The following is a 72,089-nucleotide window of genomic DNA, read 5'->3' as shown; positions in this document are numbered from 1 at the left end:
ATATTATCTCCTCTTGTGGGAATGGTGACTAGTTGTTCCATCGCATTTGAGTTTATGAATTCTAGGAACCTTTGGGCTAGGGTGTTGGGGCTTGAGTAATGTTCCCAGTCTATGTTTGGGTAGTTGAAGTCTCCCAATATGATGGTATTTGGAGAGACATTAATACTCTCCAGTGTCTTCAGGAAGGCTGAGTGGGGTTCCTGAGTTTGAGAGGGTGGTCTGTAGCATGCTACAAACTGTAGGCCAGTTTTGCCTATGTTTAGTTGCACCTGGATGGTCTCCGATGCTTCGTGTATTGCCACTAACCTGCAGGTGTGGGTATCTTTGATGAATATGGATACTTCCCCTCCTTTTGTGATTCGGTCCATGTTTTGGGGCCGGAAAGCATGATATGAGGTAAAACCTGGTAGTGCTGGGGTGCTCTCAGGAGCCTTGAACCAGGTTTCAGTCACTGCACAGACATCAATGTTCTCCATACTGAGGAGGGCTTCGAGAGCATGCATCTTGAGGTTTAGACTTCTGGCATTGAGCAGCATTACCCTTAGTTTTTTTTCACTTGTGTTTTCTAGGGAGGTGGGTTTGTCTTTTGAGCCATTTATTTAGGTCTTTTTGGATCTCTGTAGCCTTCCTTAAGTCAATCCCTGGTGGAAGCTGTGGACACTTGGGGTGATTGTAAACACAAAGGGAATAGGTAGGGGAGTTTAGCTGAGTCATTAGAGATGCTGGGTAATATACCACAGTGCCACTATTTCACATCTGCCTCTGGATGTTCAGTAAGAATGTATGGATGGAAGGGGAAAGAGTTGGGGCATAATAAACAATCAAAATACACCCAGCAGTGGTTTGGCAGTGTGCCACAGTTGTCCTTTCCTCACTGATCCTGCACATGAGTTAGACAGAACACAAGGAAGGCTACAGTAGGTTAAGTAGACCTGGTGACTAGAGAGAGAAACTGGTGGCAACAGACTGTCAACTCCAGAGATCCAAAAAGACCTAAATAATAAAAATAAAACCTTTTATAGTTTAATGTTGTATTTTCTTTAACCTTTAAATGACTATATTCACCAACTATAGGATGGTGGTCATTAATGCATCTACCCATAGTATCAGTGACTGCAATATTTTCAAGGTTTAAGGCTAGAATCTATTAAGTCTATTTTCATTGTGAGACTGTATATCTTTGTTTAGCAGATGTCTATTAGTGTTTGTACAATAAAATGTAAAATAAAACTTTTAAATGAAATCCAAATAATCCATTGTAGAAGTAAAGTAGTATGCACATTACAGTGTTTATGGTAAATGGGGCAAAATAGCTAAGTAATGGGGCATTGGAATGACTGCAGGGGTACTCTGTGGCCATATTTTGGTTGTCTTTTCTTCAGTTTACATTTGAAAGTTTGTTTTTGGATTTATACATTTGAAAGTTGGTATCCCACAATTCCACTGGAGTAGGTGGGGCTACATAAATATATATGCAAATATCATGCTAATTAGTGTGCAGATTTGTACCTTTTTTCATGGGCCTTTGTCCAGATTTTTGATGTTTCCAGGTTGAAAGGTATGGCCATCTATACATGGAGCTTTATTATTTTTACTCTCTTTTATTGTAGCTGTAATTTCTTTGTAGGATATAGGTGCTTGCAGATCTAGTTTTAATTTTTCTGGTATGTTTTTATATTAGAACATTTTTCATCTGGATTTAATAGATCGATATGTAGATTTTCTTTGTGGAAATGTTCCATATAGTGATCTCACTTGGATTACAATCACTCTACCTTGGTAGATGGCGACATTCACCCAACCCAGGTCCATCAAATATTTCAGCTGAAGCTACACCTGCTTCTCTAAACTCATCTCTTCGATTATCAACCTCCAATACAAATACTCTACTCATAGGGCACCTTAATATCCGAAGTGTCAATAACAAAATCACCCAACTCCACTCTTTTCTTGATCACCACTCCTTTGATATTCTTTGTTTAACTGAAACCTGGTTAAAACCCTTTACTAAAGACCCTGAAATCATACCTCCAGGTTACAATATCTTGAGACTCGACCGCAATGGTAAAAAAGGCGGAAGAGTAGCACTACTATTCAAAACCGAACTAAAATTAACATTAGTACCTTATGATAACCTTGGATTTACTAAAACTGAACTTCTTATCTCAAAGCTGCAACTAAACCCCAAAACATCTATCTATATCATCTGTATATATCTACCTCCTGGAAATAACTCTACTACCTTAGAAAATATCCTCAGTTGGGCCGCATCCACCCACCCACAAGAAACCATAATACTAGGAGACCTCAACCTTGACTGGTCCTCAATAACCACTAACAACCCAGCATCTCATATTAATCTCCATGGCTTTACTCAGACAATTAACACCTCTACTAGGATTAACAAAACTAATAACAAAGAAAGTATTCTTGATTGGATTTTGGTAAACAAACCTCTAGTTAAATATCAGTCTGGAACGCTACCTGATGACATTAGTGACCACAACCTAACCTATATTATAAGACAAAAAAATGCCTCTACCTACTCTCCTTTATATAGGACCCTACGTGACCTCAAATGCTTTAATCCTACCCAATTTAAAACTGAACTAAAGGCCTGTAACTGGAACCCATTAAAAACACTTCCTCTTCAAGAAGCTGTTAATTACTTTAACACCACATTCCTAACAATTCTAGATAATCATGCACCAAAACGTTCTATCAGAATTAAATCTAAGCCAGCCCCCTGGCTAACAAAAGAGACTAGACAAAAAATGTCACTTGAAACAAATCTTGGTTAAAATGGCGAATTAGCAAATCTCCCATAGACCAACAGACTTTCAGGCATCTGAGAAACAGTACCAAAAAAGCGATCCTCTCTGACAAAAGGAGCTATTATAGCAATCTTCAGCAAGTGAATCACAATAACCCTCAAAAATTCTGGTCAACCCTAAACAGACTTCTTCACCCTGGACAGACTACCACTCCCTCCCCTTCTGGGTCTGACAAAATTTCTTCCCTTGATACTGCCAATACTTTCAACTCATTCTTCACTGATACTATTAATTCCTTGGCCTCCCATCTCTCCAGTGACAATACTAACATCCTTGACCATGCATCCTCCAAACTACCAACCTTTAGGCTACAACCCATCTCCACTACCTTTATACAGAGATGTATTCTCAAACTTAAACCATGTACCCCCTCAGCTGACCAGCTTCCTTCTGAATTCCTTCAAAAAGCAGCCTCTGAAATCTCTTATCCCATATCTATTCTTATTAATAGGACCATAAATGAAGAAACCATACCTGATATCTGGAAAATCTCTCACATCATACCCTTACATAAAGGAGGAAACTCCTTTGAACATTCTAACTACAGGCCCATAGCCCTTTTGTCACCACTCGCAAAAATAATGGAAAAATGTGTTCACCATCAGTTAATGAATCACCTAATACAAAATAACATTCTTACAAACTGTCAACATGGCTTTAGGCCCTATCATAGCACAACTACTGCTCTGCTCTCCTTTACAGACTTTATTAACAAAAATCGCAACAATAATATCCTGTCTTCCGCTCTCTTCATTGACCTGTCCAAAGCCTTCGACATGGTTAACCACTCTCTCCTATTAAAAATTCTCGAATCTCTTTCCTTAGAAACTAAGGCTATCCACTGGTTCAGTTCCTATTTCACTAACAGGAAACAGGCCGTCCTCTGGGATAACAAACTCTCATCTCTTCTACCAATTTCACTTGGGGTCCCCCAAGGCTCTATTCTTGGACCTCTTCTATTCTCCCTCTTTATAAATGACTTACAAATAGCTATTCCCCAGGCTACATGCATTCAATATGCCGATGACCCCACACTTATTTGCTCTGCTAAATCCATTTCCGAACTTCAAACTAACACTCAAGCTGTATTTTCTAAAGTCGAAACTTGGTTCCTAAAACGTTGCCTACTCCTAAACGCAAAAAAGACCAAACTCCTACTCTTTAAGCCTACTACCAGATCCCCTACATTTGACTTCACTATCTTGTCGAATAATGGAACCATTATATCACCTGACTCTACTACTAAATTGCTAGGTGTCACGATTGACAACAATCTTTCCTTCGACTTTCATATCAACAATACCATTAAATCTGTAAACAGGAAACTTGGCTCTCTATATAGAATCAAAACCTTTTTAACCTTCCCAGCAAAAGTTAATCTGGCCCATTCACATCTTATTTCCACGCTTCTCTATGCCTCACCTATTTACACTAATCTCAAGAAAAACAATCTCTCTAAACTGTCTACCACTTACAATAACATAGCTAGATTTGTTACTGGGAAGCAATTCAGAACCCACCACTGCCTGAATCTGCAACAACTTAACTGGCTTGAACTGACAAACATGTTGCTTCTATCCCAACTTATGTTTGTCCAAAGAGCTTTTTACCAACCTCTTAATACACCTGTACTTTCTAACCTCTTCAGCCCCTACTCTAACCTGAACTCACTCTGCTCTTCCAGCAAACTGTTAGTTACCTTAACCAAATCTAATAACCTTGCTGGTGACTCCCTTTTCTCGAATGCCATTGGGAAACTCTGGAATAAACTTCCACCCGAACTTACTTCAATTGCATCTACTGTTCTGTTTAAACAAAAACTCAGAGTATACCTTAAAAACCACTGGATATGTTCCTGCTCTAAGCCTGATTAAAATTTTCTTTGTTTTTCTCCTCCTCATGGCTATTGTCTCTTTCTTTCTGACAGTACATATCTCTTTAAATCTGCACTTTCTTTCAATTAATGTTCTCTCTTTTCCTTGGTTTTATGCTTTCTCTAAATGGTTCTAAAGATGAAATTATGTTTAATATGTTGTTTATACCTTTACTCTGTGATTAATTATTCTTGTCTTGGAGTTAAAGTCCTACCACTTTTTAATCTGTTATGAATTTTTTTGTTATGTTGTATCTGTCTTGTCTTGTTTAAACAAAAACTCAGAGTATACCTTAAAAACCACTGGATATGTTCCTGCTCTAAGCCTGATTAAAATTTTCTTTGTTTTTCTCCTCCTCATGGCTATTGTCTCTTTCTTTCTGACAGTACATATCTCTTTAAATCTGCACTTTCTTTCAATTAATGTTCTCTCTTTTCCTTGGTTTTATGCTTTCTCTAAATGGTTCTAAAGATGAAATTATGTTTAATATGTTGTTTATACCTTTACTCTGTGATTAATTATTCTTGTCTTGGAGTTAAAGTCCTACCACCTTTTAATCTGTTATTATGAATTTTTTTGTTATGCTGTATCTGTCTTGTCTTGATGTGGAGCTTTTCTCCCCGGGCCTCTGCTGAAAATGGAAATATATCCAGTTAGACTAGCCCGGTTAAAAAATGTAAAATAAAATAAATAAATAAAATAAATAAATTTCTATAGACATCAAGAATGTCACCTATATCCGAGACATTTTTCCTTTTCTTTTCATGGAAGATGCTTTTAATGTTATTAGCTTTTGATTGTATTTTGATTCTTGTGGATAAATTATGTAGATATTTGGGAGAAGTGGCCAAGGTATTAGTTTTCAGTTTTTCTAAAGCTAAACTAGTTTTATGTGTTAGAATGTCATTGTATTTATGGTTTAATACTTCTACTTTCTTTTTCATCTCCAAATAATTTTGATTTTTCAGCTTTTACTGACAAAAGTTTGGATTGTAGATCTAATAATTCAGAATCTCATTCTCTGATTTTTTTTATACCAAGTTAGGGTTTTACCATATATGTAAGCTTTTAATGAGTCTCATATCATTATTTTATTTATGTCTGTGATGTAATTAATATCTAAGAGGAACTGTAATTCAGATAATAACCAGGGTTTGAACTCTTTAATTTTAGTTATGTATGCTGGAATTCTGGAGTTAAAGACTAATGGTTTGTGCCCATTTTGAAGTTTTAGTACCAATGAATTGTGGTCTGAAAAGGGGGAGGGAGTGATTGAGAAATTAATGATTTTAGAGTGTAAGTCATGGGCAGCAAATATTTTATCCATTCTAGTTTGGGTTACCAAATCTGTGATCTCGATGGGAAAACAACAAAGATTTATCTTCTTTAAATTTGAAAGTATCTACAAGATGAAATGATTCTACCCACTTGTTTAAAGCTTTTGATACAGGAGATCTTTTATTTGTAGTTTCAGAAATATCACATATACAGTTAAAATCTCCTCCTAATATTAAGTTGCCTTTATAATGACTGGAAATGAAATCCAAATGTTTTTAACAGTTTCTGTTCCAATGCCTGGAAACCATTATAGATTGGCTAGGGTCCATATTCTGTTATTATATTTAACTATTACTAATGCCATAAGGCCTTCTTTATCTTCATACTTATAAATAATTTCTGGGTTGATCACATTTGTTTTCCATAAAATTGTTACCCCTTTTGTCTTTTTCTTATAAGTGGATTGCACCAGTGTCATATATTCCTTAGGATTCTGTTTGTAATTGTCATTTGTTTTGAAATGAGTTTCTTGAAGAAAGGCAATTTGTGTTTTGTTCAGTTTTAAATATTTTAGTGGATTTGATCTCTTGCTCGAATTGTTTAAGCCATTGGTATTTAAAGATAATAAAGTTAAATCCATCTTAGGTTATTTAAACTATGTATTTTTTGTTTTATCGTGACTATTAAACATTTTCCTCTGATAACTATAAAGTATATGTTTGAGCTTTTAAAGGAAATTATCAGTTTTATACTTTGAGTGTTTACCAATAAAGTACTGTTTTGGTCAGGCATACTAGAAATGTTTTTTGTGAAATAAATTTAAATTAATAAATGTTAACAAAACTAAGATCCGCACTAGCCATGGAATAAAAATCATGCCTAATCTGATGAATAAACCTAAGTCCATCAGATTATCACTCATACATTGACAATCCAGAACATCTGAGCTCCATAAATTGAATTTTCATATGGAGAATATTTGTAATAGGAATAAGCAATATTTATATTATTTTGAACAGATATAGTACTATTGAAGATTAGACAGAATTCTAATACAATATAAATGTCTACTTATTGTATAAGCAATTAATATTAACATGAAAGCTAGAAGACAAGCAATTCAATCATAGTAAAGTAGGATGTATCATATATAAAACCTCTGTAAAAGATTATAACACACAGTTATTTAACATATTCACCCTTACTGATGAAGTCTTTCAAAACTTATTACTTAATATAAGTAGATGGTAATAATATGTATACCTAATGTTTATAATACAATGTATTTTACTGGATATATCAGAAGTTATATTTCATTGTTTGCCAGCATTTAAGTAATCAATTTGTTTTTTGCTAACTTACTTAAAATATCAAGTTTGTTTTATGTGAACATTGATGAAAGTTACTGCATTTTAATTATCAGTGCATCCCTCTTCCCTCATTTCCTACACATGAACATTTTCATATCTGTTATTTCTTATTAAAAAATGAGTGAAATTATAGGTTAAAAAAAAAAAAATCACTTATTGTGATTAATGATTACAAATTCCCTTTCCATATTTATAAATTGCCATTTTATGGCATATACGGAAAGTTTTTAGATTTAAATGGCAACATTTTTTTGTATAATCAGCAAAGGTTAAACTGACTGATTATTGTCAATTTAATACTATTTGTTTAGAATGTGATTGTTGCATTCTGTGACATTTCTAGTTCAGGCTCCTATTGCTTCCCTTGAACAACTTTGTCAGTTTGATATCATGTATAAGACATTAGCTAACTTGGTAACAGCTTAATTGTTATGTATGGTCAAGATGGGTTACAAAACCACAATTCTAGTTAAAGCAATTATATGACGTGTTATGCACATTTAGTTATATGAGAAAATCATCATGCTTTCCCTTAATGTTCAATAAAGTGTATGTCATTTATGACAAGTTAAAACAGTAGTGTTATTATACACAAGCCCATGTTATTAAAACCTGTCTTTGATATCTAAATTCAGCAGACTGCTTCATCTTATATGACAATAATATATTTTATGTCTAGATTTACTAAAATCATACATTACAGAACTATTCTGTGTGTGTGTGTATTTTTCTTTTGGCTGTTGCTTAATTATTTGACAGACCACAAGCTGTAATGCTTATTCTTATTATTAGCTCCTTCCAAGCATGTTTATACAGTCAATAGACTTTAAATTAAGAGACCCTTCTAGTTTCTTATTTGTTATACGTATATTTCCATCCTTACATACACACATATCAATACTTCAGACATGGGCAACAATGCCAATCCAGTTTTGCCAGAATACCATTCACTACTTTATGTGGTGTGTTTCCAGGCTGTTCTTAAAATATCCAAACCAATATTTCTCCTGTTCCATTTTACCAGCCTGTTCCATGCAGTGACCTCTCTGCCAGTGAACCACTCAACACACCTTCCATTCCCACAGATATTTCCATGAAGGAAGTCTGATGACTCTCTAGCACTTCCTGGCAACTCCAAACACCCCTAGAATCAGCTCTCCCCATAAGCCCAACACGTCCGAGCAAGCTCACCTCCTAGACCACTGCAAAGGGTACTGCACAAGACAAAGTGCTTCCAGTCTTTCACAATAACTCAGATGTCCACTCTTATGTAAGTCCTTAATGTGTTTGGACCAAAATACATTTTAAATATAAAATTACGTGTATTATTTATTTATTTATTTATTTTTTATCAAGAATCAACTTAATGAGCTAAATGAAGTGTTGGGGGACCATCAATTTGTGTACATGTGGTTTAAAACAGCCCTTTTATTTTATATATATATATATATATATATATATATATATATATATATTTTTTTAAGACCAAAAACTTCATTGCCGAGAATTATCTCAGAGGCTCCTCAGAGCCTTTAAGCATTATTGTCATTCTGTCTCTGTTACCATAGCAACCTGGCAGCGTCTGTTAGTGTGTCTGTGTACTATATATCAGAGGCTTGTGATGCACCTGAAGCAAAGCTTTACTTCACTGCAACTTCTAGCCTAATTTCTCTCCCTTTCAGTGAGGCAGCAGCCAGGAAAAGAACTGGGAGCAAACAGATAAAAAAAAAAAAAAAAAAAACTCCCAACAAGTCACCACAACAAGAGATAACACATTCTTCCAGCCTTCCCACCTCTCACTCAGCAGATGTATAAACTATTCTCTTCCAAAATATCCCAAATCACAGTTTTATCCACCCTCTTCCTCTGGATCCAGGCTAAAACACTGAATGTCTCTTCCTAATACACAAGCATCAGTAAACCTTGATCATAAGCCATAAACCACAGCTTCCCAGAGATGAAAATGACAACATACAACAGCTGCCAGACACAGCCTCATCCACACACACACCATGTCAGGCTTAATCAAATAGCACTCAAAGCTATGATACCTACCATAACTGATATTAACTATGTTTAGACAGAATAATAATGACATTTGTACTAGCTGCCAGACACGGCTGTATCTATGCACACCATATCAGGATTGATCAAACGGCACTCAAGGTTATGATACCTGCCATAACTGATATTAACTGTGTTTAGACAGAATAATAATGACATTTGTACTAGTTGCCAGACACAGCTGCATCCATGCACACCATATCAGGATTGATCAAACAGCACTCGTAGCTGTGATACCTGCCATAATTGATATTAACTATATTTAGACAGAATGAGAATGACATTTGTACAAAGAGCTTGCTACTATTATTTAACCAGGATATACATAACATTTCTAAATCATACTTTGAAGAAAGCATTAGTCTCCATGACAGCATTTTTTTTCAAAACACTCTACTGTTACTGCTATTATATATGATAATTTGTTACATTTGAGTCTGAACTCTGATGAATGGCACCTTGTTGAATTAGTTAATTACTTAAACTATTATAAGTAAAATCAATGAAAAATGAACAAGATAAGTATTCATTGTGTTCAAGCAGTGGAATAGAAACTTCTATGTTTGTATTATATGTTGCTTTGTTTGGCTTATATATAAAGTAAATAGTAACCCATCTTGACCTACCTTTGTTTGTGAAGAATTATTGGACTCTTTGAACATTCCAAATAAATCATTACTATTTCTCAGTTGTTTAAGAAGCTCACCTTTTTAAAAAATAAAAACAGATGACATGTGATGTACCATATCAGTTGATACTTTGAGAGATGCAGTTGTAAGAGTTATTTTTTGGGACAGCTATCTTGGAATCAGGTTTTGTTTCTTCTTTCTAGCATTAGTTCAAGGATTTGTTTCTTTTATACTTTTAAGAGTAGGGGACCCGCGGTAGTGGTGCTGCAGTAGTGTTGTTGCCTCACAGCAAGACGTTGTTGCATTCAGTTCTCAGCTAGAGCTTCTTCTGTGTGGAGGTATGCGTGAATGGGCATGCCTTCGTTGAAGGTTGTGCATCAGGGCTGGTAACTCGGCACGTAAAAATCCCCTACCAAACATTAGCGGACCGGAGTTCCACTGTGATGACCCCTAAGCCAATAGGGATAAGCCGAAAGACACAACAATTCTTTTAAGAGTAGGGGCCATCCATTCCATTTCTTCTGGGATAGACACTATGCTGTAGAGATGAATATGGTAGCTTCCTCTAAGTCATTAAAGGTTCTCATCTCATTGGGAAAAAGTATTTTTATCTTGGCTGGAAAGGCCAGCTGTGCTTTAATGTTGTTTTGTTTCAACAGTTTTATTATTGGCCAGATTTTTTTCCTTTGTTCTAGTATTCTGGAAGAATAATCATTGTCAAGCCTTATCAGACTTTGATTGCATTTTAAGGGTGATTTTCTCCAAGCAGATTTTAATATTAGTCCTTGTCCACAAACGAAAATTTTATAACTATGGATATAGGCGGAGTATTTGTTGAATTAGAAGCAGGTTTCCTCAGTGCTCTATGTGCCCTTTCAATTCCAAATGAAAGTCCCTCTTTCAAGTCTAAAAGTCAGGAATCCAGGTTGTTAAAATGAAATAATGTCTTCACCTTCAGTGTTTTCTGGCAGACCAAAGAGCCTTATGTTGTTTCTCCTTTTCCTCTTTTTTAAGTCATCTATTTTGTTAAGCAGCCATGTATTCTGTTTAAGCAAAAATTCTTTTTGGAATTCTTCCTCTTTGAGTCTCCCTTCAATGTCATTAAGAAAAGACTCTATATTTGTTATTTTTGAATGGTGTTGCTGTAATAGTTCCTTAAGAGTAACAGTCTGTTTTTGAGAATTTAATTTGAGGTTTTCTAAGTCATCTTTAAAGCCATCCATCTTCAAAGATAGTTCCTGTAAGGTAGATATCATCAATTGCAGTTCTTTTTTCAAAGCAGCATCTGGATGAGAATTTCTTGTGTGGTATATATTCAGTGACTCAATATATCTCCAAGTTACTTGACAGGAAAATGTTTGTATATCTCCAGCAAAATTTATATTTAGGTAGTTTAGAAGTTTATCTATAGATCTCTAACATTTTAAACTTGAAAATATTAACATTTTCCTATATCATTATACTAGTTTATGGATCTCTCAAAATTCTCAGCTCTGAGTTGGCCATCTAGGCTTTGCACCCCTTAAGTAGTTTTCTGATTGTCACTGTAGGTATGGGCTGCAGGGAGAAATTGGCTTTAGTACTAGAGGAGATGGAGGTAGTTGAGGTAAGGTTGGGGCTTTGATTGTTGGATAAAGCTAGTATTGTTTCAGTGATGTATTTATTGAATAGGGAAGCAGTATTGTCAGATTTATTAGTGATATTGAGGGGGTATCCTGACTTTGTCTGGTTGAAGTATATTATTTATAGCTAACCAGAATCTTTGTGGATTATTGCGATGCTTAGTTTGTATTTTGGTGTAGTAATTAATTTTGTCTTTTTTTAATTTGTTGCTTTGCTTTGTTCCTAAGTTTGCAGTAGTGTAGTAGGGTGGGTTGGGACTTTGTTTTGTTCCATCCTAACCATGCCTTGTCTCTGGATTTAAGTATTGACAGTGTTTCTTTTGTTAACCATGGAGTGTAATTCAATACGTATATTTCTACTGGGGGCTTGGGAGTTTAGTATAGTTAGGAAGGTTGAGTTGATATTGCATCTAAAAGGGTATATTTATGCATGGCAGGGACTTTAATATGGTATTCTGTGCTATCTTACCCAAATAATTCACTTTCTACTGTGGGTAAAATATGTATTACTTACCTTGTGCTATGGTGCACTACATTAGCATTATTCCACTTCTTGATGGAACTGCACATCTTACTAAATTGTATTACATTGAATCCAAATGTATGCACAGGTTAACTGTATTAAAGGAAAACATACAGGTTCAGAGTGGACACTGAGATCGGAAGGGTCTTACTGAGCATGTACAGGGGTACTGAGGAGATGTGTGACCTTCCTATCCCTTCCTTTCCCTGTGGATACCAAGGTACTTATAGCCCTCACTAAACTTGCAACAGGGACATTCCAGAGACAGACTGAGGACCAATTGGGTATTTCCCAGGCTTCTGCTTTGATCGTACTTCATCAGTTCCTGGACTTACTCTTGGCATGTGTGGGTGGATCTATACATCTATTTCCCTGTGTCACCTTAAAACTGTACCCAAACTATGAATGCCTTTATGGGGTTGCACTTTGCCCTGAGGTACTTGATGTGATAGATTGCACCTATGTTGCCAGTAGGACCCCATCACATTGATGGGTCAACAATACCACAATATGGTCATCCCTCAACACCTGATTGAGAAGCTTGTCCAGCTGGGTATCAACACCTGCTTATGCAACTGGACACTGGACTTTCTCATTGATAGACCCCAAAAAGTATGTGTGGGCAACAACACCTCAAGGAGCTTAACACTAAGCATGGGAATTCCTCAGAGATGTGTCCTGAGCCCTCTGCTGTTTACTTTAAGAACTCATGAATGTATCGCCAGACATAATTCAAACAAGATCATCAAGTTTGCAGATGACACAACTATAGTGGGTCTTATCAGGAGTGGAGATGAGACTGCCTACAGAGATGAGTTGAACCACCTCATTAATCGGTACAATATTAATAACTGGGGCCTAAATGTGAATAAAACCAAGGAGTTAGCAATGGACTTCAAAAAGAATCAGGACTCACATCACTCACTCATAATTAAATGGGGAACAGAGGAGAGAGTGAGTCACACCAAAATTCTGGGTGTGTATATTTCTGAGGACTTAGCATTGTCAGCAAATACTAACCACATTGTGAATAAAGCACGTCAACACCTGCACTTCTTGTGGAAGCTGAAGAAAGCTAGTCTCCCTTCCTCTGTCCTCAAAACCTTCTATAGGGGTATCATTGAAAGCACCTTGTCTAGTAATCTCACAGTCTGGTTCAGGAACTGCAAAGCCTCAGACCAAAAGACCCTACAAAAGGCGGTGAAGGTAGTGGAGAAGATCATTGGATTCCCACTTCCAGCTGTGCAGTCAATATATGAAGCATGATGTATTGGCCAGAAAAATATTCAGAGACCACACATACCCTGCACATGGACTGTTCTCCTGCTTACCTTCAGGAAGATGATACTGTAGTATGCATTGTATGTCCTCCAGGTTTAGTAGGAGCTTCTTCACATATGTTATCAGACTGTTAAACTCTACAACATATCAATAGCTGGTTACCAGTACAATCGAATGTACAGCTATCTTGTGCAATGCCTACTACTAAAAAAGTTAAGCTACTTTAAAAGTGCAATCAGTAGTAAATGATTATTCCGTACAATATACTTGTGCTAGTCAGTATATTCTGGATACTATGTGCAATAATTGCTTTTCCACATGTGCAATATTTGATGAAGGCTGCTACCAGTGTTATAGAGGTATCTCAGATCTTGTCAGTCTTATTTAGAATATGTATATGTTACTGTACTGTAAAATGTCCTTGTTCTCTGCAGTTGTATGTGATATATGCACTTGGAACTGAAGCAACGTAATTTCATTTAACTCATACTGTGTGTGGGTCTGAATGACAAGAAGGTTTACTTTGACACAATAGGAGAGTCTAATATTGTATCATCTACAAGGTGCTGTGTGATGTATGGGAGTGCATCCTGGCAATGCACATGATTCCCATATCTTGCACACTAGCTCACCCTACTGCCTCCTCCTGAGTGGTAGAATGCCCAATGGTCATCTTGTTAGTAAATAGAAATGGTTATTTTTCCCTATTTACTTAGTTTTTTTATAGTAAAATAGATTGCTTAATACTAAACACATTTTTCTTTGTTTTGTTTTCCCCTTTTCTCTTTTTTTTTGTTCTGCTTTTCAGGTGATGCAGGGTATCCACTGGGGCCATGACTCATGAAACCTGTGAGAAATCCAACAGGAGCAGTCGGCAATAATTTTAATACTGCCCTGTTCCAAGCTCATGTTGTAATTGAGAGGGTGTCTGGCAAGTTAAAAGCCCATTTAAGATGTTTGGATGAGTCTGGAGGTTTCCTTCTGTATGGCCCAACTAGTGCATGCAAGATGATTACTGTGTATTGCATTCTGTACAACATGATCTGCCATGGCAAATCCCAGTGCATGTCCTACTATGAGTAATAATGGCAGCCTGCAGCAGTAATAAGTGACCCCATGCAGCAGGCTTATGCACTGTATAAGGCTGCTGCAGGTAAAGAAGCAGTGTCTAGTCCAGAACTATGCACTATGACATTCAGATCATTATTTCCTTTCTTGTAAAACTGATGCATGTGTGGGCTCTATTGTGTCATACATGGTCTACTGTCACTGTTCATCAGACATTCGCTCTTATCTTTAAATATTTTATTTAGAATAGATACTGATATTGCCCTTTATAAACGTTATACATGATTGTTCACTGACATCTGTTTGGTGATATAAGGAATCATATAAGGAATATTTATATTTGTTATTGTTTTACAGAAGAAATTTTTCTTAGAGACTATACTTTAGTATGTATGTACTGAATCTGTTGAAATGGTAATTTATCAAAAAGAGTAATTTTAGTAGTTGACTACTTGGATTTCACAAAATTGTCTTTATTACAATCTCTAAACTTGTATTGCAGGAATGGAAAATGTATCACATGCTTTTTTCTGTTATGCAATGTTTCCTCAATTTTAACTATGACATATTAGAAATGATTTACTCTTATCTTATAAGGTACTACACATCAAATTGTTTTATTATATCATACACACCTACTTGTGTTCTTGGAAACAGCAATCCTCACTTTTGCAATGCTTAAACAGCAACAGTGCTAGTACTGATTACAAGATACTCATGTAAACTTTTTTTTCAAGTGTGTGCTATCCTGTTAATAATGTGCATTATTTGTTTTATGTTCTGTGTAATTGTCAGCTTTCCAATTGCTCAGCTGAAATGCTTTATAATGGATGGGCCTTTAATGGTGTTAAACACTGCACTTTGCATGTTATGCCCTCCAGCTTTGTTTACAAATCATTATCTTTTATTGCAAGCATTACCATTATTGCAATTCAAATACATGAAAATTCAAAGCATCTTAATACAAGGTTACATTATATACTTCAATTGAAATATTTGCAAACATTGAAGAAAGTACTCAACCCCAAAGAGACAAGATGAATGTCATCAAATGTAACACTTTGAAGGAAGTCAGGATATCCTTCTAGCTCAATGTGCTGTAAACAAGAAATACATGTTATCACAGACAGATTCAGTGCAAATACTTTATGAAAATATGCACTTTGCTACTTAATAATGTAATCATATAAGGGATATAAATTTAGTACAAATGTATCCAGAAATAAGCACATAGATTCAGTACAAATAGAAGAATAAATTATGTGCTTTGTTGATTAATAAATGCAAGCATATAAGAAAGATATGAATGCACACATATGTGATAGGTAAGCAACCATTCTCTATGGCTTCTATTTGTAGCTGAAGAGGATACTTCCTGCAATCAGTCACAAGGACAAAAATACCCAAAGAGACTAATCGAAGATGTCCATGATTATACAAACATGATTCTGAAATAAAAAAGTATCATTCCCCAAAGAAATGTATTGAATGATAGCAGAATATTTTTGTATTTATTTTGTAAATATAAATCCAGAAGTAATTCCTACACAAATATAATATAAGAAGTAGCGTGCTTTCAGTACACAGCTGTGGCACAAAGTATATCAGCAGGCTATTTCAAATGTGTTACCATGTCTTATGTTACACCAGCTTATCTCGTTATTATCAGTAGACTGCAGATGTAAAACTCCACCAGTAGATATTATACTGATTGTTCACAGGTTCCCAGTACCATTTAACAGAATATTTCTTTTTCTGAATAAAGATTTAATAACTATTAGAAATTATTAATAAAGAAAGTAATAATGTATTACATTATGAGTCAATTTATTGTCTCCATTCCTTGTCTGTCTTTCTACCCTCCTTCTCTCTTTTTCTTATTTTAATTATGCATCACTTTATCTTTATGTTCATTTTTCCACAGGTCCGGAATCCCTAGGAGAAGTCCGACCATGTTCCTCCCAGGTTAGGGAGCATTCACCTTCTGCTTAGCCAAGGACATCCTAAGAGGGTCAGGGCAGTAGAACTAGTCCTTTAGGCAACCTGGCATGGTGCAACCTGACAAGCCATGAAGACAGGGAGCTTTGAGACTTGGTTGAGGATGTGCTGGAACAGGTAATGAAGAGACATCTTCAGCCAGTTCAGGATGCTCTTAACAGGCACAAGACCTGATGACCCAGTTGGCACTGAACACTGCATCATCATAAACCTCTACCCCAACTTTGGAGTACTCCACTGCAACACCCTCAGGCAGTGGAGCTGTTCTTGTGAACCAGGTGCATTCTTGTGATAAACTCATTTTCACATCTCTCTTCCCCTAATCCCCTACCCTACACCCTCTAAGCTACTTCCAACCCAAACTACCCTCTTACATAAAACATTGAAAAATATGGGAGTGTATCCCCTGCCAAAAATATAGTACCCTCCTCTCCCACCTCCTGCAGCAAAATCCTTTTGATGTGTTCTTTCTGTATGTATCCCTCTTTGTTATGTTTCTCCTTTTCAGTCTTTTTTAAAATCTTCTTTTTTATATTCTTTTAGAGAAATAATCAGGGTGTCCATATAAGGATACCCCTATAGAAAACATATACAATCCCTTTATTTTTTAAATGTTAATATAAATAGCTGGGCTGTTCACCACTAGCCTTAAATATCCTTAATTACTTGAAATGTGCTTGCACATAGCCATGTTCTTCCATAATGCTGCAAAATTTCAGTAATTATGTGAGTGTTTACATTTTCAAATAGCACTTCTCACATACTTATGGATTAACTTCACTAACTTTACACATTTCATGAAAGTAAGCATTTTTATCAAAAGCTTTTGCATTCACTTAGTGCAAATAACCTAAGATAAGTGTATTTATTTACAGGCACAGTAGTGTTCTTCTCAAATAACTGCTACAAAACTATAGACTTTGAGACTATGAATACTACCCTTAATGTCTCATTATTAGCTTTTCATGCCAGGGACAGTTTCTGGAATGTTATTTGTGGCAATATATTTCTGACACTGAATCAGATTATTTACACTACAATTCTAATGTATTTTTTCATCTCATAGCCTTTATTGAATTGACCAAGTGACTCAAACCAATAATAACTTGTCAAACCAACATAACCACCAATACACACTTACAAAAATATACTAAAATGATTTACATTCAGTTACATTGAGTGAGCTTAATTAAAACATTTTATCTCACCAAATCTTAACAATATAGAAAATAAACGTGTCTTTTATAATTCCCATTTTCTCATATTACTTTTCTTGGTTACATATTTCATCCTATGCTCCTCCCTCTTCCATAGTGTTTGAACCAGCCAGCACATTTCTCTCTTCAAAACTCAAATATGTTATTCAAATAAAACACTTTTGTGATACCTAGTGCAAACTATAGGCAAAATACTATTTATAAGAGAATAACCAAGTGTATCAGTGAATCCATTTTGTATGAATGGCCCTCTCCCTAGGATGATAATGTGAGGACCAATGTCACTCGAAGGACAGACCACCTATTTCCTTCTATCAGTTTGTAGTATACTTCCATCATAAATCAATCAAGGGTTATCATTACTGCCTTGGGAGTTCATTTCCACATGGTTCCTGTACTAGTCCCTAGCCATTGAGTCAATCTCCACACCCCAGCAATGACTGTGTCAAAGACTACAGGCAAGACTGGCCAGAATCTGCCTCTCTCAGGGCATCTCCATCCTCCCAGCATGCACTGTGAAATGCCTGAGCTGCTAAATGAACTCATGTAACCTTGGTCATAGTCAGGGATTTATCCTGATATACGTCTGGTAAGCCTTTGTTATTGCTTTCTTTTCATATGTTTGTGCTTTACATAAGTCAAAAGTTCTATAACCAGTTTAATTGTTAGAAATTTGCTAACGTATTTACAACTACTTGCTATATGTACGTAAAAAAGGCAACATTCTTGTATTTCCAAATAGACAGAAGTAAAACATATCATCCCAACCTACTTGTTGGAGCTAAACTGAAATCTAAACTTCAGATGTGCTGTTTGATATGTAAAAAAACAAATATTGTTACTATTTTTCTTATATGTACAGTCCTACATTTCCCTTACAAACTTAACATATTTAAATATGACACTGAGGGTGAGAAATGCCTTAATGTCTCTTGTCAGAAAGTAATGATAGATACATGTGTGCAGTCTGTCAGATTCTCTTTAATAAAGATAAGTTAATGTGTACTCTTTGGTGAAAATTATCAGGAAACCACAGTAACTGAAGTTTGTAAGAAAGTAATAAAAATGAACAGGAAACCACAGGAACTGAATTTTGCAACAGAGTTCCTTTCTACTCGTATGGAATTTTTAAAATCAAGTTAATAACAGTTTCTGTTGTGGTAGATTTTAAGAGATGCCTACATTATAAATTTCAGTTTGTATTTATGCTATTGTCTCATAAATACTTCAGGATATTTAAGCAGAGATACTGTTTGGATTAACTAATTCTTAAGATCAGGGCTTTTCACAATAATAATAATAATAATAATAATAATAATAATAATAATAATAATAATATTTTGTATTATTATTATTATGTTCATATTTATTCATATCAAGAGTTCCTGAATGTTTTGGCTGCCACTGAACTTTATGCAGCCTTTTTCAGAAGAATAAAAAGTATGTATCATAAAATATTTCCTTACCAGATGAGTCACCCCAACCACATTTACTACTGCAGACCTGCTACCCTAAACCTTCCTAAATGGCACATTTGCTATAAAATACTCAAGTGTAATTGTCTTCATCTCTGTATCACACATCTGTTCTCTTGAACAACAAACCAGAAAGTGCGGCAGGCACTACATTTAAGTAGTATTCTTGCTTTGCATCTAAGTCCCCTGTTGTTTCTGTGAATGTCTATAACTTGTTTTGACAGCCATTTTTTTTACTGACATATATGATAAGGACTTTATATTTTACACAACAATACAAGTGATACAAAAGACAAGCGCAGAACGTTATTTTAGAATGTTTCTTTATTGCTATTATTTAACAACTAATATATTAATAATATGCATGCATCTGTGAGGATAGACCATGCCAGGAGAAGTAGGGCAGTGGATGTGTACCATATGCCAGCACAGCTAGCTAGAATTTTGTAAATAATTATATGTCATTTGTGTATCAAACTATTTTGTACAGATGCTTATGTTTAAAAATGTATTTGTAAAGTTGCTTGTGTTAAAATGTATCAACAGTATTTCCTGCTTGACAGAAAAGAAATGGACATGCATTCATGTAACTATTTAAATGTATACATTGTAACAGCATATGGTGGAAGAGAAGAGGTTAATTCACCTGACTTTGAAAAATATTCTTGAAATTAAATTACTTTATGGTTAAACCATAAAGATGTTATCCCATAGTTTCAAAGGGAGCCGGAGACACAATATATGTGCTAGAGAATAATTTGTAGCTCCTGTAGGAAGAGTTGAATAGTTTTATTGTTTTATGTCTCCCAGATGCTGCAGCAGATCTTAGAAAAGCTCCAGATATGTATGGTAGCACATAGGTACTAAACCCTAGCAGCTTATAGTGTTGGTAGTATTGTAGCAACCAGAAATCAGATGACCAGGTGTATGTGATATCATTCTGTTCAGAAATAATGTTTTAATATTAGAGGAGACGGAAGTCTCAGGGGTAGTCTGTTCTTGAAAATCTGACTAGAAAGACCCTCACCCACATCATCTTGCCTTGCGGTAGTAAGTAACTTAACTAGGGTACAGTAATTATTTTAGTCAATCAGGAAGAGATGGTGAGAGTGGCTAAATACTGTTTTTATGTATCTGTGTGAAACTTTCCATTGGTGCTATTTTTAATATTTCCTGTGTCTGTTTATTGTAAATAGATAGTCAGTATTTTTATGTTATTTTATTATTTATTAAATATGTTTAACATTTTCATTACGGCTGTTCCTTTTTAGAAAATATTTAAGTTTTGAGAGTATTTGCATATATTTATTTGGTGATATCTCTGGCCACTCATGAAAGCCTTGCTGTTTGGTCAACATTACCATTTGTATTAATATTAACTTCACTCAGTATAATTGGATGCACTATTAAGGGCCTTATAGTAACTGACTGGTGGCAGTGAAACTACCTTATAGTTTGGACAGAAGGTAGCATATCTAGTAAATTTGTACTAGTCTTTCCCAGGTGTGTGTGTGTTTGTTAAAATTAAATCTCAAAGAGTGTGTGTGTTAGCTACTTGGAGCAGGGACACAAAGCACTGGTTTCACAGAGAGGGTGCTGGAGGACTTGGCTTGGACACTCAGCTGAGGACATAAACCTGCAGTTGTGCCAGTGGGGAGACTTATTGGGGACCTGGAGGGAGACAGATAGAGACACACAGAACTCGGGCTGAGTGTGTGCCCTGTTGGCTCTTAAGGGAAATTGTGCTTGATGCAGAGAGGTCTGCTTCTGGAAATACCAAGTGTATCCATTTGTATTCAAAGTGAAAATCCCTTTCCAGTATCAGTGGTGAGGATTCAGGCTCCATGATTACTGGCCCAAAGTGGGGACATCACAGCATCATAAAGAGAAATAGTTTAATTTTAATTTTATACACAAATTGTTATAACTTCATGATCTAACAGTTTCTATATTGATAGCTCAGTGCTATTACAGTATGCTGTTTAATTAAAATCTCTATACTTCCAGAGCACTTATATAAATTCCTCTTTATACACAGGACAGCATATTGTTAAAACACCATGTATCTTTTCTTTTATTAAACACTCAACTTTTCTTGAATGAAAGCTGGATAGTATCATATTTCTATTTAATTCTTCTTAACCATTCCAATACTCAAAGTATCTGTAACACTCACTTATACACTCACCTTAATGTTTAAAATATAGCATCATATGCAGCACTAACTTCTATTTTCATATTTTTTTTAATTATTGTGCTCCTTTAATCTTGAACGTAATACACCATACCCTCGGTCTCAAAACCCTCGATCAGCAAACAGGCAACCAAGTCAATTAAATTAACCTATGGAAACATAGTGCTGAAAACTATACCATACCTCCCAAGAGCTCTTCTACATTCCCCTATTGTCTTATTTATGCCATAGTACCAGTGTCCAAGTCACATCCATTTTCTATTATCTAATTATCTGTTTAGCAAAAACTGGATTATTACTCATTCCTGAGGATTTGGTTATATTAAAACATCATATTATACCCATGGAATTCATAACAATCGGCATATTTTCATCAAATATTATATTTATTCCCTCACTAGGTAGATTGATTGCTGACACTGCACTCTTGAGTTTGTTGTCTTTCAAATGAGATGTTAAATGGAGACCCTATCTGCATGAGCTGGTGGTATATCAGGTGCAACCCAAACATAAAACTACTGTTCAATCTCAGCCTTACTACAGGATATGTGCCCAAAGAGTGGCGTACAGCAACAGTGGTCCCTCTCCATAAAGGTGGTGCCTCAACGGATCCTGGAAACTATCGCCCCATAAGCCTGACTAGCTTGGTCTGCAAAGCTATGGAAAGGATCATCATGGACCTCATAAATAAAGATATTGGGGACCTACAAACACTGGATCCTACCCAGTTCGGCTTTGTTAAGGGCAGATCCTGCCTCTTAAACCTGGTTGATTTCTTTGAAACAGTCACCAAGGCCATTGACGAGGGAAGGTGGTCCACACAGCCTACCTGGACCTCGCAAAAGCCTTCGATACAATACCCCACTCGGGCATTATAGATAAGCTCACCAGCTTAAATATAAACCCCTATGTCACTAGATGGATTGCAAATTGGCTCAAGGACAGAACCCACATGGTTAGAATTGCTGGAGCCATGTCAGACTCCAAACCAGTTACAAGTGGTGTCCCACAAGGCTCAGTCCTGGGACCTCTCTTGTTCGGTATATATTTCTCGGAGGTACAGGCCAACATGTAAGGACTGTGGCTGACCAAATGCGCAGATGACTGCAAACTGGGCACCATAATCGACTCTCCAGCCACACAAGCATCCTCCAAAAGGGCCTCATAGAAACAGACAACTGGTGCCAGAGCCATGGCCTCAAGCTAAATGCCAAAATGTGTATAGTCATCCCCTTTGGCAAAAACAAAGTTCCCAGAAATTACCACATAGGTGGTAATCCATTAAGTACAGAAGAAGTAATTAGGGACCTGGGGACCCAAGTTGATAGCAATCTCTCATCTGACAACCACGTGGCCAAAGTGGTTAGAAAAACATTTTATATAGCCCACCTAATCATGAAAGGATTCACATCTAGATCAGGGGACATCATCGTGCCTCTTTTCTCATCCCTCATCAGGCCCATAATTGAGTACAATGCCCCTTTTGGGATGTACCTTACCAGACACCTGCAGCAACTGGAAAGACCCCAAAAGTACTTCACCAAGAGGATCAAAGGGCTCAAACAGATGCCATATGCTGCCCGGTTAAAGAAACTCCAACTCTACTCAGTGGCATTCCGCCTGTTCAGAGGCAATCTGTGCCTGACGTATAAAGCCATGTCCAACCCGGAATTAATAGACATGCTGCACCTCAGAAAATCCAAATCCCATCGAGCTACATGCTCGAGAAACTTGAACCTCAGCACTGAAATAAATAGGACATGCTGGAGGGACAGATTCATAACCCAGAGGCTCCCTTCACTCTGGAATAAAATCCCAGTCCAGGTTAGGCAGAGTCCCTCATTGACTCTCTTCAAGAGGAATCTTGATGAGTGGATGGGAGATCGTAGGTTTACCCTGGGTATCACTTCTGTGTCACTGTTAGACAGAGGCACAGTATACTAACCTCGAAAAAGTGCATAGCAAAATAAATTTAAAATGGGTGGCGAAAGCCAAACGCATTCTGGCTAGGCTTATAAATGCCCTAGGGCAGATAGCCTAGTATGAACCTATGAACCTATAACCTATGAACCTATGTAAAAGATCCCACAACACCCACCAAAAAGGGTCATGTTTTTATTGGTATATACATTATATATTATTTACATATTTCCATATTTGCATTATTTACATCTATTTACAAATCTCCACACATTATAAACTTCAATTTAAGCATTGCCATCACTCTTTTATCCACAACCAAAACATTATTTTCTCCAAAATCTTTGTCAAAGTCCATTTTTCATTGTATTTAATTTCTTTAACCATATGGTCCATGAAACATAAAATGTTACACTGGCTATTTTCTTCACTTCTTCCTGTTTTGTGCATCATAATAACCAAATTCTATTACTCTCATATTCATTTGCTCAAATTTTAACAAACTTTTCACCCTGTTATGTTTACATGTTTCTTTTCACAAATTATTAACTCTTTCACATTTCAAAAACACTGTAGCTCAGTAGTCTCAAAACTCTCCACCTTTATTACATACTCCATCTTGCTTTTTCTTGTATGGCATATTTGCCTTAACTGGCAATTTTCTAATAGACAGTCTCCATAAAAATCATTACATTCTTTAATCTTTTTACAGTTGTTAAATCTCATCATTATGGGTTTCTTTCTTATTTATTTCTAAGTCTTTCCATGCAGCAATGCAATAAAATGTTTTCATAATATTTAAGCATCATTCCTTTCTATTTTTCGCATGTATATTCTTTCTTTTTTCCCATAATACAATTTTGTTTTGGCACTCTTTCATTTCTTCATTCACAATGCTTTTACTTCTTTTTTTTAACTTGATTTCTTTTCCACAATTCTTCATATTTATAATATAGTATCTTTTCTGTCAAGTTTTTATTTTGCTTTATACCTTATATAAAATTAATGATGCTGCATGTAATATTGGGTTTATTAAACCCAAGCCTCCTTGCTATCCTTTCATATATAGAATCCCTCTCTTGACTGGATTCAGTCTAGAGCCTCATACAAAAGAAAATATAATCATCATTAGTTCCTTTTCATACTTAATAGAAATCATATAGATGTTAGCAACATAAGCAATTTTTTTCCATTACCAAGGTGTTCAACAAGTGTGCTTTTATTTCTATATGAAAATCTATCCCCCGGATTTACTAATCTTCCATGCAGGACTAATCTAGGTCTGCAAGGAAGTGGCAGTTTAAGAGGAGGAAGGCAGCGCGCCATGCATATTAATGAAGGCGCACTGCCTGAACCCTAATGCTACATGGAGTGTGGACAAGATTAAGGGGCGTGTCTTGAGAGCAGAGCTCTCAGAATAAACTTGCCCCTGCAAAGTAGAACAGAAGAATGTGTAAATAAATGAGCGAGACCGCTCATAAGTGTCCGCATATCCCCACCAACTGTCCCCATGTGTACAACAGCAACAGTATATAAAAATAAAATGAAGAAACCCTTTTCATTTTTTTTTTAAAACCCTGAGTACAGCTAACTGTAGGTGCGCGGGTTTGCCCATCGCTTAGCTGCAGTTAAAGCAGCTGAAAAGGCTGAAGAGGATAACAAGCAATACATATGCAAATGAAGCAGCACAGCAATAGTGTAGTGGTTAGAGCATCCGCCTAACGAACAAGCATTCCTGGTTCGAGTCCCACTGCAGCACATATCATCTTTCATCTGAAATCTGTATATATTTTTACATCTTTTCACTGTATAACCTACATAATAACATTTAAATGTGAACTGGAGTACTGCAGTAAATGCACATGTGAAGTGTCAGTGTCATAATGGATAAGGAACTAGTAAGGAGGTTTAAGCACAAATAAGCAGTTATAAGCATATATAAGCACTAGCAAGCATGTTTAAGTGTGTTTGCATGGGGGTAAGTATTGCCTACACAGATTAAGTAATGTAGAAGATAACTGAGTGTAAAAAACTGTAACCGGAGGTTAGCAGTGCTTACCTCTGTGCAAACCCGCGCAAACCCATTTACAACTACTTTAAAGTGCTTTAATCACTATGTACACAATGGCACATGTACTGCCCAGCAACAAAATAAACAGCCTCTGCAAGGCTCGAACCCAGGACCCTCTACACTACAGTCAAAGTAGTTAACTACTAAGCCATCACAGTAATGCATAAGAGTGAGGTGTCAACAAACAAATCCTCACCATAGGAAAATCAAACTGAACATGTGAAATGAACCTATGTACAGTGTGATGTTGTATCACCTGCCACAGAACAAAAATATGTGGATTGGAGTACTGTAGTAAGGCCAGATGTGAGGTGTTATTGCAATAAAGTGTTGATGTTCCCAGGACCCCATACATCATATGTACACATGAATCAAGGATACAAGACATATATATAACATGTAATGAAGAAGACATCAATGCCAAAAGGCAAATATCATGCAAATCAAATATTAAGCACCGCTAAGCATTGCACAGCACTTGCTTTCCAGACTACTGGCAGGATACTACCAGTGGGAGAAACAGTGTCAACCTGTTAAGTCTAATCTTAAAAAAACGCCTGTTCATCCCTAGCAGGATGAACCCAAAAATTCTGCTTAAAAGAATCCTCGGAGTAACATACCATGCTTCACAGGTAAGCAAAGAAGGATGCGTATGTTTGTGGACTGAATGTGTGGGAAACCTGAAGATCCATGGGGTGAGACAACTTACATGATGGATCCCGTGAAGTGGAGAGTGGGCAATGTGTAGTGGTGTGGTGAGATTCGGATGGAACCTGTAGGAAGAACCACACAGGAAAGTAAATAATGTGGGAAGAAATAGCCAGGGAATTGTTATGGCTAGGCTTGTATAGGCCCTAGGGCTGATAGCCTAGTACCAACCTATGAACCTATGAACCTATGATGTGGAGGAGGAAGGGGGTGGAGGGAATGATGGGTAAGACATTATGGGCCGAGGTGTGCCAGGGTTGGATGGACCCATTCTAATGGGACTACCCCGTGGATGTATGCAAGAAAGGAGGGGGGAAACAGGAAGGGAACTGAGACATACCATTTCCCATGGCAAAGCACGTTATGAGTAATATGAATGTTGCATAACCCATGGAATAGCATATATATATATATATATATATATATATATATATATATATATATAGATATAGATATATATATATATATATATATAAACTGGAGTACTGCTGCCATGAAAAAACATATATATATATATATATATATATATATATATATATATATATATAAACTGGAGTACTGCAGGAAATGCACATATGAGGTGTCAGTATCATTACGCATAAAGCAGTAGTTAGGTTAAGCAGCAAGAAGCAGTAGTAAGCATATGTCAGCACTATTAATCGAGTTTAAGGCCATGTGCATGGGTTTGTGCAGAGGCAAGCATTGCTAATTTCCAGTTACAGTGTCCTACATCCAGTAAGCTTCTAAATTGCTTAACCTGTGTAGGCAGTGCTTACCCCCGTGCAAACCCTCTTACAACTGCTCAAGTGTACCTTAATCTCACTGTATCCAATGGCCCTTGTTCTGCCTAGCAAAAAATAAGCAGCCTCTGCTAGGATCAAACCCAAGACCCTCCACATCATAGCCAAAGTGATTTACCACTAAGACATCTCAGATATAAATATCCTTGATGTATTCAAAAACATATCATCCAGCCCAGTCATTCAACAGTACAGAGAATGCATTCCAACATGTACATGTATGTGTGTGAGTAAATAAATTAATGTCTAAATGGTTACAACATATTGATATATGTATATATATGTATATATAAATAACATGAACATATAAATATGCAAATGCCTACATCTATAGATACAAATGTCCACATCTACATGTCTAAATATATATGGCAGGTTTTATATATATATATATATATATATATATATATATATATATATATATATATATATATATATATATCAGCTGATTTTATATATATATATAAATATATATATATATATATATATATATATATATATATATGTATATATATATATATATATATATATATATATATATATATATATATATATATATATATATATATAGGTGGACATACATCTGTAGATAATGGAAAGTAACAAAACATATATGTCCTCATGCAACGTTAATGGGGTTGAGAGGCCCCACACAATATATGTCTGTCTGGTGAATAGGTATAGACCTCCCAAGTGGTGCAGATCCCATAACCAGGACCAGACACAACATGGCCATCCCTAGGATACATATACACAAACACATATATGCAGATACAGGTATATCTATATATCTATATATATATATATATATATATATATATACACATATATATAGATATATATATGTAACTACACATACACACACAGAGATTTGTACAGTAGTAAACATATGTAGTACGTGCACACAATATGGAGCAGCCAGTCACCACCTTACCAACTGGAAACTGTATGAGCCACCCATACGAATGACATTCATAGCCTGCAACATATACCCACAGAGATATCAAAAGGTATAACACCACACACAGGTGTGCATAAATGAATGTGAAAGCTTTATTTGTCTTCTATGACAGTTGTATATACCATGATAATTAGCTGTTTAGACACTGACATCTATATGAATAGTGTAATGCAACTGTGAATCAGTTATACTAAGACAGTAGTCTGGAAAGGTTGAAATATGTTGCTGTCCAGGCTGAGGCCTTCAAGTAGTACATTAGTAATGACAGACTGGGCCACGGCATACCAGACAATCAACAGTACATAATGCAGATGTATAGGTCAGAAGCCTCTGTCTACATTCTGTACACAATCCCTAGGTGGTACAGACCCCAGTTGACACCATGCGATGTATCTGTGACATAACAAGACATACCTGACACCATCACAATCACACTGACAAACAGAACAGCCCATATGGCAGGAGGCAGTAGGCCTGCATTTACCCAAGGTGGATTGTATGGTAAAGTACATCCAGATACCTTAAGGCAGCTTATCCCAGATACCCACACATGTTGTAACAGCCTAGGTTAGTCATGGCGCACCCCCCCTACACTCACTAATACTGGGCCATATACCACTGTTACATACACTGGCCTCTGAAGTGCATTAGGGCACACGTGTATTGTGTAGGTGAAACCACATATATGGCCCCAACCCCCAGTATGTGTGGGGGACAGAACAGCAGTGGAGTGATGGCAGGAATGACAGCATGACATACACAGAGCCAACTACATAACCCCTGACAGCATGTCATATGTGCAAAGCCTGGTATGTAGATGGAGGACAGAGGCTGGAACACAGGCACATATGTGTAAAACTGATGGCATACAGTAAGCAAAATAAGTATATGTGTACATATCTATATGGATATATGTATACTTATTTATACATATATGTTCACATATGTCCTGCACATGGAGTGGAGCCCTACCTCAGCCCCAATAGTCCCAAACTTTCAGTGCAAAGGGATGTCATGAATGTAGTGCATGTATATTTGTAGACTATTGCTACTGTGATAGGGATTGTCTTCACAGAAATGGTGTGTGTGGGAGGCCACATCTGCTGTTAACATGTGCGCCATTGGCTACTTACAGACATCCTAAGGTCAGCATAGTACAGTACCACTGCTAGCACAGTAATGCCCCTGTAGACTACAGCTGCAATAAGGCCAATATATATGTGGACAGCCTAACACACTTGGGTCAGTCCAGGGGTATACACAGAACCCCTTCATGCAAGACATGGGGACCAGGCCTGTCAATGTGGATGTTAACAGCCATGTAGATGGGTATAATATGTACATACTGGTATACATTTGCCCCCATAGTTATGCATTCATACGCCCCTGTCTGTTCTGACACATAATAACCACTTTTACAGTGGTGCCATGGTCACATACTATCCACTAGTTACTGACATACATCTGAACAGCATCCCACTGCTTTATCTGACATACATGACTGTTATGGTGGCCAGGCAGCAGTACATCTGGCAAGTATCTGGACATGAAATCTTACTGGATAAGTACAATAAGCTGCTAGGCATGTAACAAAGCACAGTGCAGGCTACAGCCAGACTGACTAAACACTGGGCTACATCTCCTATGTGGGAATAGACATGTACCTGCATAGATAGCAGGCTTTACAGGCATGTCACATCACAGAGTAACAGACACCTTTGTGAAAGTGCATAACCACAACCAATGTGAACACAGCCACAGCCACATATGGTAAGCTAGCGTACTATTACAGTATATGGACTATCTCATGTACACCATCCTCTTATGAGCCACTCACTCAACAACCCTACATATACTGGGCCACTACAGTGTGGTCCAATGGCTGTTTGTGGTGTGGGACATGTGTGTGTTCACCCCTGCAAACATGTAAGCTGATAGGGTGACATACAGTGGAGCAGCATGTAACATCAGATAGAACAGGACCAAGTACAATGACATCTACTACAGTCTTTACACAGGCCAAAGTACATATGCAGTATACACACACTGTTGACAATTACCAGATTTACACATACCTCAGTACTGTACACACAACCACAGAATGCCCAGGCTATGTCCTCAAATACATCCTCTACTATACATAACATGTGTAGCAGTCTGATATCTCACTGGTGTGTTATTAGATATGCTGTCAATGAATATGGTGTGAACATAAGCACCCCCTACTGCATGACATATGTATAAAGGTTGACAGGGGTTGTGGCTGGAGGCACAAACACAGGCCCAATATTGACATGTCGCTGTGATGACCTCATACATCTCCTGTTGTAACAGGGTGTGATGCAACATATGTCCTATGAGGGATATGATGCCAGTAACTCTCCCGGCTGTCACTATCTACTGACTGCAATCCTCACACTACCTTCTGCAGTTGAGAGATAGGTGCTCTGTGGGTAACACAAAGAACACAAGGCACCACACACTGCCCAGTCTGCAGTTGACCATACAGTTGGGGATTCCTCATAAACATAGCACTGACATGACAAGTATTAAAACATGTAGGACAGCCATATTGACACACACCCTGTTAAACCAATAGTACCCCAAATGCAGTATAGCAGCACTTACAGTCTGCAGTCAGGCCAGGCACATCCCCCTCCTGTGTGTTGGCCTGTCACCACAGTGTATGTTTTATTTTATTTATTTATTTATTTTACATTTGTTGACCGGGCTAGTCCAACTGGATATGTCCATTTTCAGTAGAGGCCCGAGGAGAAAAGACAGATACATTATAACAAAATGTATAAGGTTACAAATACAAACAGTGTTTGTCAGGTTACAATCAAGTTAACATAGCAGTAGATGCAAACATTTTGTAGTTTATTACAAGACAAATATTTACAATAATGTGGGACAAAATATTCACATGAGGTAGATTAAACTTAAGGTTTACAATTTCATGAGAGTGGTTGCATAAGAGTATTGATAACATGTTGCTCAAGATATCCATGTGAGGTAGAACATCACTAAAGTGGGTTTGCTATTTTTCTAAAGCTTGCAGAAAGAGCATTAAATTATAATTAAAGAGGAGTTAGGAGAAACTTAGTCACTGAGGTAATATGTTAGTCAGGGTTAGTGCAAGGGCACAACCAGTGTGTTCTAAGGTGTATTTTGAGTTTTTGTTTGAAATGGGGTAGGGAAGGAAGTGATATAAGATCACTAGGTAGAAGATTCCAGTATCTCCCAGTTGTGCAAGAGAAAAGAGAGTTTCCTGCCATGTTATTAGACTTACTAATACTAAGTAGAGGTTTGTTAGCTGAGCGTAAGGTATTCAGATTTTTATACTGAGTAATGAGGTTTGAGAGTATAGGAGTGTTGTTGGGCTGGTTGAGGATCTTATGAACAATGGTTAGTTGGTTAAAATAAAGCTGATTTTGCAGTTCAAGCCATCCTAGTTGTTTTAGATTCTGGCAGTGATGAGTTCTAAAGTGATTACCAGTAGCAAATCTGGCAATGTTGTTGTAAGATGTAGTGAGTTTAAAAAGATTCTTCTTGGATAGGTTGGTGTAGATAGGTGAGGCAGAGGAGTGTTGAGATTATTCTGGTGGTTGGAGTGAGAAAATATTTAATCCTGTATAGGGAGCCCATTTTTCTGTTGACTGTTTTTATAGTATTGTAAATATGGTTATCAAAGCTGAGGTGATTGTCTATAGTTATTCCTAGGAGTTTGGTGGTAGAATCAGGGGATATGAGGGTGCCATTGTTAGAAATGACAGAGAAATCTAAGGGCATGGATTTGCGGGTAGGTGTAAAGAGAAGGAGCTTTGTTTTTTTTGGGATTCAAGAGAAGGCAATGTTTTAAGAACCAGGTTTCAACTATGTTAAATATTTTCTGAGTTAGGGATTGTAATTCTGTTGAAGATTCAGCTGCACAGATTAAAGTAGAATCATCTGCATATTGTATGCATGTTGCCTGAGGAATAGCTAGGTAGAGATCATTGATAAATATTGAGAATAAGAGAGGGCCTAGGATGGAGCCCTGAGGGACACCAAGTGAGACTGGAAGGTGGGATGATAGTTTATTCTCCCAGAGTACAGCCTGTTGCCTATTGCTGAGGTAAGAAGTAAGAAGTAAACAATTGTACAGCCAAAGTATCAAGAGAGAGTGATTTCAGAATATTTATAAGTAGAGAGTAGTTTACTATATCAAATGCTTTTGAGAGATCAGTAAATAGAGAGGAAGAGAGAACATTGTCATTGCGGTTTTTGTTTATGGTATCCGTAAAAGATAAGAGGGCAGTAGTAGTACTGTGGAATGGCCTAAAGCCATGTTGGCTTTCAGCAAGTATGTTATGTTGAATTAAATGGTTTAGAAGCTGATGGTGAATACATTTTACCATTATTTTTGCTAAGGGGGATAGTAGGGCTATAGGTTGATAGTTAGAGTATTCATTTGAGTTGCCACCTTTGTGTAGGGGGATAATGTGTGAGATTTTCCATATGTCAGGGATGATTCCTTCATTAGTAGTTCTATTAATCAGGATGGATATCGGGTAAGCTACTTCTTTAGCTGCTTTTTGCAGGTATTCGGCTGGGATCTGGTCAGCAGAAGGAGTACAAGGTTTAAGTTTTAGAATGAGTTTATAGATATAATTTGTAGATGTGGGTTGAAATTGGAAGGTAGGAAGAGAGCTCGGAGAAGAGTTAAGAAGACTGGCTCTGTCAGGAGCTAGTTGACTGGCTAGAGACTGGATAGCCTCTGTGAAGAAGGAATTGAAAGCATTGGCAGTTTGGATAGGAGTCTCATGTGTTGCACCTGTTGGGGTTGGCATTCCTGAGTGACCTGGATAGAGGAGTTTATTGATACTAGCCCAGAATTTTTGAGGGTTGTTTTGGTTAGTTTGCTGCATTTTACTGTAGAAGTTTTTTTTGTCTGAGATAATATCTTTTTTTGTCATGTTTCTCATATGTCTAAAGCTTTGTTGATCTGAAAATACCAATGATGCTTAAACACAAGCAGTCCAACTGTGCAAAAAATTTCTTTAATTCTGGTACCTCGGCCTTCGCCTTCTCATGGTATTCCAGAATTAAAGAAATTTTCTGCACAGTTGGACTGCTTGTGTTTAAACATCATTGGTAATTTTGGATTTTCTGAATTTTTGGAGTGTGTTTTTGTACTTTTGGTAGTTCGCCACTTAGACCAGGCTTTATTTCTGAGGAGGATTTTTTTCTTGGTTTCATTTGTAAGCCAGGGGGCAGGTTTGGACCTAGTTCTGATAGTATGTTTAGGAGCGTGGTGGTCTAGGATTTCTAAGAACTTAAAGTTGAAATATTCGACAGCCTGCTCAAGTGGGAGGGTTTTTAATTGAGACCAATCACAGGCACTGAGTTCACTCTGGAAAAGGTGTTGGTTAAATTGCTTATTGGACCGTATAGTCTTATATGAGGTTAGGTGAGAGGTATTAAACTTTTGCCTGATTATATAAGTCAAGGAATGGTCACTTACATCGTCAGGGAGGATACCAACTGTATAATTTTGGTGGTAGTTATTAATAAGGATCCAATCCAAAATGCTCTCTTTTTTGTTTGGTTTGTTTATTCTTGTTTTTATTAGATTGATGTATTGGTTACGAACCTTCTTGTCATTGCGTTTAGTTAAAGGTTATATAACCTTTATACATGTCCTGGGAGACTATACTGATGTTTGTTCACTTGTATGTATTCAGGTAGCAGTGTTGTCAGGTTGTACCTACTTGCTTGCATTTTTAATTACATTTTATACATACTTTTAAACATATTATTTTTTGCCATGTATATTGCTTTAATTGCACTTTGAGTTGCATCAATCAGGAAGTGACATCAATAGCCGGTCACTAGAGAAGGTTTTAAATATTGTGAGCTTGTGCTCTTTTAACGCTGATGAAGCTTCTGCTTTTCCAGGAGCGAAAACGCTGTTTTACTCATTTGGTGAATAAAAGTGCGTTTCATTTACTTTTGAATTCTTGGCTTGTCGGAGCACCTTTTTTTGTTATTCTTGTTGGGGAGGTAATGGTCTGAGAGAAGCCTTGAAGGTGAGAGGTGGGGTGTTCAGTATTTATGTTCTTCCAATCTATGTTAAAGTCTCCTCGGATAATTGTTTCTTGTGGGAAGGATGTTGAGATCCAGCTCAGAATATCCTCTAGAATGCTGATATTGTTTCCGGGAGGTAGATAGATACAAAAGATATATAAGGATTTACTAGAGTTGAGCTGTAATTTGGAAATAAGGACTTCAGCATGGTTTTCTTTAGGTGGGTTATAGGGTATAGAGTTGACTTGTAGTCCATCTTTAAAAAGAAGTGCTACCCCCCCTCCTTTTCTTTTTATACGGTCAAGTCTAAATATGTTATAACCTGGTGGGATAATTTCATTATCGTGTTTTAGGTTTAAGCCAAGTCTTTGTTAAACATAGAATATCAAAAGAGTGTATATCCAGGAGGGCATGAACATGGGGAACTTTGTTATTTACACTTTGGATACTGAGATGTGCAATGAGGAGATAGTTGGGGTGTTTGTTGGGGATGAGGGGGATAGAGGGATTTTTGGTGAGATGTCCAGTGGATGGGACATTATGTGGGCCAGGATTAGGATGTATGTCTCCATCCAGTAAGGAATGCTTTTTTAGAGAAAGTAAAAGAGAATGTATGTTACTAATTTGGTAAAGGGATTTCTTTGTTGAAAGGTTGTTGTATTTAATGTGGGCAAGTCTGTGGTATTTAGCTAGTATGTATCTAGGTGTGGATGTAATAGTGATATTATTAAGGGTGAATGTGAGAGTATATGGAAGTGTTTGATTTCTTGGATGGTTAGGATGAGAAATATTTGAGTGTTCATAGGAGGTTATTAGATATGTTGAGGTTAGTACAGATGTGAGTGTGGCACAGAGTAGTAGTTTAGTTCGGGTTAAGGTGGTTTTAGTAGACATGATGGTAGAATAGTCAAGGAAATATTAGGTTGTTTAGCAGAGTTATGCTTTGCATTGGGTATGTTGTCAGAGGTAAGTCCCCGATCCATCTATAATGCTGTTTGCCAAACAACAGATCTATTTCCTGCTCACAGTGAATGAAAAGGTCCAACACCAACATGGTGTTCCTAGATATTGGAGTGTGTTTCCATGCAATTGGCTATGGGAATGTTACCACAGCTGTTCCACATACAATCAGCTAGAAGACAGCTGTAATCCATGCAGAGGCCATCAGCTGATCATGAGCATCACCGACAATACACATGCCGCTGCATAAGCAAAGCAGGTGTAAGTCTCCACATCCACCAGAGAGGGAGTGAAAGGCAGACAAAGGCAAAGTTAAGTCAGGGTGGGTAAAAGGTAAGCATGTTTGTGTCACACACCTACCAGTCCAGGGTATCAAACCCATGACTGACTATGTACTGATATCACATCTGTTATCCCTGCATGGTGGATATTGTGATTTATGCTAGGAGCACCATATAAGTGATTTTGAAAACACACTCAACATTGGGTCCAGTTGTTACACACTCACAACCAACTCCACACAGGACACGGACAACAAACATCAACATATTAAAACATACACACAAACCTGTCATAACTGGGATTAGAACCTCTACCTAATTAGTTATTACACTACAGCACTATGCCATTATAGAACGCGCCACAGAGTTTACTGGAGTACTCTTTCTCAAGGTTTATTCACAGTGAGTGACATCAGCACAACTGCCAAAGTAGAGCGAATGAATTGTAGTGAGTGTGACTAGCCAAACATGCATTGCTCTCTACACAGGCATAGGAACGGACACAAAAGCATCCACAACTCCCATGTGTGAGAATTGAACCCCTACCAGAGTTCTATATCACACTACAGCATTACGCTGTTATAGCACACACCACAGAGATTGCTGGAGTACTCTTTCCCCAAAGGTGTACTTCACAGTGATTGACATGAGCAGGATTGCCAAAGTAGGGCATTTGAATTGTATTGAGTGTGACTAACCTAAAGTGCCCTAATTAGTCTGTATGCATTAACCGCTGTTCTGGCCAGAACAAAAATAACCTGCTTTTGCAGGTCATGAACTCAGGACCCTGTACACTATAGTCACAGTAACTAACCACTGAGCCATCACAATAGTACATGGAACTGTGGTTCCACCAAAGCAATCCCACCATAGGCTAATCACACTGAACATGTGAAAGGAATGTATATACAATTGTCAATAAAAGACCTCTCCAAGGCCAACGGCATGCTACTCAAGGCAGAAGTGACAATGTTTGTGACACCCATGGAGACAGGAGCTGAAACTTCAACTGATGAATCCTTCACTAAGGCACTGTATGAGCACAGCCACTTGTGCATGATTCCTGACATCCCACATAGAACCACGACTCTCACCTCCCAAATAATCAAGCCAGTCTGGTGGTCTCCTGCCATTAACAGAGTATACAACAGATGGTAGACACTATTGAAGAAAGAAGGATAATCCAAGGATGCAAACAACTCCCTTACCAGCTCCAGTAAGACGTTGAGATCCCTCATGGAATCCTCCAAAGCTGGTTATGTAACTAAAATCGCCATAGATTCCAAAGACAACCACACAGCATTCTATAGTTATGTCCAAATTCTAACTGGCAATGCTCAGAAGTGCTCTGAGCTGCAGCAGAATGGCATTACATAGACTGCTCCCATGGAATGAGCCAATATCCTAGCAGACTGATTTAGTGCTACATTCACCCCTTCTTACCCTCAAAAGGGCCCATGTCAATACAAAAGGGGTTCCATTGCCCAGCAATCATGGCCACACAGGCAGAAAACCCACTACCCACAGCTAAGAATACAGCATCCATGGGACCAGATGACATGCTGGGCTGTGTACTACATGAACTACAAAATGGAATGGCAACTCATCTAACTGTCATGTGTAATCATAGCCTTGCATCAGGCCTGGTGCCCACTGAGTGGCACACAGCTGCAGTTATTCTACTCCACAAGGGGGGATCCACCTGTGATTTCTGGGACAACCGTCACATCAGTCTGACGAGCCTGATCTGCATGGCCATGAATGCAGTATCAGGGATGTTTTGAATGCAGACATTGGCAACCCTCATACACTGGACCCCACACGGACTGGGCTCATGGAGGGCCAGTCTTTTCTCCTAAAACTGATTGACTGCTTTGACTCAGTCTGCATATCTGTTGAAGAAGGTAAGGTAGTCCACAAAGCCTATGTTGACCTCGCCAAGCCCTTCAACACCATCCCCCAGTCTGGAAACATAGATTAACATACTAATCCGGCCATACATCCCTATGCCACTCAGTTTGCCACATGGCTTACTGACAGAACCCAAACTGTAGGTGTAACTGACTCCAAATCCATTCGCAGACAAGTAAAAAGTGGAGTACCTGAGGGTTCAGTCCTGGGACCACTGTTGTTTGGTATCTACATCTCTGAAGTACAGGCCAACAGTACAGGACTCTGGCTAACAAAGGTAACAGATGACTGCAAAATGGGGGTCATTATGAGCCTGACTGTACTGCATGACATGTTACTGATATCAGCCTGACATAATACAGATGGGATGGAGTACTGTTAACATCTTGTGCCCTTGCCATGTAATGTCCTGGTTATGGGCAACAGTTAGTAGTGTATTGCAGGGCAGACATGTTTGGCTGTGGTGGAGGGAATACTTATTTGTGCATGACATATGTTGTTTGTGCCTGTCAACCCCATTAATGGTGCATGTGGACATATATGTTTCTGCTATGTTCCCACTTTATCTACAGATGTGTGTCTGTATATACCTATATAGATATAAATATCTGCTTACATATATATGTGTGTGTGTATATATATATATATATATATATATATATATATATATATATATATATATATCCATATGTTGTATCTGATTAGACATTAATATATTTTCACATGCACATGCATCTACATGTTGGAATACATTCTCTGTACTGTTGAATGACTGGGCTGGATGATATGTTTGTGAATAAAGCAGGGTTATGTATATCTGGGATGCCGTAGAGGTAAATCACTTTGGCTATGGTGTGCAGGGTCCTAGGTTCATGCCTAGCAGAGGTTGTTTATTTTGTTGCTAGGCAGAACAAGGGCCGATGGATACAGAGTGATTAAGGCACTTTAAAGCAGTTGTAAGCGGGTTTGGTTACAGTTTCTTATACTCAGCTGCTGAATTGCTTAACTTGTGTAGCATTGTTTAGCTCTGTGCAAACCTGTGCAAACCTGATTACAACTGCTTTAAAGTGCCTTAATCACTGTGTATCGAACGGGCCTTGTTCTGCCCAGCAACAAAATAAACCACTCTTGCAAGGCTCAAACCAAGGACCCTGTACACCATAGACAAAGTGATTTACCACTAAGCCATGTCAGATACAAAGAGATTAGATGTTATCAGAAACATATCATCCAGTCCAGTCATGCAACAGTACAGGGAATGTATACCAATATCTAGATGTATGTGTGTGTACCTATATTAATATCTAAACATATACAACATATCTAGATATGTAGTTTTATATATATACATGTATATATATATATATATATATATATATATATATATATATATATATATTAATTTCTATACTATATACATATATATCAATATATATGCACATATATACATGCATATGCCTAAATTGACACATATATGTATCTACACCTATATGTCTACATATACACAGCACATTACATATGTGTATGCAGATATATATCTATGTAGGTGTATACAGACATAGTTTTATATATATATATATATATATATATATATATATATATATATATATATATATATTAGCAGAGATATAAATCTATATAGGTATATATGGCCATACAGCTGTAGATAGCAATGGCAGAGTAACAAATACACATATGTCCACATGCACCGTTAATGGGGTTGAGAGGCCCCACACACTATATGTCTTGTACGAACAGGCATCCCCCCACAGGTAAACATGTGGCTAGCCTTGATGTCACATGTATGGGTATGGCTTTGCACCCCAGCCTCTCAGCTAATTTACATCTGTTATCCCTGTATGGTTGACATTGTGATATATAGAAGGGCCACCAAAAAAGAAATAAGCAACCCCTCTCCACATTGCCTACAGGTGTCACACACTCACAGCCACCTCTACACAGGATATGAGCTACAAACACACACACCTTTCATGTCTGGGAGTTGAACCCTTACCTAACTAGGTTATTACACTACAGCACTATGCAGTTGTAGTATGCACCACGGACATTACTGAAGTACTTCTTCCTAAAGGTGTATTTCACATTCAATGACATCAGCAAGATTACCAAAGAAGGCCATTCAACTGTACTGCGAATGACTATCCTAAAATGCATTGCTCCCTACACAGACAGTGACACACACACAAAACATCCACAACTGACATGTGTGGGCATAAAACCCCTGACCGAGGTCTATATCACAGTACAGCATGGCGCTGTTATAGGATGCACCACAGGGATTATTAGAGAAACCCTTCCCCAAAGGTGTATTTCACAATGAATGACATCAGAAGGATTACCAAATAAGGGCATTTCAACTGTACTGCAGGTGACTAGCCTAAAATGCATTGCTCCCTACACAGACAGCGAGACACACACAACATCTATGTGTGGGTATTGAACCCCTGACCAAGGCCTATATCATACTACAGCATAGAGCAGTTATAGGTCACACCACAGGGATTACTACAGACCTTTTTCCAGAAAGTTGTATTTCACAATAAATGACATCAGCAGGATTGCCAAAGTGGGCATTTGGAATGTACTGCGAGTGAGTAGCCTATAATACATTCCTCCATACACAGACATTGGAAAACACACAAAACATCCTGAACTGCCATGGGTGGAGATGGAACCCTACCACAGTTGTAAATCACACTACAGCAGTACGCATTTACAGGACGTGCTACAGAGATTACTGGGCTACATCCTTCCCAGAGGTGCATGTCTAGGTGGGTGACATCAACAGCCTTGCCAAAGTTGAGTACATGAATTCTAAGGAGTGTGAGTACCCTAAAAAGCATTGTTCTTTATTCAGTCTAAGACAGACAGACACACAAATTCACACACACACACACACACACACACACACACACACACACACACACACACACACAGACAGTTGCCAAGACTGGGGTTAGAACACCTACTTAACTACTTTATTACACTACAGCAGTACACAGTTATAGGATGCGCTACAGAGATTAGTGGGCTGCAATCTTCCCAGATGTATATTTCTAGGTGAGTGACATCAGCAGCCTTGCCAAAGTTGAGTATTTGAATTGTACGGCGTTTGAGTGGCCTAAAAAGCATTGCTTTCTACTCAGACACACACACAGTTGCCAAGTCTGGGGCTAAACACCTACCTAACTACTTTATTCCACTACAGCAGTATACAGTCACAGGATGTGCTACGGACATTACTGGGCTATAATCTTCCCAGAGGTGTATTACTAGGTGAGTGACATCAGCAGCCTTGCCAAAGTTGAGTATGAGTTGTATGGAGTGTGAGTAGCCTAAATGCATTGCTCTCTACTCAGTAAGACACACACACACAATCACAGTTGCCAAGTCTGGGGTTAGAACACCTACCTAACTACTTTATCACACTATAGCAGTACGCAGTTACAGGATGCACTATTGAGATTACTGGGCTACAATCTTCCTAGAGGTGTATTACTAGGTGAGTGACATCAGCAGCCTTGCCAAAGTTGAGTATATGAATTGTATGGAGTGTGAGTAGCCTAAAAAGCATTGCTCTCTAATCAGTCAGACATACACCCAGTTGCCAGGTCTGGGGTTAGAACACCTACCTAACTACTTTATCACACTACAGCAGTATGCAGTTACAGGCTGCACTATGGAGATTATTGGGCTATAACTTTCCAAGAGGTGTATTTCTAGGTGAGTGACATCAGCAGCCTTGCCAAAGTGGAGTATATGAATTGTAAGGGGTATGAGTAGCCTAAAAAGCATTTCTCTCTCCACAGTCAGAGACAGACAGATGCACACTCAAACACACACTCACACAATTGCCAAGTCTGGGGTTAGAACTACTACCTAACTAGTTTATCACTACAGCAGTGCAGAGTTATGGGATGTGCCATAGAGATTACTGAGCTACAGCTCTCCCAAAGGTGTATTACACATTGAATGACCTCAGCAGTCTTGCCATAATACTGCTATGGGGCGGGCGGTGTGTGCATGGGCCATAACCTATTCATGTAGGGGTTGGCATGCCACATGCAGGCACACACGGGGTCATATGTCATGGCTACGTGTATACAGTTACTAGATGACCACTTCCTTGTACAGTCATGTTGCACAGCTGGCACATGCACCACATAGTCTCTCATGCTGACAGATACTGGTGGCTAGTATCTGCAGTGAGTGACATCTGCACCTCATATGTTTGGGCCCTTTGGCTGTGTGCTGGGTGTGACAGGCCTGGATGGCTCCTTGTCACAGTCACCCTCTTCCACACATCTATGTCTGTCTACCTTTGGCTTATTATAGTGAGTTGTCCTTACATATGTGTCTGTATTCCTATCCACTGTGTGTGAGAGGCAGGAGTGGTGCATACTGACATGTGTCTGCACTAAGAATTGCAACTGCCAGATATGTCTGGTCCACTGGTGTTTGCAGACATGGCCTTCATGTGTTTAAGTGTGTGAGCATGCCCAGTATGACCTTTCAGTATGTGGTTGACTGACATTGCCTTCATTCCTCTAAGTGTGTGAGCATGCCCAGTATGGCCACCTGTATTGCATGTGTGGATCAAGTCCAGGTAGTTTGTACTGCGGAGCTGACCTATGTGTTATACACCGACAGGGAGCATGCTGTGTCAGCAGGGTATCCATCAGTCATTTGGCATTGACTGTTGCTACATTTCTGCATAGCAGGGGGGACATCTGACTCTTTCTACATTTCTACACAGGAGTGGGGGAGCACACCTGACTGTTACTATAAGTGTACGTAGGATGGGGGAGCACACCTGACACTTGTACACATTTGCTAGGACTGTACTGGTATGTCAGGTACTCCATTTCAGTCTATAGTCCTACCTATCATGCTGGCTAGAGGCTTACCAGTGTACTACAGACCTTAGCTTTAATTACCTACATATTAGTTTCTGACTTCCTAGCCTTCACAACTTACATCCAACTGCCTAGCCTGCTGTAGTCTGTCTGTGTAGGTCTGGGGGAGAGGTTATCCACAGTGCTCATTCAAAGGCCATAGTACAGCATTTGTTTGTGTTTATCTACACCTGTTCTGCTGCCTGAAACTGTTGTTGGGTATGTCCACCTTCCTGACTGGCATGTGTGGGTCTTATGGACACACATGTCACTCAGCCCATTTCCTGCAGTGGGTTTTGTCACCCTGTGTAGTACTGGTTACTATGGTGACTCCAGTATGTGTTACAGATGTCATGGTGCCATTATGGGTGTCTACTGTCTGCTGCTATAACATTCGCCCACCCAATTCCCTTGCATGCTCACATCCATACCATAGCTACAGGTAAAAACACATTCTACTCCATTTGGCAATTGCTAGGTTGATTGACTTACCTTGAGGGTGTGCCAGACTTGAGGATGGTGCTGGAGGGCTGCCTATGTTGGATGCGCATAGTACACTCCCTATGCATGGTTGAGCACAGGTAGTGTCATGTTTGGCATCCCTTTTACTGTCTGTGCAAGTAAGAGAGAGGTGTCATTCCCTGAGTCCCTACTGTGTCAGTGCATATGCTATGCATTGCCTCTTTGTCAAAGCCAGGACATAATAGGCACACCTCATTCTGCCTACTGGGGAAGGCTCAGGTTGTTCCTCCGCCGAGTCACTCTGTGCCTGTACAGGCCTTGGCATTGGTGGGGGGCTGTGTGGTCCTGCCTCATGCTGTTCTTGCTGCAGCTGTTTCCGCAGGATCATATTGTGTAGCATAGCACATACCATAACAATTTGGATACATGTAGCTGGTGAATACTGCAAGGCTCCACTGGATGTGTCCAGACACCAGAACTGTGACCTGAGCATCCCAAACACATGTTCTATTATATGTCTGGCCTGTGCGTGTGCCTCATAATGGCGTTGTTGTTCAGGTGTGTGTGTGCATTTCTGATGGGTGTCATCAGCCATGGCTCCAGTGGGTACCCAGCATTCCCCACTAGGTGACCGTAGGGGATATCCACATTGGTAAATCTGTGGTACAGCTGCATCAGATGCCATATGTGTGAATCATCATAGCTTCCAGGGCAGCCAGCACACACATTTATTATAATGTCCTAGGCATCACATACGACCTGACAGTTGATGGAGGGGATGCCCCTGCGGTTGATGTAGGCTCTACCCTGCTCACCGGGTGGTGCTTTGATGCATATGTGTGTGCAGTCTATAGCACCCACTACCCCAGGGTATTCTGCTATTTGGTGGAAGAGACGCATATTGCTGGTCAACACCTCATGTGTGTTGAGAAAATATACGTAATCACTGGCATGTGCTGCCATGACATTCAGGAACTGGTGGAATACTCTGGATGCTGATGCCTGTGAGATCCCTATGATATCCCCAGTTGTGCTTTGGGAGGTACCTGTGTTTAGTATACCTAGGTTTACACATACCTTGGTATCCACTGGGATGGGTTACCCTCGGCCAGTTTGGTGTGTCAGGTGTGGTCAGCACAGCTCAACAATTTGCTGTAGGAGGTCTCTGTCCACCCTATAGCACTCCACTATCTCTAGCTTATGTATCCCCTGGTAGGTTACCCTGGGTCTGTACACTCTTCTCCGTCTCCTCACTGAGGGTTGTTCGGCAGCATTCACATCCTAACCACCCTCAGCCACTTGCACATGTTGTTCTATGTTGCCTGCTGCAGCCCTTCTCATATTGTAGGTTTGTTTGTTAAAATGTCCCTGCTTGTATACACCGGTGGTGCAGAGTGTGGAAAAACCAGAGGGGAAGGTGTTTGCTTAGTTTATAGTAGTATTCTGAGCTGGGCTGATCTGCTGCCTCTGTGATTGGCGGATTCTGATACATTTCACCTGTCAGCTAAGCTAGTTCTCCTTGGTTACCTTCCTACTGCTGTTTTCCCCTCCCATTGCCTTCCTGTTTAAGCCTGTATGTGCGCTGCACAGAGTGCTCAAATGTGCACAGAGCTGCTATTTCCTGGTTTAATTTCTTTTTCCTTCCTGTAAAACCCCGTGTGCAGCACACACACCTGCTTACACTTTGTAAAGAGTGCTAGGCAGGTTTAGACACACCCCCTAGTTTAGCTGTACTAAGCTGGGAGCAATCCCAAGCCACAGGACTCCAATCCACTTACAGTATGCCTGACACCCCTCATGATGTCACCTATATCCTAGTCTTGCACTCAGCTATTCATACTCTTACACTGATGGGACCTGTCTCACATGCTGGGGAAAACTGGAATTCACTATCCTTCCCCTCATTTGCATAGGATTGCCTGCTAATGCATAGTTACATATCTCACACTGAGCCTCCCCTCTTAGCAACCACTACTCACTGGCCAGGTTGTCTTCTGCCTGCCAGTGACTTGCATGGCAGAATACTGATTTTAGTTAGAATGCCTGTTTTAAATTTATTTTCTTATTTTCCCCCAATCCCGTTTGCGTGCCACTGCCCTATGCTTAAACAATATAAAAGTTTTTTTTTTTCTTTTTTTTATTGTTTGCAATGCCAATGGCCTTATACTTGGCCATTGGCATACTTGCTCAGTGATATGCAGCCTTTATTTGGAGCTGTCATAGCTCCGTGTTTGATTTTGCAGAAATGTACTCGGTTACTAACTGAGTACATCTCTGCAGATTGCACTAGTCTTGCATGGACTATTGCAAGCTTCCTGGATTGCAAAAATCACCTCATTTGCATGGATTTCTCCTGCAAATTAGGTGATTTGCATACCAGGGCTTAGTCCATGCAGGATTAGTGCTGGAGCTCTCGTGCACGCATCGGCCAGCTCTTCCTGGATCGTACGGCAGACATATTGCCTGCGTGGGCTCCTGCACTCATCTTGCAATCCGTGCAAGTTTTTGAGAATCCGAGGGTATATGATTTCCAAAAATAGTCATATCCTTTACTTCTTTGAATACATTATCCCATTGTTGTTGTTTTATTCCTTCTTTTCAAATATTATTCCTAATATATCTATATATTTTTCATTGAACTCAATACCTCCTGTCGTACCTTCAAAACAAAATCCTGTATTTTTATCTTTATTTATACTTAAACCAATTTTTTTTTTTTAATTTATACTTAAGTTTTCATTTACTTCTTCCATCCATACCTTATTTTTAACAATCAGTACAATATCATCTGCATAATTATACAGTATTGGCAATTGTACTGCCTTCATCATTTTGTATCCACTGCTACTTGACATTTTATTAATTTCTTTCACTATTGCATTCATAACTAATGAGAAAGTTACACTATTAGCTGGGCAGCCCTACATTATTCCATATTCTACTTTATTTCTTCCCCAATCCAGCCATTTCATTTAGTTTCACATAGTTCCTTAAATAAACAGATTTTATTACTTGTAATATTTTTACTTACATTATATGCCTGCAAAATTTCCCATAATGGTTTATATTGAATATTATCACAGGCTTTAATTACATCACCCATCACAACGTTTGCTTCTACATTTTAATTTTTAATATTAATTATTTCTCTGACTATCCATAATAACTCCTGACTTTCTTTTCATTTTCTTCCGAATACATTTTGGTCAAATATTCTATACATTTTGTAACCTTTTTGTTATTATTCAAGTACAGATTTTATAACTCCTGTACATATCTTTTTCTCTTTAATTCCAGTTTCTAACCATTCATTCAGAACTTCTATAAAAATTATTTTTTGGTACTCCTTCCTTTTGTGTATACATGCCATATTCAATTCTATCCAGTCCTATTGCAGAATTCATGATGATATCTTTTAGAATTTAATTCAAATTTTTCATATTTTTTGTTCTAAATACTCATTATCTTAGTTATTTAATTTTTCACTTTTATAAAGTTCTTCTGTTTTCTTCTTTTAACAAACAATTCCAATACATATTCTTTAATTATTTCATATAGTCCTACTTGCTGTCTTATTTGCTTTCCTTCCTTATTCTTTAATTATTTTATTATTTTTCCTTCTTTTATTATTTTACTCAAACATGGTGCTATCACTTCTTTCTTTCCTTGTAAACAATATTTTTTTGCAAGTTGTTAATTTTAATTTCATTCATTTATATATTTCTATTTATTTTTCATAAAAGGAATGTTTATTTTCTAATACGCCTCTGAATGTTTCCTGACTTAATATTTTACATCTCTTTTTGTTTTCTTCTTTTCTCTTTTTATAAATTCTAAAAATACTTTTTATGTTTCTGTTTAAAATTAAGCCACCAAAAAGTCAAATTCTCATAAAATTATCTCATATTCATATGATTTTTCCATAATTCCTTAAGTTCTTTTTACCTCTTCTACGTGTAATTTCTTTTCATTAATTCTCTTTATTCCTTTTTTCTATTCTTATATATTCTTCATTTCTTGTACTTTACCCCATATAGCCACATTATCTGAAAATCCATACTTAATTCCTTTTTTAACTTTTAAACAATCAAATGTTAAAAATAATTCATTTCTGTCCTAATTTCATTCCTTTTGTAAGTCCACTGGTTATTCTCCCATACACTTAACTTTCCACTTCTCATAATTACTTTAGCTATTTTAACATCACAATTGCTCTCATTTTTTCTTAAATTACAATTAAAATCACCCACCACTATAATGTTCATATTTGCATAAACATGTTCAAGAATATTATTAAACATTATTTCTGTCTCTTTATTGTTAAATATGCATGTAAAGCTATAAGTCTATATGCATATTTTTCTAACTCATCTATTACCATAATTTGTCATAGTTCCACTATGGTTAAATCTAATATTTTAATGCTTTATTGACATAATATACATATTCCTGAGCACATTTTCCTATGTTCCAAACTATTGCACCATTCTAAAGTTTTTTAGTTTCTGTTCTTTCTTTCTATGTTAATAATCTGATATATTCTAAAACAATAATATGTGCATTTACTGCAGCACACCATTGTAACATGCCTAATATCCTCTTAAGATTTTTCATGCTGTTCATATTTAAAGCTATTTTCAGCTTTTAAGAACAGTTAGTATAATATATTTTTATCACTTTCCTTTCTTATTTTTCTCTAAGCATTATATTTTTGAATTTTTGAATTTTCTTTTCCTTTCTTTAACTCTTTTTCATATCAAATTATTTTTATTTCTAATTGTACACCAGTCAGCTTCCTCTTCACTTGTCTCCTCAGCTTCTTTTTCCTTGTTACTTTCTTTAACTTCATGTACAACCTCTTTATCAGTCATATCTTTTTGTACATTTTCTTGTATAACACATTCTTCTATCTCTTTCTCCTGTATAACTTCATTTTCATTTTTTTGCACAGTCATTTCACATTCTCGTCATGAATGACCAGTATTGCCATATTTTTGCACTTTAAATCATATATTTTGCATTACGCCCTGTTTTACCACATAAATAACATCTTTTTTTATCACATTCATTGATTAAATTATCATTCTTTTCCCAAAAAAATAAACAAGTCTTTGGTTGACCTCTGTATTTCGCAAAACCCCTGTTACAATGAACATTAATAAGACTAGCCCCCATATTCTCAAAAGCTTGCATGGCGTGCATGATTAGTGTTAGATGAAATATTGCCAATATGGCGGCAGAGCGATCCACGTATGTGCACGTCTGATGTGCACAAGCGCTATAGCACTAGTGCTGCATGTCCCCAGCCCTGTATGCAAATCACCCCATTTGCAGGTGAAAACCATGCAAATGAAGTAAATTTGCCATCCAGGAAGCAGGAATCAGGGTGTGCAGGACTAGCATAATTTGCAGAAATGCACTTGGTTAGTAACCAAGTACGGCACTGCAAACTGCAAAACAGAGCTATGACAGCTCCAAATAAAGGCTGCATAGCATTGAGGAAGCATGCCAATGGCCAAGTAGGAGGCCATTGGCATTGCAAACAGTGCCAAATGTACAAAATACAACTTATATGATATGTCTGCTGATCACATCCATTGAAGCATAAGGCAGCGATGCGCAAATGGGACCGGTAGGGAAATAAGAAAATAAACCTAAAAACAAGTCTAACTAAAATCAGTATTCCGCCATGTAAGTCAATGGCAGGCAAAAGAAAACCTGGCCAGTGAGTAGTGGTTACTAAGGGGGGAGGCACAGTGTGACACATGTAACTATGCATTAGCAGGCAATTCTATGCACATAAGGGGAAGGATAGTGAATCCCGATTTTCCCCAGCATGTGAGGCAAGTCTTAACAGTGTATGAGTATGGATAGCTGAGTGCAAGACTAGGAGGTAGGTGACATCATGTGTGGGAGTGTCAGGCAAACTGTCAGCTGACTGGAGCCCTGTGGCTCGGGGTTGCATCCAGCTTAGCACAGCAAAGCCAGGAGGTGTGTCTAAACCTGCCCAGCACGTACGACACAGTGTAAGTGGGTGTGCGCGCCGTGCAACGGGATCTACAGAAAGATAAAGGGAGTGAACCCAGGAAATATTAGCAGTGTGCACACTGCAGTACACCGATTGCACACTGATTCCCCCTGGATGAATCTGAAGGGCAATGGGAAGAGAAAGCAGCAGTAGGAAGTTAATCAAGGGGGTACTAGGTTCACTGCCAGGTGAAACCGATCGGAACCAGCCAATTCCACAGGCAGCAGACCAGCCCAGCCCAGAACGCCACTATAAACTATGCAAACACCTACCCATCCAGTTTTTCCCACACCCTACACCACCCGTGTAAACAAGCGGGGAACTTTTAACACTCACAACAGCAAAATGTTAGGGGCTGCAATAGCCATCATACAACTTGTGGAAAAGGCTGAGGGTGGCGAGGATGGAAATTCTGCAGACCAACCCACAGTGATGAGATGGAGAAGAGTGTACAGACCCAGGGTGACCTACAAAGGGCTACATGAGCTGGAGCTAGTGGAGTGCTATAGGGTGGATAGGGACCTCCTACAGCAGATTGTTGAGCTGTGCCAGCCACGCCTGACACACAGAACTAACAGAGAGGAACCCATCCCAGTGGAAACAAAGGTATGTGTAGACCTACGAATACTAGCTACAGGTACCTTCCAAAGGCCAACTGGGGATATGATGGGGATCTCACAGGCATCAGCATCCAGGGTACTCCACCAGTTCCTGGATGCCATGGCAGCACATGTCAGTGAGCATGTATACTTTCCCCTCACCCATGAGGCATTGGCCAGCAGTATGCATCTCTTCCACCAAATAACGGAATACCCTAAGGTTGTGGGTGCAATAGACTGCAAGCACATATGCATCAAAGCACCACCCAATGAGCAGGGTAGGGTTTACATCAACTGCAAGGGCTCCCCCTCCATCAACTGCCAGGTCATGTGCGATGCCCAGGGCATAATACTGAATGTGTGTGCTGGCTGCCCTGGAAGTTATCACAATTCCCACATCTGGCATCTGACACAGCTGTACCAGAAATTTGCCAATGGGGACATCCCACATGGTCACCTAGTGGGGGATACTGGATAAGCACTGGAGCCGTGACTGATGACACCCATCAGAAATGCACACACGCCTGAACAAGAACTCCATAATGAGGCACATGCACAAACAAGAATCATAATAGAGCGTATGTTTGGGATGTTCAAGTCATGGTTCTGGTGCCTGGACACATCCGGTGGAGCCTTGCAGTACTCACCAACTACATGTACCCAAATCATCCTTGTATGTGCCATGCTACACAATATGATCTTGCGGAAACAGCTGTAGCAAGAGCAGCAAGGGGCAGGACCATATAGCCCCCCACCAATGCCAAGGCCTGCACAGGCACAGAGTGACTCAGAGGAACAACGTGAACCTGCCCCAGTAGGCAGAAGGAGGCATGCCCAGTATGCCCTGGCCCTGGCAAAGAGGCAACACATAGCATATACACTGACACGGGAGGGACATAGGGAATAGCATCTCTCTCTGACTCTCACATACAGTAAAAGGGATGCCAAACATTACACTACCTGTGCCTAACCATGCGTAGGCAGTGTACTACGTGCATCCGACATAGGCAGCTCTGCAGCACCACCTGCAATACTGGGACACCCACAGGATAAGTGACTCACACATGCCAGTCAGGAGGGGGGGGGTCACATACTCAACAACAGGTACAGCCAGCAGGACAGGTGTAGACAAACACAAAGAAATGCTGTATTATGGCCTCTGAATGAGGGGTATGGCTGACCCCCACCCAGGCCTATACGGCCAGAACACAGCAGCCCAGGTAGTGGGATGTCAGTTGTGACAGTTAGGAAGTCAGAAACCAATGTGTATGCAATCAAAAGATAAAAATGGAAGTACACTGGTATGGCGTAGCCAGCATGATGGGTAAGACCACTGACAGAATCGGACCATAGGACATACCAGTACAGTCCTAGCAAATGTGTACAACTGTCAGGTGTGCCCCCCACCTCACATAGAAATACTGTAACAGTCAGGTGCACCCCCCACTCCTGTGTAGAAACATAGAAATAGTCAGGTGTACCCCCGCTATGCAGACATTTTGCAACAGTCAATGACAAATGATCAGTGGATACCCTGCAGACACAGCATGCTACCTGTCAGTGTACAACACAATGGTCAGCTGTGCAGTACAAACCACCAGACATGCTCCACACATGCATAACAGATGGCCTTACTAGGCATGCTGACACACTTAGAGTAATGAAGGCGATGTCAGTCATTAACGTACTGAAAGGTCATACTCGGCATGCTTGCACACTTAAACACATGAAGGCCATGTATGCAAACACCAGTGGACCAGACATATCCAGCAGTTGTAATAGTTACTGCAGGCACATGTCAGTATGCACCACGCATGTCTTGCACACACAGTGGATAGGAATACAGACATATATGCAAGGACAACACACCATAATACACCAAAGGTAGATGGATATAGATGTGTGGAAGAGGGTGACCATGACAAGGAACCATTCACACCAGTCCCACCGAGCACACAGCCAAAGGGCCTCAAACACATCAGTTGCAGATGTCACACACTGCAGTTACTAGTGACCAGTACCTGTCAGCACCACAGACTATGTGGTTCACTTGCCAGCTGTGCAACATGGCTGTACAAGGACATAGTCAGCTAGTTGCCCTAGACATGGATCTGTGACATATGACCCCATGTGTGGTCACCTGTGGCATGTCACCCCTACATGAATGGTGTATGGGCCATGCACATACTGGCCACCCCATAGTGGTACCCTGACAAGCCTGCTGAGGTTATCCAATGGGTAATACACCACTGGGAGACTTGTAGGCCAGTAATCTCTGTGGCACATCCCATAACTGTGTACTGCTGTAGTGTGATAGACTAGTTAGGTAGGAGTTCTAACTCCAGACATGGCAACTGTGTGTGTGAGTGTGTGTCATTGTTCGTGTGTGTGTCTGTCTTTCACTGACTGTGTAGACAGCAATGCTTTTAGGTTACTCACACCCCTTACATTTCACATACCCAACTTTGGCAAGACTGCTGATGTCACCCACCTAGAAATACTTCCCAGGGACAGCTGTAGCCCAGTAATCTCTGTAGCGCATGCTGTAACTGCATACTGCTGTAGTGTGATAATGTAGTTAGGTAGGCGGTCAAACCCCAGATGTGGCAACTGTGCATGTGTGTGTGTGTGTATGTGTGCGTGTCTGTCTGTCACTGACTGTGTAGACAGCAATGCTTTTTAGGCTACTCACACCCCTTACAAGTGGAATACCCTCCTTTGGCAAGGCTGCTGATGTCACGCAGCTTGAAATACACCTCTGGGACGATTGTAGTCGAGTAATCTCCATAGCACATCCCGTAACATCGTATGGCCATAGTGTGATTAAGGAGTTAGTTGGGAGTTCTAGCCCCTGACCTACCAGCTGTGTGTGTATGAGTGCATGTCTGACTGTGTAGAGAGCAATGCTTTAAGATTACTCACACCCTGTACAATTCACATACCCAACTTTGGCAAGCCTGCTGATGTCACCCACCTAGAAATACTTCCCTGGGAGAGCTGTAGCCCAGTAACCTCTGTAGCGCATGCTGTAACTGTTGTAGTGTGATAATGTAATTAGGTAGGAGCTTGAACCCCAGATGTGGCAACTGTGCATGTGTGTGTCTGACTGTCACCGACTGTGTAGAGAGCAATGCTTTTTAGGCCACTCACACCCTTTACAAGTTGAATACCCTCCTTTGGCAAGGCTGCTGATGTCACACAACTTGAAATACACTTCTGGGACAATCATATCTGAGTAATCTCTGTACATGTCCCGTAACATTGTATGGCCATAGTGTGATTAAGGAGTTAGTTGGGAGTTCTAACCCCCGACCTACCGACTGTGTGTGTAGGCGTGCATGTCTGACTGTGTAGAGAGCAATGCTTTTAGGTAACTCACACTCCGTACATTTCACATACCCACCTTTGGCAAGGCTGCTGATGTCACCCACCTAGAAATACTCCCCTGGGAGAGCTGTAGTGCAGTAATCTCTGTAGCACATGCTGTAACTGCGTACTGCTGTAGTGTGATAATGTAGTTAGGTAGGAGGTCAAACCTTAGATGTGGCAACTGTGCATGTGTGAATCTATGTGTGTCTGTCTGTAACTGACTGTATAGAGAGCAATGCTTTTTAGGCCACTCACACCCCTTACAAGTCGAATACCCTCCTTTGGCAAGGCTGCTGATGTCACGCAACTTGAAATACACCTCTTGGACAATCCTAGCAGAGTAATCTCTGTAGCACGTCCTGTAACATCGTAAGGCCATAGTGTGATTAAGGAGTTAGTTGGGAGCTCTAGCTGCCAACTGGGTGGGTATGCGTTTATGTCCGACTGTGTAGAGAACAATGCTTTCAGGTAACTCACACCCCGTACATTTCACATACCCACCTTTGGCAAGGCTAATGATGTCACCCACCTAGAAATACTCACCTAGGAGAGCTGTACCCCAGTAATCTCTGTCGCACATGCTGTAACTGCTGTAGTGTGATAATGTAGTTAGGTAGGAGGTCAAACCCCAGATGTGGCAACTGTGCATGTGTGCATATGTGTGCGTATGTGTGCATGTCTGACTGTGTAGACAGCAATGTTTTTAGGGTACTCACACCTTTTACAAGTTGAATACCCTCCTTTGGCAAGACTGCTGATGTCACGCAACTTGAAGTACACCTCTGGGACAATCATAGCTGAGTAATCTCCGTAGCACGTCCCGTAACATCGTATAGCCATAGTGTGATTAAGAAGTTAGTTGGGAGTTCTAGCCTCCGACCTGCCAACTGTGTGTGTATGTGTGCATGTCTCACTGTGTAGAGAGCAATGCTTTTAGGTAACACACACCCCGTACATTTCACATACCCAGCTTTGGCAAGGCTGCTGATGTCACCCACCTAGAAATACTCACCTGGGAGAGCTGTAGCCCAGTAATCTCTGTAGCATACGCTGTAACTGCATACTGCTGTAATGTGAATTAGACACGTGGTTGGGTTCCATCCCCACACATGGCAGTTCCGGATGTATTGTGTGTGTCACTCTCTGTATAGGGAGCAATGCATTTTAGGCTAGTCTCTCACAGTCATTTCAAAGCCCTACTTTGGCAATCCTGCTGATATCAGTCAGTGTGAAATACACTTATGGGCAAGGACTACCCCCGTAATATCCGTGGAGCTTACTATAACTGCGTAGTGCTGTAGTATCATACACTAGTTAGGTAGGGGGTTCTACTCCTAAACATGACAGGTGTGTGAGTGTGTGTTTGTAACCTGTATACAGGTGGTTGTGACTGTGTGACACCTGTGGCCAATGTTGAACGGGGTTTGCATTTTCCTATATGGTGGCCATACTATATATCCCAATGTCTACTATACAGGGATAACACGTGATATGGCTGAGAGGCCAGGGTGCAGAGCCATACCCAGACATGTGACATCAAGGGCAATCAAGTTAGCAACCACAGTATTACCCAGAGCACACTCTCCCCATGTGTCATACACACACATGCCTAGGTAACAACCAATATGTGAGTAGTACACTGCACATTGGCCACCAACAGTAACTATGGAGTGGTGGGCCACAGAGGGCATGACACCTAGTCAATCTGTCCAATATGCACATATGTGCAGACAGTGCACCTCCCCCATGTTCTCCAATGGACAACTGCACCACCTGTGGTGTCATTACATGTGACCCACAATGGACATAACATGCCCCTATGGACAGATGCCTCTGACATCAAGGAATGCTGATAGCATGCACACCATGTAGGTGCAGGGTAAAGCTGCTGGCCATTACAGCCCCCACCACAGGTGGGCAGGACTGGCACATCTGATGATAATCTGTGTTCACAACATGGGCCGGACACCCCAGGTACAGTTTCACATGTCACTATACATGCATGTGGGAGGTGTGCACATCCCAGACACAGTCCATGTCATGGACGAAGGATCACAGACATGGCAAGTGATGCACAGCAATGCCCACACACAGTAGTCACCCAGGTGACTGGATGAGGATACAATACCTACCTGTGTGGACAAATCCAGACACTACATCCCTGAGCTGCAATGCAGGCCATCATCATGTGGTCTGATGCCAAGGTACACCCATCGTCTAGCTGTGGACAGCTGTCTGGTGCAGTCGAACACCACACACCTGTGCAGACATGTACACATGCATGTCAGTAGTGGCACCCTGTGTGTTTGTGAGTGTGTTGCATGCTGCAGATGTTCACATCCACAATCCCTATAATCCCCATGGGCATACTGCAGCATGCTGTCTGATGTCAGACAACTTCCCATACCCTTCACCCGTATAGCCCCCATATGACTTGTGTGGTGCATGGGATACCTGCACAGTGATGTGATGTGGCAATCCCACAACCGATGAGTTGTACACCTGGCCCTGCCATGTGTGTCAATGTGTGTGTGTTCTTGTGAGAGTGCAGCTGTGTTGACACCAGCACCTGTTCATGCCGACAGGCACATGTATGTAACCTATCGTACATCTTCTGTATCCCTGTTGCAGATGTCACTCCCCAACACATATATGTTCTAAGTGCTCCACAACAGGTAACCCATGTGGTGCATCCAATAATTGCAGCAGACTGTGCTAGCACTTCATAGTCATCAGCAGTTAGATACCCTGTGCTGCTAGGTGTGTGACACAACCATGCCTCAGTTTTACCCTCCTACCCCTCCCTGACAAATATTAGCATCTGTCTGCATCCCCACCCCCTCTCATGTGGACATGGAGACCTACATCTGCCTTGCTTAGGCAGCAGCATGTGTAATGTAAGTAATGCTCATGATCAGCTGATGGCCTCTGCACGAAACGCAGCCCTTCCCTAGCGGATTGCATGTGAAACAGCTGTGGTAACATCCCCATCACCAATTGTATGGAAACACACTCCAATATTCAGGAACATCATGGTGGTGTTTGCCCTTGTCACCCACTGTGAGCAGGAACTAAATCTGGTGTGCGCTAAACAGCATCCCAGATGGATTACGGTGTACCTCTACCAACATACACTGTGGAAATAGTGCATCAAATGGGAGATGGATGTGCCTGACTTGACTACAGCCTGTAGGTGCCACTATACTTCATTTGGAGTAATGTTGCTTTCACAGTGTTTGTGTGGATATGTCTGATGTACATGTCTCAATATCTTCCATGTCAGTTCCATGTTGATGTGGAATCAGCATCTGCAGGGTCATCTGCAGCCTGGGCAGTGTTGTGTCCGTGGCTGCATGTGCCACCCACGGAGCATCTAGCTGTTGACTGTTGAAGGTAGTGTGAGGATTACAGTCAGTAGATGGAGAAAGCTGTGATAGTCACAGATGTCATATCCCTCAAAGGACATATGTTGCAACAACCCTGTGACAACAGTAAATGTATGTGGTCATCACAGCAGCATGTAAATATTGGTCCTATGTATGAGCTCCCAGCCACACCTCTGTCAACTGTAGTACATATATCATGCGTGAAGTGGTGCGTATGTGCTGTACACCATACTTTGTGGCATCATATTTGAGAACAAGCCACGGATATATATGACTGCTACACATGTTATGTACATAAGGGTTTACAGTACATTACATTACCTGCACATTGTGAGTATGTTTGTACAGTACTGAGGTCTGTGTGCCTATGATGAATGTTGACAGTGTGTGTAGTGTTGATATGTACCTTAGCTTATGTACTGTGGTAGATGACATTGTTCTAGTTCCCCTACTTACAGATGTTACATGCTGCCCCACTGTATGGTACTGTAGTGGCGTACATGTTTGTAGGGCCATAAATACATGTGTCCCATACCACAGACACCCACCAGACCAAACTGTGTAGCAGTCTGTCCAGTATATGTAGGGAAGTCTGTGAGTGTCACATATGAGGATGGTGTCTAAGACATAGTCCATATACTGTCATACCATGCTATCTAACCATATGTGGCTGTGGCTGTGTTCACATTGGTTGTGGATATGTACTGTCACACAGGTGTGCCCTACCCTGTGCTGTGATATACCTGTGGAGCCTGCTGTATATGCAGGTACATGTGCATTCCTCCTTGGGAGGTGTAGGCCAGTGTTGAGCCAGTCTGTCTGCAGCCTGCACAGTGCATTGTAACATGCCTAGCAGCTGAGTGTAGCTACCCAGTGGGATGTCATGTGGAGATACTAGCCAGATGTCCCACTGCCAGACCTCCCCTAACAGTCATGTATGTCAGACAGGGCAGTGGGATGCAGTGCGGATGCATGTCAATACCTATTGTGTAGTATGTAGCCATGACACCCCTGTACCAGTGGTTATACCGTTACAGGCCAGGCAGGGCTGTGTGAATGCATGACCTATGGTGGACATTATATACCTGTCATCATGTGTTATACCCATCTACATGGCCATCCACATCCATATTGTGAGGCATGGTACACGTGTAGCACTAAGGGCATATGTGTATACCTCTGGAATGTACAGACTGTGTCAGACCCCCACATATACTGGCCAGTATATCTGCTGCAGTCCACATCAGCATTACATGCTAGCAGCAGTACTGTACACTGATGTCCTTTGGGTGTTGTTCAGTAACCAATGGCATACATGTTATGAGCAGATGTGACCTGCTGCACACACCATGTCTGTGAAGACAATCCCAATGACAGTAGCAATAGCCTACTAGTATACCTGCTAGAGATACCTGACATCCCCTGCAACTACAACATTGGGAACATATGGGCTGGGGTGGCCTATACTTCATGTCCAGGAACTATGGTGAGAATATATGTACATTTACATATCTAGATAGCCAAATATATGAATACACATGTGTACTACACCCATTTAACACTGTCATGGCAACCACCTACTACTGATCCCCACATCATGTGTGCATGGTCCCATTACATCTCCTGTGTGATGGGCATCTGTCCCATGTATGAGCAGCAGTGCTACTGACAGCATGTAGCAATACCCCATACAGGAGAAGTGGCACACTCAGGGCAGCCACATATTTTTCAGAAGATCAGGATGTACAGACAGGCTGCGAGTGGAGTTGTGTTGTACATTGTACAGTACTGGTGTTACAGGGTGTGGGTGTACATACTAGTTTGCCATGGAATGCAGCCCATCTGCATAGCACACAACCATGGGCCTACCCTCATGCCAGCCAGAGCTGTGCCTATCATGTCTTGTCTGTCCACCACCCAGGTCTTGTGCCAGATAATACACTGGCAGTGTGTGTGTTGCATGTTACCGGTACATGGCTACATCCATGGCCATCCATACCAGCAATTCCCTGACTAAGGGTATGTTACAGACTATCCTGTAAAACCTGCACCTTGCGTAGTGTATGGCAATAGTTGTCCACATATGTACCTGTATTCCAGCCTCTGGCCATCACCTACATACCAAGCTGTGCACATATGTCAATGTTGTCAGTGGTTGATCCATAGTGGGCTGGTAGTATAACACACTGTCAGGTCTGCCATCAGTCCACTGCCATTGTAACCCTCACGCATATGGTGGGGCTGGGGCCATATTTGTGTGGGCGCCACCTACACAATACATGTGTGCCCTCATGCACTGCAGATCCCAGTGTATGCAACAGTGGTATGTATATGGCCCTGTATACTTGAGTCTGGGGGGGCACCAGAAAAGACCTAGGCTGCTACAAAATGTGGGGTTATCAGGGCTGAGCTGCCTTAAGTTATCTGGATGTACAGTACCACATACGTTACCTATATACACATTATTGACATGGACCTGGGTACTGCAGGACTATTGTCCCCTGCCATATAAATTGTTCTGTGTGTTGGTGTGCATGTGATGGTGTCAGTTATGCCAAGTTATGTAGCAGTTACAACCCATGTGGTCATAAGACGTCCATACCACCTACTGTGTAGATAGATGCTGCTGAACTACACACCTGGAGTACATACTGTTGACTGTTAGGTATCCTGTGGCCCAGTATGTCTTTCCTATTGTACAATGTGAATTGCATGGCCTGGACAGCAACAGCTGTGAACCTTTCCAAACTACTGGATGAGTGTAAATGGTCCACTGTAGCATCACTCTATTGATAGAGTTGTCAGTGTCTGAAAAGCTATATGGCATGACATGTGGAATTGTAATAGTACATGATGACAGGTTACCATGTCAGCAAACCTGTGGGTGTTGTTTCACCTATGACCTCTCTGTGGGTGTATGTTACAGGCAACAATTGTCATTTGTATGGGTGTATCATACAGTGTCCAGTCATTCAGGGGTCAACTGTATAGTGGCTGTTCCATATTTTGTGCACCTATTGCTTATGTTTTGTACTGTACATATAACTGCATGTGTATGTGTAGTCACATGTATATGTACATATATATATATATATATATATATATATATATATATATATATATATCTAAAATCATGTATAGGTATACCTGTATCTGCATATTTGTGTCTGTGTATCTGAAGCCTGGTAATGTTGATGGCATCCACATAATACTTTCCCCATGGGAGCCAGAACGTACTGCATGATATGTTACCAATAACAGCCTGACATTATACAGGTGGGCTGTAGTACAGGTACCATCATGTGCCCATGTTGCCATTGGCCCTAGATATGGGATCACCAACACTTGGTAGTGTATTGCAGGGTGGACGTGTTTGGCTGGGGGGATGCCTATTCGTATAACCCGTATAGTGTGTGGTGCCTCTCAACCCCATTAACGTAACATGTAGCCTGTTACACTCCACTCCCTAACAGCTACATGTGCCTTGCAATACCAGCACAACAGTGTTGCACCAATGGGTCGGTAGGCATGGGAATCCCATTGAGGTCTTCCACATGTGTGTATATGTGCATGTGTGCATATCTGTAGGGTACACCGGTCTGAGTCCACATACTCCTATTACAATACACATTGCCACACAGTAGTACAGATATTGATGTTGTGGCAATGCAATGCAACACCCTACTATGCCTGTGGTGTGAGCATCACATGCATATCCCTGTGGTACCACTGTTGTGATATGCAATGGGTTGTTTTTGCACTGTGGCCACTGTGTGATAGTGTGTATGTCAGAATATCTAGATGGGTTCTAGTGCGTACAATACCCAGTAGGGTATGTGAGTGCTGTGTACACTAACTTTACACCATAGTACACCCCTGGTATATGGCCCACGTACCACTCTCAGGCGGCCAATGTCACCATCCCCCATACAGGTAACAGAAAACAGGATACGTCCCAGTTACACATGTGCTGTGTGCAGCCTACCTGTAACACATTGGACACATGGACTAGTTAGTTATCAACTATACAACCAGGTTTCTAAGATGTTTGTCTACCTGTTATGTGTCAGTGAGTGTGTATATGATGGTATGGCACACTATGTATTCACCATATACAAACATTACATCCCCCATTACCATACTGTAAGTGTCTGTGGATGGTTTGCATGTAGCACGTGACCTGGTACACACCTCACCCTACAGATGGTATTGTGTGTGCAATGACAGCCACACAGTTCAGTAGCACTACATACCGAGGTTGGGGTCTAGACACAGTGTCGCCAAGTTAGGATGTGTGTATATGTGGATGGGTTGACATAAGGGTGCAGATCATACCTGTACCAGCAGACCACTGGTCATGTTTGCACAGCCAATAGCTGTTATACATATCTGTGGCATGTGTGCAACTGTACATCACATATATCACGGCCATGGTGTCACCACGCTGACATACCCCTGTGGAATATGACTGCGGACTATCCTCCTGCTGACACATGTATGCCTACAGCACAAATGGATGACAGTATGGGGATATCAATTGCTGTTACCAACAGCTGGGATGCATCCTAGCTGAATGGCTACACTACCTGACATGTATGCACTACACATCACCCCTGACTACATTCTACACTGCAGTGCATTGCAGCACTCTATCACAGTCACAGTGTGCATCACATCCATGTTAGCCTGTCCCTGCATCGATGTTAGGGATGTGACACAGGTATAATCATATACACAGGGTGTGTGAATGTCATTCTAGCTGCATGGCTACACTACCTGACATGTATGCAGTACACATTACCCCTGACTACATTCTACACTGCAGTACATTGCGGCACTCCATTACAGTCACTGTGTGCATCAGAACCATATTAGCCTGTCCCTGCATTGCTGTTATGGATGACAGGGATGTAGCACAGGTATCATCATATGCACAGGGTGTGTTGCAGGTGTGATAGAGGCCGAGGGTTGTCCAAACATGTGTCACCATGTGTGTGGGCGAGGGGTGTGGTTCCTTGACTGAGGTGTGGTGATGTGGTGTTTGCTGGTATGGGGATGCCCTAGGTGTGGTTGCATAGTGTGTGGGTATGCATGCACACAGTTCCACCATGTGGCTGCCCCACATGGGTAATGTTGGACAGCTGCAGACCATACTTGGCAGGGTGTGCAGTTCAGTGCCTCTGGCAATGGACACGCCAACTTTGCCTGCCAGGGGTTCCATGGGCACATGCAGGTACAGACCTTGAGGTGCTACTCTCCCCTGATGATGACATATGTCCGTTGTAACCATGTCCCACCTGGGCATGGCCAGGGCCACGTGCACATGGCCTGCTGTGGTGTTGTGTGGATAGCAGCTCCTGTGGTGTGCTGGGGCTGGTACTGCCACTACGGGAGCAGCTGTGCATCCTAGCACATCCATGCTGACTGCCAGCTGCTGGTGTCTCTGGCTTACGTCCATGCGGATGTTGCACCTCTCCCACCATACATTCTAGCACAGACATACCATGGTTGAGGAGGCCAACCATCTCACCCCACCGTCTATCCATGACCCCAGTATATTCACGGAAGGCAACAGCAAGTTCATGGAGGTTGCTACTTACAGCTGTGAAAGCAGACCTCTGCAGCCTCAGGACCTGTCTGGAGTGAATTTTCATATGTTCCTGTGCCTCCATTACAGCTTGAAAAATGCTCCTTGTGGTACCAGTTGTGGTGCCTCTGCCAGGGGCAGGATGACCTGTGGTCCTCCCACGAGCACCATGGTATATCTGCTGATGTTGTGGCCTTCTGGACATCCAGCTATGCCGACTGTGACCTGACGCAGTTGGCATGGACACCACACTTTCCTGGCCATTGCCACCAAGCGTCAACTGTCCCTCTGCTATGGCCACATGTGATGGGGTTTGTAGGGGCACTGTAACTGTGTGCGGGCTTGGGGTGGCTAGGAGGGCGATGACACATTTTGGCGCAGTGTCGGCCTCTGACAACAGCACCTGTGCCTCACCTGTACCTTCATCATCAACATCGGTGTCTGTATGGACACCTACCTCAATATGTGAGCAGGAGGGACCCTGACCCACCTCGCCACCTGTGGAGGAAACAAATACACATGTTAAGACCTGTACAGCAGTGCCTAACAGTACATACGCTCACACTGACAGCCACCTTACAACCTCACCTTCCCTGTGTTTGCAGACATTCCCACAGTCAGTTACATATGTTCCCCTTCCTGCCTGGCACTTGCTAATACACACACATCACTACAGCCCATTAACATATCATATGATCCCATCCCATGCCTACACGTGTGGTTACCACACCTGTCCTGTTACTCCATCATCTCCCTGACCTGGGTGGAGTAAGTTGCACATAGCCTCGCAGCTGTTACCCTGTATTACCCTGGGCAGTAATGCTGTACGAGGCCCCTATATGGTTGGGGCTGCTACATTAACTACATATGTCACACACCGGAGCCTCATACTACAGTCTTGCTCAGTCCATGCCACATCTGCTGCACAAGCTACCCATCATGAAGATGACAGTACTACCTGGATACACTTACTGATGTGCTGTGGTAATTCCCCATTGCATTTGTAGTGCTGCATATGTGGGTAGCCGGTTACCTATCTGCTGCTGGTAATATGATGTGTATGCCTGGTATGTTCTGCACCTCCCAATGCATGCTCCATGTTACAGCCCTTGTTATGCTATCAGCTGTCCTGTGTTCACATACCTGACAGGTTGTCCTGGTGTCCCATGTCTCACTCCATGTACGGCACAATCCCAAGGGGAAGTACTGCCATGTGGTCAATCCCACTATCACCTGTGCATACATGGACACACACACACACACACACACACACACACACACACACACCTGACATGCATCATCCACACTCCACTAGATTTCACCTACAAACACAACCAAGTCACACACACACACACACACACACACACACACACACACACACACACACACACACACACACCCCTACATGTGGAGTTGCACAACATTTGTACACACAGTCCTCCCATTAGCCTTCTTTCAACATGCATTACACATGGAGCTCAACAGCATGCAGTGCAACTATAGTGACATCATGCTAGTGGCAGTATACATGTGTGTGAGGCATGGGATTTGTTGGTAGGTGATGCCCCCCCTGTGTTAACACTGCACCCATGTAAAAAGTGTTACTATGGCCTGTTCTCCACCCTGCCTTGTACTGTGCACTATACCTCACAGGTATAGAAAGCATTGATGCATCTGTATTACTGTGTTGGTTATGTCAGCTCTACTGCTCACAGCCCCTGTGTGTTGTAGCAACACATACCTGGGATGGTATGTGAACAGCTATCAGTTGTGGATGCCTGATGCCTGCTTTACAGATCACAACATCAGCAGTGCATGTATGACCAGTACATGACTAATACACTGACAAACAGCGGACCTTACCATGGCTGTGAGGGGTGCCCTACACATGTCCCAGACCACTGCATGGTTGCAAGGTCTACTCATGTGCACATCCCTTGGAGTGCACACACTGCTGTGACAAATGTTGTGGGGTCAGGGTTACGTCTGCAATGTTTACTTACCTGCTTGTGTGCAGCTGCAGCCATGGTGGTGTTGTGTCACACATGTCCCTACTGTAGGCTGTGTGTCCTGCCACATGTCACATCCCTGTGGACATATTACACATTGACAGGATGTTAGTTATCTTGCATGTGTTTGTTGTACCCTTCCGATACTCCAGCATGGTCTCTACTGTGATGCAATGCATTTTTCAGCAACAAAATGTGAATGTGTACAGCATGCAGTATGGGTAGGTGTGTTAGTTGTGTGCATGGGGGATAGCCCATAGCTATTACATGCCCAGTTAATCATCATGCATGAACATGAACCATGCTCACCGGCTATGGGCTGCTGCTGTAGTTGTATCCTGGAGTGACCTTCATAGGAGTGCGAGAAAGCTGATGTCAGTTGCCACAGCTGTGGTATTCATAACAGGTGAGTGCAGCATTATGTTACATCAACAGGAGAATTACACAATATTACAGCTTCTACACAACAGTTTATTACTACTACACAGCAGCAGACAAAGTATATGACATCTCAGTTCTGCATGATGTACCTGCACAGCTGCAGATGCATACACAAGAGGGGTGTACCGATGTGCCCTGGGGCCTTACCTGTATGCTTCGCAGCTGGTTTGTCATTGGCACCCACCTCCAAGATGTGCCCTGCCAGGTGTTGATGTTGCAGGCAGAAAGATGCCACTAGGCTGCTGAGACGCTCCTCCACACGGGTGAGGGGTGGATGGGTGGGTTGCCCTCCCCGTTGTGAGATGGTCCCCCCTTATGGCAACTGCATGCCGATGTACATGGCAAAGCAGGTTGGTGCAATGATGCCGGACCTGCTCATAGCTGCGGTTATGCAGCCCGACATCATTGACCCTATGGGCTAGCTCATTCCGCAGGGCGGTCCTCTCCTACAGGTTGTGGGCTGTCCGGCCAAAAAGAAGTACATAGTGCTGTACCAGGTGATCGATGATGATAACTGTTTCTGCGGAGCTGTACGCGGGAAGGTGAATATGCGACATGATTTCTGGAAGACATAAAGATGGAAACAGGTATGAGCCACCCATACAGCAGGGTTAGTTCTTAATACATATATATGTCTCCCCCCACCATATCAGCTACAAGAACATGTTCACAGACTGCAATTGTTATGTCAGCTGTTTACCTACCATTGGGACATATGTTGTATTGTACCAAGCTTTGTGCTATGTGTATGTGCTACTCTTTGTGCTATGTGTTTGTAGCCATGTTCCCTGTGGGGACACTTATTTTTGCTGGCCTGTTACAGATTATTGCACCTGCATGCCATTGTCAGTGCCACTATATATATATATATATATATATATATATATATATATATATATATATATATGCATAAATATACATCTATGCACATATATGTGTAGATATATGTTGTTCGTTGTTGATATACCTATGTCTATATGAGTGTCTGTATCTGTATACATACACGTCACAGTCCATATCACACAAATATGTGAAGTGCATACAGACATCCGGTCCGCATTCTGTAACCGTCTTTCATTCAAAGCTGCACTGTTCTGCCTTGATGCAACACAAACAGGTGCCACATGTGAACACAGCCTAACATTAGGGTGGTAACTATGGTATGAGATTGCTGGTATGCCTATTACACACCTATGGCATTTGTGCATGCTACATTACACATTCACATGACTGTCCTGCAAGTGCTGTGCACTGACACACATGTGTCTATCATGACGGCAGTACATCCACCAACAGCTATTCTCCACACTAACATAACATACACAGATATTATGGCTGACATCTTTGTCATTCATTGCTGATCTGCACAGTTGGTGGGTATGTCCCACTGCTTACAGGGACAGACAGTATTTTCCAGAGCAGTTGTTCAGCGGGACATCATTACAGGGACAACTACAGATGTCACATATCAAACATTCTACGTCATACATCCTATTAGTCTATACCACATCCTACATTAAATTACATACAGTTGTGTTTTACATACGTTTTAGTGTTTGGACAGATGTGACATCTTCCCGGTTGTGGCCTGTAGTACTGTGTTCCCCACTGTGTAAGTTCCGTGGTATACGTTTGTTTTCAATTTCTTTTTTTTTTTGGTTGGTTTCCTCTTCTTTTTTCTTTTTTTTTATTTCTCTCTCTCTCTCTCTCTCTCTCCCTCTCCAGTAGAGAAAATATGTTGGTTTGAATGGATTACAGCATGGCTTTTGTAGGTGATGCATATGATCAGGTGATGGGTTCTCCACCAGTCAGTGTGCAACAGTTGCTGACTGTGTGCAGCCTGCTGTGTAGTGATTCTGTTAACCATCATCATGGCAACCCAGTGCTATAAAATGCTTACTCATGTGGATGCTGTCCCTTCACCTTTCCAGTATGGAGGACATCCTTCCTGTATGTTGGCAGCAGTGTTGCAGATGGCAGGTTGTGGTACCTACTACAGCAGGGCTTGCAGACACAGGACAACTACACAATCTTAGGTTGTTCCAGACCTACAGACAGAGTGAGTATTGTTGTTATGTGCTTTGTATATTGCTGGTCTTGCAGTGTTTGTGTGTACATAGTAGTTTAGGATGGAATGCAGTCTGTCTGCATAGCTCTCAACAGTGGGCCTATCCACATGATGGCCAGTGGATTGTCTGTTTACTTTTGCCTGTGCACCACACAGGGCTTGTCCTAGATATATCCCCGGCAATCTGTTTGTTGCATGCTATCAGTACATGGCTACTTCCAGTTCTGTTCCTGATGTGTTATTCCTGCATAAGGGTATGTTGCATTGAATCCTGTAACACCAGCAATGTGCAGAGTGTGTAACAGCAATAGTACGGGTATAGCCCTGTGTTCCTGCCTCCGTCCTCCACATATATGGCTGGCTTTGTCCTGCTGTGATATGGTTAGGGGTTGTTAGGTATTGGCCTATCATAATATACTGCTGGCATTCCTGCTATCATTCCAGTCAGATCGTGGACGCCCACAACATTTGTTGGTCAGGGTCCATACATGTGACAAATACATAGACATTATCACACGTAATAAATGTCCTCCTAGGCCTTGACTACGGGGTGTAACTGGTGGCTGCTGAACTACATCTGTTATTGTTTATTGTTACCTATCTTGATGGAATATCCTATGACCACAGTTGTACAAATTGATGGGCCTGTCCTGGACAGCATAATATGTTATATATCTGCACTGTCTGCATCTACTTTTCTGTGTGGGCCTTGCATTCCTCACTGATGACATAAGTGCAGATCTATGTGCTGTCGGTAATGGCATACATTATTATAAAAGACACCATTACAAGTTATCTGTGTATACATATCTGTGTGTCATCTCATGTCCTATGAATAGTGAGTGGGTTATGTGTAATTCCGTACTCTTGTTCAAGTGTAAATGTCATTTAGTAGGTTATACAGCAAAACGATTATGTTATACTGATTTCACATGGGAACTAGAATGTGCTGCAGTGGGACCCGAACCGAGAATGTGTGAGTGATAGGCGGATGCTCTGCCCACTACACTATTGCAACTCTGTGTAAGTTGCATATTCCTACCTTAATGTCATACCCATGCTCCCTTTCCCTGGGCCCCAAGCTCCATGTACTCAGCATCCATCCATTCTGAAGTTGCTAGCCCTGCCATACCACACCTCCACACATTTCCCTCTCTGCACGTCTCGGTGTTCCTCCATATTACTGTCTCGATGCAACTTTCTGCAAGCTCTTCATCAGTTTAGTCCATGTACGTTCAAGTCTTCCCTTCATCCACCTCCGATACTGGTGGGAACATTATTGTGACCCATAACGTCTGGTGCATCCTGGGGGGTGGACCTGTTGTTGTGTCACGAGTACACTTTGCTGGTCTACACTGTTTCTCCCACTGGTAGCATCCTGCCAGGGTTTTCAGATGCGGCTGTTTGCTCACACACCAGACCAACCTCATCTCCCGCTTCCACAGATGAAACACGGCCCCACGCCGTGGCCCGTTTTCCATTCCTCTCTTCAGTATTATATGAGACTTCTGTTCTCACAGTATGTGTGGACAGGCACTGTTCATTGGTACTCACAGACTGCTCAGAATACTATGACTGAGCACTGTGTACATGTTTGCTGGTATTAATGTGCATACTTACATACAATTCCTATACTGTTGACTGACTGTGCCGGATGATATGTTTGTGATAACAGCAGCTGATTGTATATCTGACATGCCTTCATGGTAATTCACTTGGGCTATAGTGTGCAGGGGGGGACCTGGGAGTGCTGATTATGTTGTCACTGGCCACGATGAGGGCTGTGGGCTACATCATGCCTAAGGCACCGTGGGGGAAGTGTAGGCGGATATGCGCTGGTGTGCGCTAGGCTCGGACTTGCTGACCTCCTTATGGCATCTTACACTAGGTTGGCCTCCACATTGCTTAACCAGTGTGGGCAGTGATTACTGCCACCCACACAGGTGTACTCCCGCTTGCTGCCGCATACCCACGCTCTACTTCATGTATGTGTCGGTTTTATATATGCTTACATCAGGTGTGCATGTCAGGTATGACTGTTCACAAAGGTCAATGTAAGTTTAAGTGGAATTCCAGTTTAGCATTTCTGGTTAGGCTACACTCAGGTATTCGGGTTAGGTTTAGTTATGCCATACCTGTGTTGTAGAGCAGATATGAATAGTGGAGGTGTAGGTGGGTAGGTGGAGGGGGGGGCATTTTAACTCTATAGTAGGCCGTTCGACTGATTGGTGAGTGAGCAGTAGTGCAGGTTTGCAGGGTGTTGGGATATGTATGCAAGGCAGGACAGGAGGTGTCAGTGTCAGAAGTTGGTGTAGGGTTCTGGGGTGTTGGGACATGGTGGACTTCGCCAGGTAGTAATCTAAGTGTGCTTGGGTTTTCACTTCATGTTCATAGCTGTGGTAATACACCTGGATTGGGGGTTCTGGATTCTGCCAATATAGTTGTGTGGAGGGTGTCACCTACTTGTGACTATGGACATTACTATGAATGTAACAGGGGTCGATAGGTAAGTGGTTTTATTGGGCCACATAGGGGGCGGAGAGAAGGGAACATGTCCAGGGATGTGCAGGACGGCTGACGGGAAGGTCCACAGCTGGCCATTTCTTCTACAATGACAGTTGTGCATATACCTTGCATTTGGGGGTAGGTCTGGACAATTACACCCCTGAGTGGGGGTGATGACAGCAACGTAGCTCTCAACCGATCAGAGAAAAATCTCAACAGAATCAGGGACAACTCCTCAAATAATCAGGGACTATCAGCAACATTTTCTAAATATTTGTAGTATTAACTTGAAACATTTGCAGAATAAGAAAATGTGGATTAATATAGGTTTTCTAACATGAAACGTCTATAACTCTGAATTACTATCATTATTTATTAAGGGCAATTCACTACCTTTTCTTCAGCAGTCACCAGTTTTCAGGGGGATTAAGAAGGACATACCTAAAATCAGAGTCTATATCAGGGACGTCCCTGAGGATCAGGGACAGTTGAGAGGTCTGGACAGCAATAATACCTTGTGATGCCAATTAGTTCAGCTTACATGCCTACAATGGGGAGTTGTGACCAAGTGTTCTTTGGTGTCATTTAGTGGGTTTGCAACAACACATCTGGTTATACTGTCCTTTGCCATGTAAACTAGACCTTGCAGCAGTGGGACTCGTACAGGGCATGGCTGCTTGTCAGGTGTCAGCTCTGCCTAATGCACAGTATTGCTTACATCCCTGGTGCAGTCCACATAGAACCACTCCAGCAAACATCTGCACAGCTAGGCCCATAATTTCATACCCATAGTTCTCAAACCAAACATCCTCTTCGGCACTCTTCCTTACTCCGGGTGCAGGTCAGGCCTGGCCACACCAGTGCATACTACCCACTCCCCACTTCTCAGGACCCATAATGTATGTTGTCTCTTTCTATGGATCATCAGGCTCCCCCAACCTTGTGGAACGAGAACATGCGTGGCCTGGCATTGGACATCAGTATAATGGCCGGAATCCTGAATATCATAGAATTTTTGGGGTGTCCCACAAGGGACATTCTTGTTTTTGTTTCAAGATTAGACTTGGCGGGTCTCTCCCACTGGTAGTATCCTGCCTGTAGTCTGGGAAGCAGTGGTGTGCTTACTTTTATTGTGTGTTTGTATGTTTCACCTATCTAGCTGGGGGGGGGGGGGTTGGTGCTACGTGTTACACGTTTGTTGATTGGACCCCTCACCCCCATTGGCACGGCCTGTGAACATATGTAATTCTTAACTGCTGTATCATATCCTAGCTATATATATGTGTATATTTATACACACACACACATATATATATATATATATATATATGTATATATATATGTATGTATATATATATATACATATATATATATACATACATACATATATACATATATATATATATATATATATATATATATATATATATATATATATATATCTGTATATGTATACACACACACACACACACACACACACACACACACACACATATATATATATATATATATATATATATATATATATATATATATATAAATGCACTTTATTCATTTGCTTTTACTGTATTTGTCTTTCCTCTTACTTTATTTTGCTTTTCTTAAAAGTACTCAATTTTATTTATTCTGCTGCATTTATTACTGTTTGTTAGTAGCCTGATTAAATTGTAACTGTTATTCTAAGTCTTTTGGTTTAAGCACTTGGGCTTCATACAGGCTGTTTTACATTAAGAAGTTTTGTGGTCTGCACTGTTGTGGCAGGAGAGGTAGCTTACATACTTCTAAGCTGGGAACTGCTGATTGAAGGCCCTGTGTCTGCTATTCTAAAAGTGCATTAGTTCTGGCTTAAGCACTTGGGCTTCACACCAGTTGTTTTACATTAAGAAAGTTTGTGGTCTGCACTGTTGTGGGAGGAGAGGCAAGATTCTGCCCTTCTGAGCTGGGAATATCTGGTCATAGGTTTATTGTGCCTGCTTATTAGTACAGTTTCTTTCTGAAATTGTTGCGGCTTGTTGCTGTAGCATAGACCAGATTCTAGCCTGCTGAATCTAGCTTTGTCTGTATAACTTGAGCACTGATCCAGGCCATCTTTTTTGGCAAAGGTTCCCCTGCACCCTAATAAGCAGGGGTGTGCAGTTAGAACTTGTCTGATTGAAGACTGCTGGAACAGGGCTCAGTTTTGAGCTTTTTTTCTGGTTAATTGGGTAACTTGTTTAAATCAGTTCATTCGTTTTCTATTGTTATTTATATATATATATATATATATATATATATATATATAAATTGCACTTTATTCATCTGCTTTTACTGTATTTGTGTTTCTTCCTACTTTATTACTAGGGGCATTGACTACAACTCTAATCTGCGATATAAAACAATAAGTATCCTTTTGTGTGCATTTAAAGTGTTTTTGAGTATATCTGCTTTATTTTCTAAAAATAAAAAAAAAAAAAAAAACTATATATATATATATATATATATATATATATATATATATATAAATTTGTTTGTTTGTCTTTCAGCTTTTTCCCGGTGAGGAGTCACCACAGCGGAACTCTGGTCCGCTAATGATTGGCAGTAGATTTTTATGAAACGCTGAGGTGTCAGCTCGACGCCCAACCTTCAACAAAGGCACGGCCATTTATGCATGCATGTCTTTTGAACACTACCCAACTACGGGGAGGACATGTAGACTCCACACAGAAGGCACTCCCAAGCCAAGCCGAGAATCGAACAGGAGAACCTCTTGCTGTGAGGTAACAACGCTACTGCTGTACCACTGCGGCATACATTATATATATATATATATATATATATATATATATATTCAGGGCTGTGTTTGCCCATACCTTACTTGGATAGAAGGAAGTTCTCTGTTCACCTGTGAAAGAGCGGAGCTTTGAGCAGCCTGTCTGTCCCTGGAGGAGTGGTTTTAGCCCAGAAATTAGTAGTTTATTGGCCATTTTGGGCTAATTTCTATCTCTTTCATTTCCCTGCTATAAATACCGTATTTGCCCGGTTTTGCACGCCGGGCAGCGCCAGTTAGCTAGGGTAAAACTATACCCGGCTCCACAAAGTCTCCTCTTCAATTTTTCCCTTGGAACTAGACAAACTTTCAACTTAAGCACTCAAGCCATTCATTTCTCAGCCTGGCACATACTCAAAACTTATAGCAAGCACTTATAAACCCTAGCTCTAGACCCTCCTGTACTATGCAGAAGGACAAGGCTCTCTATTTGACCTTGCCAGCCATCCAGTAAAACAGTTCACTGTACCTATCCAGGCATGTCCAAAGGGCAGTTTCAGGTGTACTCTCCAGTCCAACTGTTGAATCTGGGCATTTTGAGGCAATGTTACAACTGCCTCATGTACACAGATAACCCCCTCCTCCTGCTACCAAACACTAATACATGCGAGAGATGCAATTATACAGCCAAACTGGAGGCTAAGCTCTCTCAACCCAAGACTGGATCAGACAGTCAAGAGGAGAAGGGAAATACTTGCATCACACCACCAGTCTCACATAAACCCATTAAAGCAGAACTTGAAAAAAACACATATAAATACATGAAAACATACTCGGAGGCTCTAAATAAAAATCTGCAAAATCA

Source organism: Protopterus annectens, chromosome 2.part1, assembly GCF_019279795.1.
Source record: "Protopterus annectens isolate FY-2018-M chromosome 2.part1, PAN1.0, whole genome shotgun sequence".
NCBI lineage: Eukaryota > Metazoa > Chordata > Ceratodontiformes > Protopteridae > Protopterus > Protopterus annectens.
Note: the sequence above shows the minus strand (reverse complement) of the source record.